This window comes from Oncorhynchus gorbuscha, linkage group LG03, assembly GCF_021184085.1.
Source record: "Oncorhynchus gorbuscha isolate QuinsamMale2020 ecotype Even-year linkage group LG03, OgorEven_v1.0, whole genome shotgun sequence".
NCBI lineage: Eukaryota > Metazoa > Chordata > Actinopteri > Salmoniformes > Salmonidae > Oncorhynchus > Oncorhynchus gorbuscha.
This window is the reverse complement of record NC_060175.1, coordinates 80,274,522-80,346,610: the sequence shown is the minus strand read 5'-3', so window position 1 is coordinate 80,346,610 and position 72,089 is coordinate 80,274,522. Positions and strand designations below refer to the sequence as shown.

The following is a 72,089-nucleotide window of genomic DNA, read 5'->3' as shown; positions in this document are numbered from 1 at the left end:
GTGTGTGTGTGTGTGTGTGTGTGTGTGTGTGTGTGTGTGTGTGTGTGTGTGTGTGTGTGTGTGTGTGTGTGTGTGTGTGTGTGTGTGTGTGTGTGTGTGTGTGTGTGTGTGTGTGTGTGTGTGTGTGTCCATGGCATGCAGGTTTTAACTGATGGATCAGGTAAGTGGCCCGGCTGTATGCTATTCACATAACATGTTGTTACCGGGGGACCAGAGGAAAGGAAATGTTTTAAATCTCACACACGTTCATGTCAACACATTTCTATCCTTTCAATAAGCATAGGTTATGAAACCATACGTGGTTGACTTTGTTCTCTTATTTGCACATTCCCTATAAAGAGTAGTAAGCTCCTCTGAGATTCATGTGTCTTTGGAGTACAGTTTCATTGAAAGCGATTGGGTAAAGCTGTGTGAGTGGTTAGTTGACCATTTTTGGCAGTGGACAAGGCTATGGGAATAAGGGAGGAAGGGAAGTGAAAGAGTAAGGGAGGTGGAAGACGCAGACAGATGGATGACGAGTCCCATATGACAACCCTCACAGTGTGACAACATGGAAACACAGAGAAACAGCATTACGTGAGAGGAGAGATCTATTTTGTTGAATTCTGAACACTTAAAGTTTATACAACTGAGCACCATTTGTAATTGTGCTTTATACAAAGTGTCTCTTGACACTTTGGCACATAGTAGCGCCCCCGCTGTTATTTACCATTAAAACTTTGGCCCCAGTGCTTCTGGCATCACAATGGAAATCCCATTACATTAGTAAAGACAGTTCTCTCCTTCACTACTTGCCAGTTATTCCCCCTTCTTTGGTGAGATTGAGACATTTTAGGTTTATGTAGCATGCCATGTTCTGATAGATTTGACTTGAACACCAGCCATAAATAAAAGTACAAATAAGTCAGGAAGGGGAAGTCAGAGGGGTTTCCCATCACTGGGCAGTGTTGACGTTCTTATTTGCCAAAAATGCACAGTCTTCCTGGCACGCTCTGACCCTTCTGTTCCTGCATCACTAGATCACCCTGCTCATGGCATCTGGATCCTGCACATTGCTCATCCTGTAAGCTTTTTTACCAGGTCTGTTTGTGAAGTACTGATAGTTTTTATTTTACAGTTTCCTGTCTGTTCTCAGGGTGATGGTGAGATACTGGTCCAAAGGGTAACAGAGGAATTCCAAGCCAAAGGCAGATGCTATGTACACTGTTACTGTTTTATGGTTGCTTCTTAGTAAAATGACTAGCCAAATGCAGGACATCCCTTACAAAAAAATTACATATAAAAAGATACACATTTATTAAATGTAGAGTTGACATACAAACATCACATTTCAACATGAGGAGAATAGTGTCTTCACCTCACATGTGAATTGCATGTTCACATTTGAAAAACATTAACATGTGAAAATCCATTTGCTGTTGTACATGTAAGAAACCTCCACATGTGTAAATCTCACTTTCTCATGTTGAATTACAAGTTCACATGTGAAAAACAATCACGTCACAATCGCATTTGCAGTTTTCCATGTAAGAAAACTCCACATGTGAAAATTGCAAGTTAACATGTATGGGTGAAATAGTGTTATTCTCCTCAAATCAAGAATCGGCTTTCTATTCCGCAACAAAGCCTCCTTCACTCACGCTGCCAAGCTTACCCTAGTAAAACTGACTATCCTACCGATCCTCGACTTCGGCGACGTCATCTACAAAATTGCTTCCAACACTCTACTCAGCAAACTGGATGCAGTTTATCACAGTGCCATCAGTTTTGTCACTAAAGCACCTTATACTACCCACCACTGCGACTTGTATGCTCTAGTCGGCTGGCCCTCGCTACATATTCGTCGCCAGACCCACTGGCTTCAGGTCATCTACAAGGCCATGCTAGGCAAAGCTCCGCCTTATCTCAGCTCACTGGTCACGATGGCAACACCCATCCGTAGCACGCGCTCCAGCAGGTGTATCTCATTGATCATCCCTAAAGCCAACACCTCATTCGGCCGCCTTTCGTTCCAGTACTCTGCTGCCTGTGACTGGAACGAATTGCAAAAATCGCTGAAGTTGGAGACTTTTATCTCCCTCACCAACTTCAAACATCAGCTAGCTGAGCAGCTAACCGATCGCTGCAGCTGTACATAATCTATTGGTAAATAGCACACCCATTTTCACCTACCTCATCCCCACAGTTTTTATTTATTTACTTTTCTGCTCTTTTGCACACCAATATCTCTATCTGTACATGATCATTTATCACTCCAGTGTTAATCTGCAATATTGTAATTATTCGCCTACCTCTTCATGCCTTTTGCACACATTGTATATGGACTCCCCTTTTTTTCTCTGTGTTATTGACTTGTTAATTGTTTACTCCATGTGTAACTCTGTGTTGTCTGTTCACACTGCTATGCTTTATCTTGGCCAGGTCGCAGTTGCAAATGAGAACCTGTTCTCAACTAGCCTACCTGGTTAAATAAAGGTGAAATAAAAAAAATAAAAAATATTTGAAAAGGTGGTGTTAATATGTTGCAGTAGCAATGTTTCCTCAAATTCTGTAATGCCATTCTGTAAAAAGGTTACTTAGCCTACCCGAGTAGAATAATTGAAGTGCATTAAAATGAGTAATTTCTTATTTCTGAGCCATCCACTCCATTATTATTGTAGTAATCCATAATGTTGCTTTTGATATATATGTATACTTAGCGTTACAATAGGGAGAGTCATTCGGAGTGTTACTGCTGCTGGGATACGCCTCTCTTCTTCGAACGCGTTGCTCCTTGACAATTGGAAGAAGCACAGAAAAAGAACAAAGAAGCTAGCTCTCCGTGTCTCCTTATTTTTTTATCCTCTTTTCTGGTTTTGTAGGTTTGGTAACTTTTTTTTAAAATCCAGAGATAACATGTTTATTTGGTCATTTTGATGTATAATTGAAATCTTTTGACGTACTGAAAAACGAGGGAGATTTTTTCCATTCACATGCTCACTTTTGTATTTTTACCAACTAGGACTCATATTGAGTGTATTTAAATGTGTACATGTATTTTAGAAGGTTACTTTTTATGAAATTTGTATCTAATGGTCGCATGTTAACCGCTACCTAGCTTATTGATAGGTGATAGCGAGTCTTCCATTTCCTCCTAGCTAGCTATTTGTAGCTTCTGTAATTGTTAGCGGTCCATTGATTTGTGTTACATTTAATTACACAGGCCTAAAAGGGATTTTAAGGAATTTGGAAATGTGTGAATGTGTTTGCTTCAGGAACGAATGTTGACAGATTATTTTCCACAAAAAGATGATTTTGAATTAGGGCTGTCAGAGTTAATCAGTTAATTCGTGTCACGCCTTGGTCATTGTATCTTGTGTTTTTGTTATATGTTTGGGTAGGCCAGGGTGTGACATGGGTTTATATGTTGTATTTCGTATTGGGGTTTGTATTAATTGGGAGTGTGTATTATTAGGGGTGTGTCTAGTTAGGCTTGGCTGCCTGAGGCGATTCCTAATTGGAGTCAGCTGATTCTCGTTGTCTCGGATTAGGAACCGTATTTAGGCAGCCTGAGTGCGCGTTGTATTTCGTGGGTGATTGTACCTGTCTCTGTGTTAGTCACCAGGGTGATTGTACCTGTCTCTGTGTTAGTCACCAGATAGGCTGTAATTAGTTTCACTCGTTTGTTGTTTTCTTCTTCAGTTATTTCATGTACCGCATTATCTTCATTAAAAGTCATGAGTAACCTACACGCTGCATTTCGGTCTGACTCTCTTCAAACAACAGACGAACATCGTTACAATTCGAGCACATTTTTGTGCACAATTTTTTTTTAAACTGATTATTGCATTGTCTGAAATCATTCAAAATGCACAAAAACATTAAAAAAAATACAATACAAAATACAAATACAAAAATACATCTATACAGCTAAAAATGCAATGTCAAAACAAGTTAACATTGAGGTTAAAGAAAATGTGCTTTATCAATTTACCTGATTTTGCTAAACGTTAGTTTCGACAAAATCAAGCTGTCAGTATTCTGGTAATGCTTTTTACATAAAATATCTTCAATTCAATTATTATTTTAAATTCTGAATTTGTGATTTTCTGATTTGTGATCCTTTGATTAACTCGATTACATTTTTAAACATTTGACAGACCTATTTTGAATTGAACAGTCAATATTCTGAGATTGAGAGAAATTGATAATAAATGGGAAGAAAACCCAATTTGTTGGCCCTCTTGGTCGAATGGTCAAGACATTGGCTGAGACCTGGGTTGTAATCCCACCGGTTACAAAGATACACATGTGAAGCTTAGAATATCACATGTGAAAGATTGTTACATTAAACACAGCGTACCGTATAATGCACAGTACTTTTTTTTAAATTACATTTTATTTTTGAATTTTACCCCCTTTTTCTCCACGATTTCATGGTATCCAATTGTTAGTAGCTACTATCTTGTCTCATCGCTACAACTCCCGTACAAGCCAGCAGCACCAATGTGTCGGAGGAAACACCGTGCACCTGGCAACCTTGGTTAGTGCGCACTGCGCCCGGCCTGCCACAGGAGTCGCTGGTGCGCGATGAGACAAGGATATCCCTACCGGCCAAACCCTCCCTAACCCTGACGACGCTAGGGCGTCGACAGAGCATGGGCGTGAACCCAGAGTCTCTGGTGGCACAGGTGGTGCACAGTACTTTGACTTTGTTTTCATGGATATGTCAAACATTATGTATGTTGAATTTAGGGAGGTAAACATACTACACTCGTCTGTGCACTGTCTTAGTGTGAATGAATGACAACTGCTATATTCATCTAGCAATGATAAACATCTGTGCTATAATCTGCATTGAGTCTTTCCCAAATTCTAGGGGCCCTCTATGCAACATTTCAAGATTCCATAGTGAAATATTACAGTTTCCCATATTGCCAAGATCGACTCATGAAAGTTCTCTCTAAAGATGTGCTGTCTTCTCCAGAGGACTGGCCTTATTGTGACAAGGACTGTCTATATTTAGAGTTGGGGGTCCAATGTGGTCATGCTGATAAATGGCTCATTTACAGAGAAACAGATGGGGGTAAGTCTTTCACAATATACACTGAAATGGATATATCTAAATAGCCAGTCTATTTATGACATGATAACAGCCAAATGTCCTTTTTTCTTGTACTATGACTTGAACTTTTGGTAAAAATATACAGCAAGTTATTCAGTAGCCATGGACCAAGGTCAGTGTCATGAGTCATTGATGTCAGAGTTCTACAAGCCAAGCTCTTACTCCAACATTCTGTCATACAATCTGGTGGAAAGACTAAACAATTCAAATGTACCACAACACAAGTGCTCACAAACCTCCAGCTCTGTGCAGAAGTGTTTTTGTCACTGTTCACATTATAAGGATTCCACCTTTCCAGCTACAAGGCCACACTCTTCTATCTCCCTCTCTTCTTCTCCACCTAGGCCCCCCTTTATCCTTCGTTCTCTCTCTTCTTCCCTGAACCAACACCTCACAAAGAAGGGCACCTATTGGTATATTGGTAAAATTAAAGAAAGCAGAAATTGAATATCCCTTTGAGCATTCTGAAGTAATTAATTACACTTTGGGATGGTGTATCAATACATCCAGTCCCTACAAAGATACAGGCATCCTTCCTAAATCAGTTGCCAGAGGGGGAGGAAACCACTTAGGGAATTCACTGTTTGGACAATGGTGACTTTAAAACAGTTAAATGACTGTGATAGGAGAAAACTGAGGATAGATCAACACATTGAAGTTACTCCACAATACTAACCTAAATGACAGAGTGAAAAAAGGATGCCTGTTCAGAATTCAAAATATTCCAAAACATGCATCCTGTTTGCAATAAGGCACAAAAGTAAAACTGTTAAAAATGTGGCAAACTATCGAACTTTATGTCCTGAGTGTTATGCTTGGGGCAAATCCAACACAACACATCACTGAGTGTCATACCTTCAAGCACAGTGAAGGCTGAATCATGGTATGGGTATGCCTGTCATCGGCAAGGACTAGGGAGTTTTTCAGGATGAAAATAAACGAAATAGAGCTAAGCACAGGCAGGATCCTAGAGGAATTCAGTCTGCCTTCCAACAGACACTCGGAGACAAATTCACCTTTTAGCAGGACAACAACCAAAACAAAAGGCCAAATATACACTGGAGTTGTGTACCAAGATGACATTGAATGTTCCTGAGTGGCCTAGTTCCAGTTTTGACTTATGGCAAGACTTGAAAATAGCTATCAAGCAATGATCAACAACCAAGTTGTAACGGTTTTCTTCTGGGGAAAGAGAGGCGGACCAAAATGCAGCGTGGTTAGTTTTGTGCATCTTTAATAAAGATGAAAGTACAACAATCTACAAAACAAGAAACGTGAAAAAACCAAAACATTCCTATCTGGTGCCACAAACACAAAGACAGAATCACCCACCAACCAAGGACCAAGCGGCGTGGTAAAGGACAGCGACGACAGCAGCAGCAGCAGCAGCAACAACAGCGGCCAGCATCACAGGACTACACAACTTGGGAGGAGATAGACAGGTGGGCGGTCGACCCAGGGAGAGTGCCGGAGCCCGCCTGGGATTCGATGGAGCAGTGCGAGGAAGGTTACAGGAGAATGAGGTTGGCGAAGCCAGCACGGCAGCGCGACAGGTACGAGAGGCAGCCCCCAAATTGTTTATTTTTTGGGGGGGGCAGACGAGGTGTGGGGCTAAGCCAGGTAGCAGACCTGAGCTCACTCCTCGTGCTTATTATAAGACATGGCTTACTGGGAAAACGCTATCCAGGGCGGTGCAGCCAACGGGTTTCTCCACGCATCGCGCCGACAGAAACAAACATCTATCTGGTAAGAAGAGTGGAGGGGGCGTATGCCTCATGACTAACGGGACATGGTGTGATGAAGGAAACATACAGGAACTCAAATCCTTCTGTTCACCTGATTTAGAATTCCTCACAATCAAATGTAGACCGCATTATCTTCCAAGAGAATTCTCTTCGATTATAATCACAGCCGTATATATCCCCCCCCCAAGCAGACACATCGATGGCTCTGAACGAACTTTATTTAACTCTTTGCAAACTGGAAAACATTTATCCGGAGGCTGCATTCATTGTAGCTGGGGATTTTAACAAAGCCAATCTGAAAACAAGACTCCCTAAATTTTATCAGCATATCGATTGCGCAACCAGGGGTGGTAAAACCTTGGATCATTGTTACTCTAACTTCCGCGACGCATATAAGGCCCTGCCCCGCCCCCTTTCGGAAAAGCTGACCACGACTCCATTTTGCTGATCCCTGCCTACAGACAGAAATTAAAACAAGAGGCTCCCACGCTGAGGTCTGTCCAACGCTGGTCAGACCAAGCTGACTCTACACTCCAAGACTGCTTCCATCACGTGGACTGGGACATGTTTCGTATTGCGTCAGATGGGAATATTGACGAATACGCTGATTCGGTGTGCGAGTTCATTAGAACGTGCGTCGAAGATGTCGTTCCCATAGCAACAATAAAAACATTCCCTAACCAGAAACCGTGGATTGATGGCAGCATTCGCGTGAAACTGAAAGCGCGAACCACTGCTTTTAATCAGGGCAACGTGTCTGGCAACATGACTGAATATACAAACAGTGCAGCTATTCCCTCCGTAAGGCTATCAAACAAGCTAAGCGTCAGTACAGAGACAAAGTGGAATCTCAATTCAATGGCTCAGACACAAGAGGCATGTGGCAGGGTCTACAGTCAATCACGGACTACAAGATGAAATCCAGCCCAGTCACGGACCAGGATGTCTTGCTCCCAGGCAGACTAAATAACTTTTTTGCCCGCTTTGAGGACAATACAGTGCCACTGACACGGCCTGCAACAGAAACATGCAGTCTCCCCTTCACTGCAGCCGAGGTGAGTAAGACATTTAAACATGTTAACCCTCGCAAGGCTGCAGGCCCAGACGGCATCCCCAGCCGCGCCCTCCGAGCATGCGCAGACCAGCTGGCCGGTGTGTTTACGGACATATTCAATCAATCCCTATACCAGTCTGCTGTTCCCACATGCTTCAAGAGGGCCACCATTGTTCCTGTTCCCAAGAAAGCTAAGGTAACTGAGCTAAACGACTACCGCCCCGTAGCACTCACTTCCGTCATCATGCAGTGCTTTGAGAGACTAGTCAAGGACCATATCACCTCCACCCTACCTGACACCCTAGACCCACTCCAATTTGCTTACCGCCCAAATAGGTCCACAGACGATGCAATCTCAACCACACTGCACACTGCCCTAACCCACCTGGACAAGAGGAATACCTATGTGAGAATGCTGTTCATCGACTACAGCTCGGCATTCAACACCATAGTACCCTCCAAGCTCTTCATCAAGCTCGAGACCCTGGGTCTCGACCCCGCCCTGTGCAACTGGGTACTGGACTTCCTGACGGGCTGCCCTCAGGTGGTGAGGGTAAGCAACAACATCTCCTCCCCGCTGATCCTCAACACGGGGGCCCCACAAGGGTGCGTTCTGAGCCCTCTCCTGTACTCCCTGTTCACCCACGACTGCGTGGCCACGCACGCCTCCAACTCAATCATCAAGTTTGCGGACGACACAACAGTGGTAGGCTTGATTACCAACAACGACGAGACGGCCTACAGGGAGGAGGTGAGAGCCCTTGGAGTGTGGTGTCAGGAAAATAACCTCACACTCAACGTCAACAAAACTAAGGAGATGATTGTGGACTTCAGGAAACAGCAGAGGGAACACCCCCCTATCCACATCGATGGAACAGTAGTGGAGAGGGTAGCTAGTTTTAAGTTCCTCGGCATACACATCACAGACAAACTGAATTGGTCCACTCACACTGACAGCGTCGTGAAGAAGGCGCAGCAGCGCCTATTCAACCTCAGGAGGCTGAAGAAATTCGGCTTGTCACCAAAAGCACTCACAAACTTCTACAGATGCACAATCGAGAGCATCCTGGCGGGCTGTATCACCGCCTGGTACGGCAACTGCTCCGCCCTCAACCGCAAGGCTCTCCAGAGGGTAGTGAGGACTGCACAACGCATCACCGGGGGCAAACTACCTGCCCTCCAGGACACCTACACCACCCGTTGTTACAGGAAGGCCATAAAAATCATCAAGGACATCAACCACCCGAACCACTGCCTGTTCACCCCGCTATCATCCAGAAGGCGAGGTCAGTACAGGTGCATCAAAGCTGGGACCGAGAGACTGAAAAACAGCTTCTATCTCAAGGCCATCAGACTGTTAAATAGCCACCACTAACATTGAGTGGCTGCTGCCAACACACTGTCATTGACACTGACCCAACTCCAGCCATTTTAATAATGGGAATTGATGGGAAATTATGTAAATATATCACTAGCCACTTTAAACAATGCTACCTTATATAATGTTACTTACCCTACATTATTCATCTCATATGCATATGTATATACTGTACTCTACAACATCGACTGCATCCTTATGTAACACATGTATCACTAGCCACTTTAACTATGCCACTTTGTTTACTTTGTCTACACACTCATCTCATATGTATATACTGTACTCGATACCATCTACTGTATGCTGCTCTGTACCATCACTCATTCATATATCCTTATGTACATGTTCCTTATCCCCTTACACTGTGTATAAGACAGTAGTTTTGGAATTGTTAGTTAGATTACTTGTTGGTTATCACTGCATTGTCGGAACTAGAAGCACAAGCATTTCGCTACACTCGCATTAACATCTGCTAACCATGTGTATGTGACAAATAAAATTTGATTTGATTTGAATAAAATTTGATTTGATTTGATTTGAAGCAGCGCATTACTGGTCAGGCACCGTGTTATGCGGTTAAGCGCACGGTGTCACCAGTACGTGCCCATAGCCCGGGGCGCTATAGGGCAGCCCCCCAAAAGTGCCATGCGAGTGTGGGCATCGAGCCAGGGCGTATGGTGCCTGCTCAGCGTGTCTGGTCGCCGGTGCGCAGTTTTGGTCCAGGGTATCCTGCGCCGGCTCTGCGTACTGTGTCTCCGGGGTGCTGGGAGGGTGCAGTGAGTCCTCTGCCTGCGCTCAGCTCATGCCGGGCAAATGTGGGAGTGGAGCCTAAGGGAGTTGTGCGCGTAGTAAGCACTAGATCTCCCGTGCTTACCCACAGCCCGGTTTAACCTGTGCCTGCACTCTGGAGGGTACGGGCTAGAGTAGTTGTCCAGCCTGGGGAAGTGGTGCCAAGGCTGCGCACCAGAGCTCCAGTGCTCCGACCCAGCCCGGGCCTTCAGGTGCCTCCTCCTAACACCAAGCCTCCTGAAGGTCTCCCCAGCCTGGTGGTTCCTGTGGCAGCCCCACGCACCAGGCTGTCTCTCTGTCTCCTCCCTGCAGGTGGTCCTGTCTGTCCTGCGCTGCTGCCGGAGTCTCCCGCCTGTCCGGCGCTCCAGCCGGAGTCTCCCGCCTGTCCGGCGCTGCTGCCGGAGTCTGAGGCGCCAGAGCCCCTCAGCCCAGAGGCGCCAGAGCCCCCGCCCCTCTGTCCTGAGCTGCCCCTCTGTCCCGAGCTGCCCCTTTGTCCATTGAGAAGAGTTGCCATGGTTAGGAAGCCACGGAGGCGGACAATGAGGCGGACTAAGACAAGGGTGAAGTGGGGTCCGCGTCCAGCACCAGAGCCTCCACCGTGGACAGACGCCCACCCAGACCCTCCCCTATAGGTTAAGGTTTTGCGGCCGGAGTCCGCACCTTTGGGGGGGGGGGTACTGTCACGTTCTGACCTTTATTTAATATAATAATAATAATATATGCCATTTAGCAGACACTTTTATCCAAAGCGACTTACAGTCATGTGTGCATACATTCTACGTATGGGTGGTCCCGGGGATCGAACCCACTACCCTGGCGTTAGAAGCGCCATGCTCTACCAACTGAGCTACAGAAGGACCTTTGTTTTGTATTTATTTAGTATGGTCAGGGCGTGAGCTGGGTGGGCAGTCTATGTTTGATTTTCTATGATTTGGGGATTTCTAGGTTTCGGCCTAGTATGGTTCTCAATCAGAGGCAGGTGTCATTCGTTGTCTCTGATTGAGAATGATACTTAGGTAGCCTGGGTTGCACTGTTTGTTTGTGGGTGATTGTCTATGTTAGTGGCTTGTGTCAGCACAGGTCTCATTTGTAGCTTCACGGTCGTCATTGGTTTATTGTTTTTGTATAGTGTTGCAGTGTTCAGTGTTCTCTTTATTAAAATTCACTATGAACACATACCACGCCGCATTTTGGTCCTCTGATCCTTCTCGCCTCTCCTCTTCAGATGAAGAGGAGGAAGACCGTGACACAAGTTGAAATAATTTTTTTAAAGAATAATGTGCAAAATATTGTACAATCCAGGTGTGCAAAGCTCTTAGAGACTTACCCAGAAAGACTCATAGCTGTAGTCACTGCCAAAGGTGATTCTAACATGTATTGGCTCAGGGGTGTGAATACTTACGTCAATTAAATATTTATATTTATATTTTATTTTCAATAAATTTGCTAAAATCTCTAAAAATATGTTTTGACTTTGTCATCATGGGGTATTGTCTGTAAATGGGTGAAAAATGTTTTTTTTTATGTAATCCATTTTTAATTCAGGCTATAACACAACAAAATGTGGACTAAATCAAGAAGTATGAATACTTTCTGAAGGCATTGTTTACACACACTGCTTACATACGTGCAAGCCTTACTTTCCGTTATATCCGTACTCACTAGTACTCACTAGTCCTCTAAGCAAGGATCTGCTGAGAGTTGGCCATTGTGTTTTCCTGATCCAGGTACCGTAGCTGGGGGTCATAGACTATATGAATGTGTTTGTGTGCATTCTTCTTTTGCTTCTTTATTTCTGGAGCGAGTGGATGCAAGTAAGGGTTTACTTTATGAAACCTTTGATTGGTTGCCAAGTTCTCCAAATCTCTCTGAACCTGCCCTAACAGATTCCACTGCGGATGTACCCACAGCTGCACATCCCAGTTCCTGTGAGCTAAACACAACAACAGTGTGTGTGTATGTGTGTGTGTTTGTGTGTGTGTGTATCTGAGTATGCAACTGCATGTACATCTTGTGGAGACAGACAGCAGTGCAAACCTGCACTCATATCTCTCACAAGATGTGTAATGACACATTTATGAAATTGCTTATTGCAGTTACTAATAAGCATGCACCCATTAATTAAGAAAATGAAGAAAAATGTTATGAATGAGAGGGACGAGGCAAAAGGAATGGCAAATAAGTCTGGCTGCACAGCTGATTGGCAAACGTACTGTATATTGAGAAATCAGGTGACTAAACTAAACAAAAAGAACTAGAAACTGTATTATGAAACAAATAAAAATTATATAAAGGATTAAATTAAATTAAATTACATTTTGTGCAAAGAAATGCGAACTCTGCTCCATCCTTCATTGAATCAGATGGCTCATTCATCACAAAACCAATGATATTGTCAACTACTTTAATGATTTTTTGCATTGGCAAGATTAGCAAACTTAGGCATGACATCCCAACAACAAACTCTGAACATACAGATCCATGCATAACTAAACAAATTATGAAAGACAAGCATTGTAAAAAAAAAAATCTGGAAAGTGAGTGTGGAAAATGATATTGTTTGTTGTTGTCTATCAACAATGACAAACTACCTAGGACAGACAATTTGGATAGAAAATGAGTGAGGATGATAGCAGACTATATTGCCACCCCTATTTGCCATCTCTTCAATCTAAGCCTACAGGAAAGTGTGAGCACTCAGGCCTGGTGGGAAGCAAAAGTCATTCCGCTACCCAAGAATAGTAAAGCAACCTTTACTGGTTCAAACAGACGACCAATCAGCCTACTACCAAGCCTTAGAAAAAATTTGGAACTGACTGACAACTGACTTTCAGCACGCTTATAGGGAAGGGCACTCAACATGTACGGCACTTGCACAAATGACTAATGATTGATTGAAAGAAATTGATAATAAGAAGATTGTGGGCACTGTTTTGTTAGACTTCATTGCAGCTTTTGACATCATCGATCATAGTCTGCTGCTGAAAAAAATGTTGTAATGGCTTTACTCCTTCTGCTATATCGTGGATCAAGACTTACCAATGTAACAGAACACAGAGGGTGTTCTTTAATAGAAGCTTCTCCAACATAATCCAGGTAGAGTTGGGCATACCCCAGGATAGCTGTCTAAGCCCCTTACGTTTTAAATATTTTTACTAATGACCTGCCACTGGCACCTGTAAAGACTGTGTGTCTATGTATGATGACTCAACATTATTCATGTCAGCTACCACAGCAAGTTAAATCATTACAACACTTATCAAAGAGCTGTAGTCAATTATAGAATGGGTGGCAAGTAATAAGCTAGTGCTAAATATTTCAAAAACTAAAAGCATTGTATTTGGGACAAATCCTTCACTAAACCCTAAACCTCCGCCAATTCTTGTAATGAATAATGTAGAAAATGAGCAAGTTGAGGAGACTAAACTGTAACCCTGGATTGTAAACTGCCATGGTCAAAACATATTGATTCAATGGTAACTAAGATGTGAAGGGGTCTGTCTGTTATAAAGCGCTGCTCTGCTTTCTTTACATCTCTATCAACAAAACAAGTCCTACAGGCCCTAGGTTTATCGCACCTCGTCTACTGCCCAGTCATATGGTCAAGTACCACAAAGAGGGACATAGGCAAATTACCGTTGGCCCAGTACAGAGCTGCATAGCTGGTCCTTAAAAGTACACAGGGAGCTAACATCAATAATATGCATATCAATCTCTCCTGGCTCAAAGTGGAGGAGAGACTGACTGCATCACTACTTGTCTTTGTGAGAGGTATTGACATGTTGAAAGCACAGAGGTTTTTGTTCAAACGACTAGTACACAGCTCAGACACCCATGCATACCCCAAACAACATGCCACCAGGGGTCTCTTCACAGTCCCCAAGTCCAGAACAGACTCTGGGAAACGCACAGTACTACATAGATCTATGACTGCATGGAACTCTGTTCCACATCAAGTAACTCATGCAAGCAGTAAAATCAGATTTGGAAAAAAAATGGATCAAATCTTAAGGAACCATGTGGACTGTGAAGAGACACACACAGGCACACACATACGCTTTATGCACACACAAGCACGATACACACATGTACATTGTAATGTAGTATTGTTGTATTGTGGTATTATACAGTTTGTATTGTAGATATGTAGTGGTAGAATAATAATGTGGTGTATGATGTACTGTTTTATTTCAATTTTTTTGTGATGTCAATTGCCTTAATCTTGCTTTGGAACCTAGGAAGAGTCCAAACATGAACCAAATAATGGGGATCCTTAATAAATACAAAGACAAATTACTTCTCAATCACAGGAAGATGACAGTCAGTGTGCCCAGCTCATCCTGCCTGTTAACATACTCTACTATCATCAATGTTTTCCTTTCATTCCACATGTTTCACTTCTCCTTTATATCTCTCCCTCCTTTTCTCAGTGCCCTAGGGTCAGTCGGTGATGCTGCCTGCCTTATTTCAATTTGTTAAGGAACGAGAGGGAGGCGAAAAGAGGCATCACATTGTCCGTCAGTGATATGGTACCTGTGGGGTTGTGTTTGAACTTGTCTGCAAGAGCATTGCTGTCTACCTGTCTGCAGTCAAAGAGTAATCAATCCATCCTTTGTCTAAGGCTGATCTCACACAGAATTGAAGCGTGTGTCACATAGCTCAGAGCAGACGCATGCGGAAATGTGTGTTTTACCTGGGGGGATAGATAAAGGAGATAGTCAGGAGTGTTCCAAGGTTAAAGGATTGACGGCTATCTCCTACAAAATCAAGATAGGATCTGTCAGATATATATCAAGGAATATTTATGGTATATAATGTATAGCCAAAGTTGTTTCGCAAACTTGATACATAGGCTACAAATAATCACTTATAACAGTGATTATAACTTTTTCTCTGTGTCGCATGGCTTTCAGATTTTTCCTTTTACGCACTAAGTAAATAAACTTTTTTTCTTGCAACACCCAAAAGTAATGGGCTGCGACCTACAAGTGGGTCATGCCCCACCCTTTGGGAAACACTGACTTTATTTTGTCATCAGTGAACTCAAAGTATTTCTCTTTACTGCCACATTATAAGTAAATGCCACCTCTTTTTCCAGAGTCAAATTAATAATTTGTGAACAGGGCTATTTAACCAAATCAAATCAAATCAAATCAAATTGTATTAGTCACATGCGCAGAATACAATAGGTACAGTGAAATGCTTACTTACAAGCCCCTAACCAACAATGCAGTTTAAAAAACACAAATAAGAATAAGAAATAAAAAGAACAAGTAATTAAAGAGCAGCAGTAAAAAATAATAGCGAGACTATATACAGGGGGTACCTGTACAGAGTCAATGTGTGGGGGCACCGGTTAATCGAGGTAATTGAGGTAGTATGTACATGTAGGTAGAGTTATTAAAGTGACTATGCATAGATAATAACAGAGAGTAGCAGCGTAAAAGAGGGGGGGAGGCAACGCAAGTAGTCTGGGTAGCCATTTGATAAGATGCTCAGGGGTCTTATGGCTTGGGAGTAGAAGCTGTTAAGAAGCCTCTTGGTCCTAGACTTGGCGCTCCGGTACCGCTTGCCATGCGGTAGCAGAGAGAACAGTCTATAACTACGGTGTCTAGAGTCTTTGATCATTTTTAGGGCCTTCCTCTGACACCGCCTGGTATAGAGGTCCTGGATGGCAGGAAGCTTGGCCCCAGTGATGTACTGGGCCATATGCGCTGCCCTCTGTAGCGCCTTGCGGAGGAGGCCATACCAGGCAGTGATGCAACCAGTCAGGATGCTCTCGATGGTGCAGCTATAGAACCTTTTGAGGATCTGAGGACCCATGCCAAATCTTTTCAGTCCCCTGAGGAGGAATAGGTTTTGTCGTGCCCTCTTCACGACTGTCTTGGTGTGCTTGGGCCATGTTAGTTTGTTGTTGATGTGGATATCAAGGAACTTGAAGCTCTCAACCTGCTCCACTACAGCCCTGTTGATGAGAATGGGGGCGTGCTCGGTCCTCCTTTTCCTGTAGTCCACAATCATCTCCTTTATCTTGATCATGTTGAGGGAGAGGTTGTTGTCATGGCACCACACGGCCAGGTCTCTGACCTCCTCCCTATAGAGTGTCTTGTCAATGTCCGTGATCAGGCCTACCACTGTTGTGTCATCGGCAAACTTAATGATAGTGTTGAAGTCGTGCCTAGCCATGCAGTCCTGAGTGAACAGGGAGTACAGGAGGGGACTGAGCACGCACCCCTGAGAGGCCCCTGTGTTGAGGATCAGCGTGGCGGATGTGTTGTTACCTACCCTTACCACCTGGGGGCGGCCCGTCAGGAAGTCCAGGATAATGGTGTTGATGTTAGCCTTTCAAAGCACTTCATGTCTACAGACGTAGTCATTTAGGCAGGTTACCTTAGTGTTCTTGGGCACAGGAACTATGGTGGTCTGCTTAAAACATGTTGGTATTACAGCCTCAGACAGGGAGAGGTTGAAAATGTCAGTGAAGACTTGCCAGTTGGTCAGCGCATGCTCGCAGTACACGTCCTGGTAATCCGTCTGGCTCTGCGGCCTTGTGAATGTTGACCTGTTTAAAGGTCTTACTCACATTGGCTGCAAAGAGTATGATCACACTGTCATCCTGAACAGCTGGTGCTCTGCGTAAGAGGAAGGGCTGCCTTCATTGCCCAAATCTCTTAATGTGGTTGGTATTAGCTGTGTGTGCAGGCAATGGTCTCGTGAGTGCTGAGCAGCAGACAAACAAAACAGTTGCCATGGCTACTCTCACCCAAGCGGGAGACAGACAATTTCCAGTAGATGGCACAGCCACAAAGTCAAAATTGCCTATATCGTAAAAATGCATGAAAACTCAAATTAAGTTTTAGGTTAGAGTTAGGCAGTGTGATTAAGGTTAGGCTGTGTTTATGACTTTGAGACTGTGGAAACTAGTGATGACCGGCGAAACAGACAGCAAGTAATGGATGAAAATTTTCTGATTTCCTCTTGTAAAAATGGGCACGAGAGGGATTTTTATCGGGGTGGGACAGGAACATTACCGGGTTATAGAACTGTTGTGGGATCAGGACTGTACTGGGATTTTTCTTTTACAGGACAAGACAGGACAGGAATACATTTTCACTCCCGTGTCAACCTCTAATTTGACATCCCAAGTGCTATTCTGATACCAGCTGTTATGGAAAGAGGTGCTCTGCTTTATAAGCAGTAGGCCTAATATAAATGTGTGTTTTACGTCACATTGAGCTATGATATAATGTGTTTACATGCATACCCACATATGTACAGTGTTTTATAGAGCTTTTATAAACTTCTGAAACTGTGGTTTTGAGTCACAAACTTTTGTCTGGTCTTTTCTCTTTGAAACCTCTTGTGAAGTGCACATATGCTCATCAATTGAAAAACATATGATCAGTGTTGCATCCCGAGAAATCGGATTTGACTATGCAATGTTTCAATCAGTGTTAGCCTACATATGATTACTATGCAATGTTTCAATCAGTTTTTTTGCTCGTTTTTTTATATTAATTTGTCATTAGGTGGAATCATATGAACTGAACTTGTAGCTCCTGCGCAGAATGCCTCATATTTCTTATTTTCCCATGGTGCTCCTTCTAGATAACATATTGGGGTATGTACATACGGTCACTGTGGGCTTGACTTCATCAATGCACTTATTGATGAAGCCAATGACTGATGTGGTGTACTACTCAATGCCATCAGAAGAATCCCGGAACATATCCCAGTCTGTACTAGCAAAACAGTACTATAGCTTAGCATCTGCTTCATCTGACCACTTTTTTATTGACCGAGTCACTGGTGCTTCCTGCTTTCATTTTTGCTTGTAAGCAGAAATCAGGAGGATATAATTCTGGTCAGATTTGCCAAATGGAGGGCAAGGGAGTGCTTTGTACGCATCTCTGTGTAAATGTGGTCTAGAGTTTTTCCTCTCTGGTTGCACATTTAACATGCTGATAGAAATTTGGTAAAACGGATTTGAAGTTTCCCTGGATTAAAGTCCCCAGCCACTAGGAGTGCCGCCTCTGGATGAACGTTTTCCTGTTTGCTTATGGCGGAATACAGCTCATTGAGTGCGGTCTTAGTGCCAGCATTGGTCTGTGGTGGTATGTAGACAGCTACGAAAAATACAGATGAAAACTCTCTAGGTAGATAGTGTGGTCTACAGCTTATCATGAGATATTTAACCTCAGGCGAGCAAAACCTCGAGACTTCCTTAGATATTATGCACCAGCTGTTGTTTGCAAATATACATAGTCCACCCCCCCTTGTCTTACCAGACGCCGCTGTTCTATCCCGCCAATATAGCGTATAACCAGCCAGCTGTATGTTGATAATGTTGTCGTTCCACAACAACTCCGTGAAGCATACGATATTACAGTTTTTAATGTCCCGTTGCTGAATTGCTGAATTGAATCATTTGTTTTATTCAAAGCTGCCTTTTTTCTCTCCATTTTATTCATTTCAATATTAGCTACAGCTTGATGGCATCTACTGGCAACATTTACCTACCAGATTCAGATGCTCAAAAACCCCATAAACTAAAACGCTTGAAAACACCTTTTAAATGTTGCCCAAAGATTAGAAGAAAAAATGATAACTTAACATAATTTGTGAATTTTTAAAAACGTATTTTAATTAGTTTTGAAGTCAAAGATAATAGTTTCAGTATAGGTTTCATTGTTCAAATGGTTTTGGTTAAAATTTTGGTCAGTTTACAAAATGTTTGTTTTCATTTTAGATTAAGTTTTTTGTTTACTATAATAACCTTGGAAGCTGCAGACACAGATGAGAAGCACACAGTTAGACAAGGTCATGGCAAGAGTAATACTATGTGATGAGTGAAAATACATAGAATTTGTTTAGATCAGATGCATAATGGCTTATGCCAACACATTCACACTTTTTTGTCTCCTCAAATAATAGTGCAGCACACTCTTATTTATTCATGTTATATGGTTCCATGATATATACCGTGTTCATAATTCAAGTATGATGGCACATTTGTTTGTGTAAATGTTCTCGATTTGTCTTTGAAAATATCTCCATAACCCCCCCCCCACACACCTCCCCTCTCTCTCTTTATGACTCACTGTCTCACCAGTTCATCCTTGGCACCATTTGCGGGCCCGGCATATCTTACAGTGCATCTGTATAATGACAGGGGTCTATGGAAAGACAGGAAAGTGTGTGTGGGTGGATTAAGAGCAAGGCCTTTATGCAGTGAAACTGTTAATACAACCTGGGTACTCTGTCAAACGAATATCCTGCCTCATCAGTGTGGAATCCCCAGCCTACGTGGTGTATATTAAGGTCACGTCCCAAAACGGCACCATTTCCCCAATTAAGTTCACTACTTACGGAATAGGGTGCCATTTGGGATGCACTCTAGGTCTCTGTAAAGCATCCTGCTTACACTGTCTTTCCATTCTTGAGTCTTCATTGTATTATAAACATTTCTTTATTTAGTAGGGACACAAATCATAAGTAGCCTATACAAATAAGAAAAGTAAAGTAATTAAGTAAGTATAACAATTAAGAATAAGAGGCATGTGAAATATTTTCTAGTGAATCCGGCTAGAATTGCTGTAATCTCGTAGTCCACCCAGCATGCTCTCATATGCGGTAGGTAGCAACTGAGCCTGGGGATGAGGTTAGAATTGCTGAAGTTGGTGAAAATATGTTATGGAGCAAGACATCTAATGTTTGACTTCCTTTTATGTGCAGTGCCGTGTTCAATTCAGTCTATGCCGATGTTTCCAATAGGCCTAGTTTGTCCATCCCTATCACTAGCTAACAGGTAATAAATCTGAAGGTGAGAACAGAGCGTGAGTGGGCCTCCCAGTACATCACTGGGGCCAAGTTTCCTGCCATCCAGGACCTCTATACCAGGCGGTGTCAGAGGAAGGCCCTAAAAATGGCCTAAGACTCCAGTCACCCTAGTCATAGACTGTTCTCTCTGCTACCGCACGGCAAGCGGTATCGGAGTGCCAAGTCTAGGTCCAAGAGGCTTCTTTTGGAACCCCCTATTTTTATGCTGCTACTACTCTCTGTTTATTATTTATGCATAGTCACTTTACCTCTACCTACAAGTACATATTACCTCAATTACCTCGACTAACCTGTGCCCCCGCACATTGACTCTGTACACGTACCCCTCTATATATATATATATTTTTTTTTACTTCAGTTTATTTTAGTAAATACTTTCTTCACACATATTTTTCTTAAAACTGCATTGTTGGTTAAGGGCTTGTAAGTAAGCATTTCACAGTATGTCACCCGTTGCATTTGGTGCATATGACAAATACAATTTTATTTTATTTTGATTTGCAGCAGCTTGCCTGATGGACCCACATGTGTCTCTAGTACTTCTCTCAACAGAGATGGAGCCGCTAAGGAGGGTAGCAGAGTCTGTTGTATTTCAGAAAATCAGAGAGTACAGCCATCGAGCAGCACAACCCCAGGAAGATGCCAGCACGATGAATCCAGCAAGCATCTCAACCACAGTGCTTCAGAAATATAGCTTTGTCGTATCGAAGATTGTGTCTAAGGTCACTGTACAGCCGGAGGGTCGACCTGGCAGGGCATTAAGTTCCCTGTGTAAGCTGTGGAAATACCTGGAAGAGGTAAAAGGTGGTATGTTTACAGAGTCACCTCTCCAGTTTTGGCAGTGCAACACACATGTTTTATTGGTCGCAAGAGTGCTAGTGAAATGTTTTTACCTGGTCATGTTAGTTTTTGGCTAACAAAGCTTTTTTAATAATCATGTTTTATTCAAACTGTAATGTGCAATTGACCAAACATAAACCAAGTTTCTGAAGAGGCAACAACTGCACGGGAATGCCCGTCTGTGTGTGTTAGGGCTCTACATACGGGGGAGATTTTGGAAACCCTCTGGGCCAGTCGATCTTATATTGTAAAAAATATATTTTTAATCTAGGCTATATAATTGATAAAAAATGGCTTTCCAAAATGGCTTTCCATACAAAGCGTTGCATTACAAAGGGAACCTGGCGTTTGGTTGCTTTCTTGTTTTAAAACGTGATACAATTACCCCTCCAACTCTCAACATCTCAAATGGCAAGACTGACTAGATACCACATTGACAGATACCACACTGGTGTGTTTGTGTCGGGAGCATGTTGTCTATTTAGCCATGCAATGCCCACATTATTCTGAAATATTTTAGAATGTAAAAATAATGTGAATGTCAATGCATAATGCCATTGGGTTGGCCAATTAAAAAATACATTCTTTTTTAAGTGGTAAAGCAAACATTTTTGCATGCATTTTGGGGGAGTTGGTTTTCTATAGGCTATTACAACAATTAAATATAAAGGTCCTTGAAAATTACAATTAAGTGCTTGAAAATGTAATTGAAAGTCCTTGAATGTGACTAGCCAATGTCTGTATAAACCATGTATATGTGTGTATCCATCGTGTATCCATCGCATTTTCTACTGACATTTTTCTCACAAAAACTGGCTCAAATAGCAAATGTGCAGACTCTGGTCTTGGCACTGTGCTCTAGCCAACAGCAAGCAGATTCAGTGCATGTAGGATAGTCTACATGATGAGATAATTAAGAGAGATAATATTTTTATTTGTCAAATGGGAATCAAGCATCAATCATCACCTCGCTAGAATCAGACCCTCGATATTTATATCTTCCGAGTCTGTGGGAGGACCACGCACCATATCATCGTGTGAATCCAAGTTTACTTTTATATGATGGTTATTAGGGTATATCCATATTTGCGCATTAAGGCATTCCGATCGCTATTACTCGCATAATTAATTTACCCCCACAAAAAGATCCCACCATTTCAGATGAACAAATGTTCTGTCAGCATTAATAAAATTGTGACGAAACTTACAGTTTCCATCACAGCTGTCATGATTTTATTAATATGGTTGGCCTATGACATTACTTGCGGGTTGGATGCGCGCTGTGTTAAGAAGCAGTGCAGCTTGGTTGGGTTGTGTATCGGAGGACGCATGACTTTCAACCTTCGTCGATGACAAGAATACCACGAAATTGGGAAGAAATTGGTTAGTGATGGGAAAATGCCATTTTTAACATTTTTATACATTTGACCCCTTTTCCACCCCAATTTCTTGGTATCCAATTGCTTTTTAGTAGATACTATCTTGTCTCATCGCTACAACTCCCGTACGGGCTCGGGAGAGACGAAGGTTGGAAGTCATGCGTCCTCCGATACACAACCCAACCAAGCCGCCATCCCGCCACAGGAGTCGCTGGTGCGCGATGAGACAAGGATATCCCTACTGGCCAAACCCTCCCTAACCCGGATGACGCTAGGCCAATTGTGCGTTGCCCCACGGACCTCCCGGTCGCGGCCGGTTACGACAGAGCCTGGGCGCGAACCCTAAGTCTCTGAATGCACAGCTGGCGCTGTAGTACATACAGCGCCCGGGAGGCCTTGAAATAGACCGCACATTTTATCGGTAAACTTTCCAAATGTCCACAAAACAAAATACGATAGAAAAGTTGGGATATTCTTGTGTTAGTAAAATAAATTGTGTTGTGTGGTCCTCCCACGACTCAGTAAAGCATGCAGTGTTGCCAACTTAGCGAGTTTGTCACTATATTTAGTGAGCATTCAGACCCCTCTAGCGACACATTTTCATGAAAATCGACGCGCGACAAATCTAGTGACTTTTTCTGATGTTATTGGAGACTTTTGCACGTATCTTTCTTACTCTTCTCAACGAGCAGCGGGTGCTGCCGTGGGAGCCCCACCCCAGTCCCAAAGCACTCACTCACAGGTGGCCCAGTCCTGGTGCAGCAGTCCCTCCCAGCTGCAGTCAGAGCAGGAGATGTTCACACCTCCGCCTCCGGACTGCAAATTAATAGCGCATGCGGGAAGCCGCCCGCTGGCTGATCCCGCCCTGGCTTACATTCAGGGTGGGATGTATATGTAAAATGTTCTTTGTCTAAAATAAATCACTGCACACAAAAAAATCATTGCATTTGACTCACACAACCTCAGTCACTTACTCACCTTGTCCACTGTGTGTGTGCCTCTCTGTGACATAAGCTAAACATCTAGCTGGCTGGCTAGCTCATCATGTCTCAGTCTAAACTGTACACTCAAAAATACAGAAAGCAGTGCGAATCCTGAATTCAAAGGCTGGTTGAAGCCGTTTATTGGAGATGATACACGGCATACTGCCTGTACTATAAGGCTGATTTCTACGCCAAACTTAGTGATGTAAAAAAACACATGACAACTCAAAAACATACTCAAAAGGCAAGAGGCCTTATAACAGTTCCATCCAAAACAAGCTGCCATTTATGGTTACAAAAATTTACTCTACAAAAAAGGCTGAGGCCACCATGGCATTAGCTATCGCTAAACACTGTTCTATGCTGGCATGTGATCACATTGGAGAAGCATGTAGAGCTGCTTTCTCAGACTCCACTGCTGCTACCCACTTCAAAGTGCACAGTGAAATTATTCATGGTGTTCTAGCACCATACTTTCTGAAAAAGTTGGTTGCAAATGTGGGTGACCAGCGTTTCAGCCTCCTCCTTGATGAGTCCACGGATGTAAATGTTTCAAAGTACACGGGGGTTGTCATAAGGTACTTTAGTGACACCAAGCAGACAATTGTATCAACATTTCTGTGGCTTGCTGAGTTGGAGGGAGGAGATGCCAAATCTATAGCCCGTGCTGTTGTGGCTTTCCTCGAGAAGTGTTGTCTTAAAAAAGAGAAACTCCTGGGGATAGGGACTGACAATGCCTATATTATGACAGGGATTAACAAAGGGGTCCATAAAGTGCTGAAGGAGGCGTATGGCCTCAAATATCTGGTTCTTATTCAAGGTGTGTGCCACTCTCTGCAGCTTGCTGTAAGTCATGCTTCCAATGACATCATCCCCCGTAGTGTGGAGTACTTGGTTCGAGAGACTTAGAACTGGTTTTCAGTGTCTCCAAAGCCCAGGGAGGCCTACAAAGCCATATATGAGACCATCAACTGTGAGGAGAAACCTTTACAGATAACCATAAGTTGGCTCTCCATTGAACCCGCATTTCATGCATTTTGGACCAGTGGGAGGAGCTTAGGCTGCATTTCGCAGTCACCAAATCCAGTGAACACTGCTACATGGCTGAGGTTTTATACTCCATGTACAGTGATCCTCAAAACATATTGTATCTGACTTTTTTGAAGTCAGTGCTGGGTGAGGTACAGTTGGCCATCAAGGGGGGAAAGTAAGTAGCTCCTCTTAAGCAACTTGACAGCTTGGTTAGCCTGATCAAGTCTGTGAGCAGCAGGGTGCTGAATCCACTGGCAAATGTTGATGTACTCAAAGGGCCAATAGATGGATACATCAGTCCCAAACAGTACCATGGTTACCTTTTTGAGTCAAATGCAGCTGAGCTCCACCTTGGCCTGAGGATTAAAACAATATCTGAAAGCGGTGTGTAGCCTTCACCATATCCCTCACTAATGAGTTGAGGGTGAAACTGCCAGACAACATCGAAGCACTGCAGTACATGTCCGTTTTTAATGTGGAGGAAACTCTAAAGCACAATTAAGAGCCCTGGAGAAATAGAAAAAATAGCCAAGCTCCCTGGCTACTTTCCTGCAGAGATAGACAAGATTGTCCATTAATGGCGTGCCATCCATCTTAGTAAATGGAATGAGACAAAAACACACGGGGCTTGTTGGCAACACTGAAAGTATGCAGTTTATTAGGCTACAGATGAAAAGTTACGATGTACTTCACAGTATGGTGAAAGTGCACGTTGATGATCTTGATGCTCCTTTCCAATAAATATCGAGGGAACATATAATAATTTCCCCTCATCCATTTACTCTTGCCGAATGAACGAACGAGGTGTTTCAGATCGTTACACGTCTGTACAAGCGGTGTCTCAACGTTACAATTTTGAACACGACCTTGCTTGGACGCGTCAGCTCTTTGGTCAAGCTGCAAAAAGTTCATTGAACTTTCAACCACAAGTAGATCATAACAACCTAGCTGAGCCATCATGCTAACAAAGTGAAATGGAGGAGGAAAGATCGAAACAACACTGTTTTAATCCAGTGTTGACTCAGGGTAATCGATCATGTTTTGCATTTATAAAGAAACATCTACGTGCCAAAGTGGGGTTGTCGAGCTAGTTAACTTAAACCAGCTAACGTAAGCTAGCTAACTTAACGTTACATAGCTAACGTTAGCTATCTATCCGCCAGCTGTTTCGAACAGTGAGTGCACATTAGCTAGATAACTTGTGTCATAGTCCCCAGTTTATTTGGATAGATGGCTAACTAGAACACGTAACTTATTTTTGTTGTCTAACTAGTTAGCGAACGTACTCATTTGAGGCAGTGTATGGAAGGAGTTAGCTAGCTAGCAAGTTGCTAAATATTTTTTGGGGGACTTATTTTTGCCTGGGTTCAGTGAATTTCTCCGTGATGCAGGATAATATTTGTTTTTCATGTAGCTAGCTAGCACATTTTTTGTATATTTGTTGTTACCTTTCACTGACTGTTCTAGTGCAGCATCGTTGAAAATGTCAGATGTATCAAACCTTTATCAAGATATGATACATTTTGTTCTTGTGTAATAACAGTAACGTTATCTGACAAAATCTTCAGATCCAGGGGGGGAGAAGCCCGGTCGAGAAAGGCCGGATGAACCGATCGCTGTGGCAGTGATTGGCAAGCAGCTGACTGAACCAGGGCGCTTTGCCTACGCTGGGCTCTGTGGGGTCTCCTTGGGCCAGCTGTTTCCTGGACCTGAGAACAGGTACTGTACTGCAAGGGTTACCAAACTGTTTAACACGGGCCCTTTTCAGCATTGGGGAACAATGCAGAGATGGTTGTCCTTCTGTAAGGTTATTTTAATGCATTTGTTGATATGAATATGAACGTCTTGCTGGCTTTGCCTAATCTTTTGTCCTCTAATCATTGTACAGGTGTTTCCGGGAGCTGTACCTGGAGGGGCTGGTGCAATGGCTGGGTCTGGACGAGTCGGTGATGCCCGTCATGGGGGCCTTTCTGGCAGGCCTGGGATTCGAGGGCAGCGACACCTTCCTCTCTATCCTTCAGGCTGAGCCACTACTGTCTGCAGGTGCCACTCCCATCACACAGGTGGGTTCAGTCACTGCCCTGCACATATCTAATCAAATGCTGGAATGATTAATCAGTGTATTGGTGATATGACCATGCTCTCTCTTTCTTTTTTGCACAAGTGACCTGCATGTAACTTATTATGTTTGTGGCCCAGTACTTCAAAACAAAGTACGCTTTGGGCATACTGACACTTCTAAGATCATTCACAAGTTCCTTGTGTCATTCTCTCTCACTCACAGGACCTTGTGTCTTTTTCCGTCAAAGATGGTAAGTAGCTTACATTAATTTGTAGTGTTGGCCTTCATCATAACTGGAAAGTTCATAAAGTACTAACAATGTCTCTGAGTGTGACCAAAACATACTTTGTCCACAGGCCTGTATGACTCCAGATCACGAGTCCTAATTCGCCATGTCAGCTGTCTACTGCGAGTGTCCCCTCAGCAACTGGAGGAGTTTGAGGCGACGCTGGGCGAACGACTGAGAGAGGGAGTGGTGGAGACCGCGTAAGTGAGGGAGAGAATAATTAATTAAAACAAATTTCCCTCATCATGAAGATGTTTAACTAGATAAAATGTTTGACCATGTAGGCGGCAGTGTGATTTTTGCATGGGTAATTACATTCAGTGAACTCTCTTTTATGTGTCATTGCTTTGCCTCAGGACTGACTACAACAGTAAGTTTGTTTATCCTTTATGGTCTACTTGGTTTGGCTTTTAGTATGGAATGACCCTGTGGTGAAACATGTAACCATAAACTGTAGTACTTCCTTCACATTGTAAACATTGTCTTTGAGAAGCCTATATGAATGCACCAATACATATATTGTTTATAGACATTATGTATCTCACTGTATATTCAGATTGTCTTTTATTTCTCAGAGAGGAGTCATCTCGGCGACAGACAAAAGAGAGAGGACGCAAATTACGACGCTACCTTCTCATTGGCCTGGCCACTGTGGGCGGAGGAGCTGTGATTGGTCAGTGCTTTTACTTGGGCCAATTGCTAGTATGAGAGGCAACATTGAGAAATTCCCCCAAAAATGTATTACTCACTCATTGGAAATTTCTGCCATTATTTAATGTACAGTTGAAGTCAAAAGTTTACATACACTTATGTTGGAGTCATTAAAACTAGTTTTTTGACAACTCCACAAATTTCTTGTTAACAAACTATAGTTTTGTCAAGTTGGTTAGGACATCTACTTTGTACATGACACAAGTAATTTTTCCAACAATTGTTTAGAGACAGATTATTTCACTTATAATTCACTGTATCACAATTCCGGTGGGTCAGAAGTTTACATATACTAAGTTGACTGTGCCTTTAAACAGCTTGGAAAATTCCAGAAAAAGATGTCATGGCTTTAGAAGCTTCTGATAGGCTAATTGACTTTATTTGAGTCAATTGGAGGTGTAGCTGTGGATGTATTTCAAGGCCTACCTTCAAACTCAGTGCCTCTTTGCTTGACATCATGGGAAAATCAAAATAAATCAGCTAAGACCTCAGAAACAAAATTTTAGACCTCCACAAGTCTGGTTCATCATTGGGAGCAATTTCCAAACGCCTGTAGGTACCACGTTCATCTGTACAAATAATAATACGCAAGTATAAACACCACGCAGCCGCCATACCGTTCAGAAATGAGACACATTCCATCTCCTAGAGATGAACGTACTTTGGTGTGAAAAGTGCAAATCAATCCCAGAACAACAGCAAAGGACCTTGTGAAGATGCTGGAGCAAACGGGTAACCAGGTATCTAAATCCACAGTAAAACGAGTCCTATATCGACATAACCTGAAAGGCCGCTCCGCAAGGAAGAAGCCACTGATCCAAAAACGCCATAAAAAAGCCAGACTACGATTTTCAACTGCACATAGGGACAAAGATCGTACTTTTTGGAGAAATGTCCTCTGGTCTGATGAAACAAAAATAGAACTGTTTGGCTGTAATGACCATCTTTATGTTTGGAGAGAAAGGGGGAGGCTTGCAAACCGAAGAACACCATCCCAACCGTGAAGCATGGGGGTGGCAGTATCATGTTGTGTGGGTGCTTTGCTGCAGGAGGGACTGATGCACTTCACAAAATAGATGGCATCATGAGGTGTAAAATTATGTGAATATATTGAAGCAACATCTCAAGACATCAGTTGGAAGTTAAAGCTTGGTCGCAAATGGGTCTTCCAAATGGACAATGACCGCAAGCATACTTCCAAAGTAGTCAAAATGGTTTAAGGACAACAAAGTAAAGGTATTGGAGTGGCCATCACAAAGCCCTGACCTCAATCCTATAGAAAATTTGTGAGCAGAACTAAAAAAGTGTGTGTGAGCATGGAGGCAAATCCTACTCAGTTACAGCAGCTCTGTCAGGAGGAATGGGCCAAAATTCACCCAACTTACAGTGGGAAGCTTGTGGAAGGCTACACGAAACGTTTGACCCACATTAAACAATTTTAAAGGCAATACACTCAATTAGTATTTGGTAGCATGTGAACTTCTGACCCACTGGTAATGTGATGAAAGAAATAAAAGCTGAAATAAATCATTCTCTACTATTATTCTGACATTTCGCATTCTTAAAATAAGGTGGTAATCCTAACTGACCTTAGACCAGTAATTTTTACTAGGATTAAATGTCAGGAATTGTGAAAAACTGAGTTTAAATGTATTTGGCTACGGTGTATTTCAACTTTCGACTTTAACTGTAGGTGTGACAGGCGGGTTGGCGGCGCCACTGGTGGCGGCGGGGGCATCGGCCGTACTAGGGGCAGGAGGGGCGGCTGTTCTGGGCTCAGCCACTGGCATCGCCATCATGGCCTCCCTGTTTGGAGCAGCAGGGGCTGGCTTAACTGGTGAGATCACTGGTAGATGAAGAGACTTTGGCAGTGTTTGAAGATAGTTGATCTTGTTTTTTTTTTGGTGATAGTTTGTCTACTTTTTACATTTTTTGTTTGAGATCAGAATGTCTTTCCTTTGATCATTTACCTTATTTTCTCACTCACTCGTTCTCTGTCTCTCGCTAGGCTATAAGATGAATAAGCGGGTGGGAGCAATAGAGGAGTTTGAGTTTCTGCCACTGAGCTCAGGGAAGCACCTACACCTGACTGTGGCTGTAACCGGCTGGCTGTGCACTGGAAAATACAGTGAGCAAGCATAACCTCTCACCAGTCTCACTTTAGAATTTACCATCAATAATATTAACATCAAACTGTGTCCACATACACTGACTGCCACTTAAAAACTACCAAGGTCATCTACTGTACATGCTTTACAAACCCATGGAGGCAAAATGTAAGAGAATCTTGACGGAACAGAAAGTTGCAATGTTATTCATAACACCATATGATATCGGTAGCAAATTGAAAAAATGCAACTGATATAGATTTTCCGTATCGGTGTCTATCACTATTACAACTAATAGTTTCATGGGACGCACACTTACCGGTATCCACTTTGCTGAACTCCCACTTCCTGTCCCCTCTCCCACCCTCAGGTTCTTTCCAGGCTCCTTGGTGCAGTCTGGGTGCGTGTGGGGAGCAGTACTGTCTGGTGTGGGAGTCTCGTTTCCTTCGGGACCTGGGTTCCACCATGGCTGCTCTTCTCGACGGCCTGGTCAGCATGGTGGCCCAGGAGGCCCTCAAGTATACCGTACTGTCAGGTAGGTAATCACACCACGCCTCCCCATCAGAACATGCCTCACCCCTGGCTAGTTGTTTAAAAAAAAATGTAGAGTGGAATTCCACTGAATTGTACAAATTTGTATTTATTTAATTAGACAGATATTGCATTGAAATGAGAGGGAAGACATAGAGGGATACATTCAGAGAAGCTGGTTGAACAGACGATACCTTAGGTTGATCTTGTCAAGGGGAGGCATATTTTTACGGGTTACAGTATCTTGTGCTGAAAATGCCATCAATAGGGATGACACGTCGTGATGCGGAGGCTTGTCTGGTAGAACGTCGGCAACAGCTGTTAGAAAGAAGCCTGAGGGTTCCTTTGATATTTGTGTGGGTGGAAATAAGGGGCCATGTGAGTTTATATGCAAGCAATGTGACTGAGTTAAATGATCCTTTGTTTGGTTGAATAGGATTTTGTAGTAGGATACACCATTGAGAATTCTTTCCGGTTTCACCCAGGAGTTCAACAACCAACTTTGAACATGCCCCTCACTCAATTAATCCTGCACTGTAGAAACAAAGTCTAAATACATTTTTGTTTAAAGTAAAACTTTTCCATGAACATAGCAAGTTTGATTGTTGAATTCCAACCAGCATCCTAAATTGAGTGTTGTCCTCCAGTCTCATAGATAGCCTAGTAACCCTCCACTACTGAGAAGCTCTTTCCCCTACTTGTCCCTGTCTAGGTATTGTGACTGCTCTCACGTGGCCTGCCTCTCTGCTCGCGGTGGCCAGTGTTATAGACAATCCCTGGTCTGTGTGTCTTAGTCGCTCAGCCGAGGTGGGAAAACACCTCGCTCAGGTGCTGAGGAGTAGGCAGCAGGTACGCTTCTCACTGCTGACAACAGCTGCCACCACACACCAGCATGACCGCTCAGTAGGATTCAATCCCGTTGAAACAGGGATCTCTTGTTAATTACATAAGTAAATATGTTTAAGTTTGGATGAAATATAGATTTACAGTGCCCTCTAATTATTGGGACAGTGAAGCATTTTTTTCTTCTTTTGGCTCTATACTTCAAAGGTTTGGATGTGAAATCAAATAATAATGACTGAGGTTGAAGTGCAGGCTGTCACCTTTAATTTGAGGGTCTTTACACCCATTATGGGTGAACCTTTTCGATATTACAGCACTTTTTGTACATAGTCCCCCCCCAGTGGAGCAAAAGTATTGGGACAAATTCACGTGTGTATCATTATTCACGATACATTCAGGATTATCTGTAATCATGGTAGCATCTATAATGGGGCAAAAAAGTATTTAGTCAGCCACCAATTGTGCAAGTTCTCCCACTTAAAAAGATGAGAGAGGCCTGTAATTTTCATCATAGGTACACTTCAGCTATGACAGACAAAATGAGAAAAGAAAATCCAGAAAATCACATTGTAGGATATTAATGAATTTATTTGCAAATTATGGTGGAAAATAAGTATTTGGTCAATAACAAAGGTTATCTCAATACTTTGTTAAATACCCTTTGTTGGCAATGACAGAGGTCAAACGTTTTCTGTAAGTCTTCATAAGGTTTTCACATACTGTTGCTGGTATTTTGGCCCATTCCTCCATGCAGATCTCCTCTAGAGCAGTGATGTTTTGGGGCTGTTGCTGGGCAACATGGACTTGTAACTCCCTCCAAAGCTTTTCTATGTGGTTGAGATCTGGAGACTGGCTAGGCCACTCCAGGACCTTGAAATGCTTCTTACGAAGCCACTCCTTCGTTGCCCAGGTGGCGTGTTTGGGATCATTGTCATGCTGAAAGACCCAGCCACGTTTCATCTTCAATGCCCTGGCTGATGGAAGGAGGCTTTCACTCAAAATCTCACGATACATGGCCCCATTCATTCTATCCTTTACACGGATCAGTCGTCCTGGTCACTTTGCAGAAAAACAGCCCCAAAGCATGATGTTTCCACCCCCATGCTTCACAGTAGGTATGGTGTTCTTTGGATGCAACTCAGCATTCTTTGTCCTCCAAACACGACGAGTTGAGTTTTTACCAAAAAGTTATATTTTGGTTTCATCTGACCATATGATATTCTCTCAATCTTCTTCTGGATCATCCAAATGCTCTCTAGCAAACTTCAGACGGGCCTGGACATGTACTGCTTAAGCAGGGGGACAAGTCTGGCACTGCAGGATTTGAGTCCCTGGTGGCTTAGTGTGTTACTGATGGTAGGCTTTGTTACTTTGGTCCCAGCTCTCTGAAGGTCATTCACTAGGTCCCCCCGTGTCGAGGGAGATTATCAGTGGTCTTGTATGTCTTCCATTTCCTAATAATTGCTCCCACAGTTGATTTCTTCAAACCAAGCTGCTTACCTATTGCAGATTCAGTCTTCCCAGCCTGGTGCAGGTCTAAAATTTTGTTTCTGGTGTCCTTTGACAGCTCTTTGGTCTTGGCCATAGTGGAGTTTGGAGTGTGACTGTTTGAGGTTGTGGACAGGTGTCTTTTATACTGATAACAAGTTCAAACAGGTGCCATTAATACAGGTAACGAGTGGAGGACAGAGGAGTCTCTTAAAGAAGAAGTTACAGGTCTGTGAGAGCCAGAAATCTTGCTTATTTGTAGGTGACCAAATACTTATTTTCCACCATAATTTGCAAATAAATTCATTCAAAAATCCTACAATGTGATTTTCTGGATTTTTTTCCTAATTTTGTCTGTCATAGTTGAAGTGTACCTATGATGAAAATTACAGGCCTCTCTCATCTTTTTAAGTGGGAGAACTTGCACAATTGGTGGCTGACTAAATACTTTTTTGCCCCACTGTACATTAATGTAGAAGTGTTTAGAAACATATTATATTCTTATTTAAAATGAAAGTGACTCCAAAATGGCACAGTACATTATTTACCATTAATTTCTGTTGGGCACAAAATCATCTGAAACAACCAAAACAAAGAGTCACAGGCTTGATGTAGTATACCCTAAAATTAAAGCTGACAGTCTGCACTTTAACCTTATAGTCATTGTTATGATTTCAAATCGTAACTTTTGGAGTATAGAGCCAAAAGAATAAAAAAGGCTTCACTGTCTAAATAATTACAGAGACACTGTAGCTGTAATTGGGGCTTGGCGATACATCAAATGAATAAAAATGATGTGAGACGTATTTGAAATATCTTGATATCGCAATAATGGAGTTTTATTTAATTTTTGTATGAGCGTTAATGTCCACTTGTTCTCATGTCTATTTGTCTCCTTCACTTCTTCTGCTGTGACTGTGCACCTTCCCATTTACACACACACACACACACACACACACACACCAAGCCTCTGCCACTCACAACAACAAAGAAGAGAGATCACTTCTTCCTCTCTGACAAACGGTTTCAACTTGCTATTTGCAATTGAGGTTTGGTCCAACAGAATAGGTCACATGGACACCGAAAGACATTGAGACATGATTTTACTTTAAAAGAACTTAACCTTTCTAACAATGCCCTTTTTCTGTCTCAACTCTTCAAATTGCACTCAGAACAGTCACTACTAAAACAGGAGCATCAATTAACATTGGTTCTGGAAAATGAATGCGCAGTTTGAACAAAGTGGACAGGCTAGCATGCTGTCCAAACAGTTGGAGATGGACAGAGGGGTGTGTTCATAACAGTTCAGCTGTTCTACCTTGTTAGCTAGCAAGCAGTGTGCATTAGTTTCCTGAGTGGCACAGCGATCTAAGGCACTGCATCTCAGTGCAAGAGGCGTCACTACAGTACCTGGTTCGAATTCAGGCTGTATCACCTCTGGCCGTGATTGGGAGTCTCAAAGAGGTGGTGCACAATTGGCCCAGTGTCGTCTTGGGTAGGCCGTCATTGTAAATAAAATAAAAATTCTTAACTGACTTGCCTAGTTAAATAAAGGTATTTTTCAGGGAGATCTGCTATTGGCTCCTTGATTTGTCGCTAGATTATGTTTTTCCGTGACGACGTCACAACACCAACTTGCCTTGCTGCGGTCCCCGACGTAGATTTTCACCCCCATCCCTTGTGCTTCTACACCTGTGTGTGCGAAGTTGCTGTGACTTCTGTTGCAAAGACAGCTTCTCCTGCTCTCATTTGTGGCAGAATTGGGAAAGTGGGAAAAGTTGGTGAATACTTTTCAAAACCATTAGTAACCTTTTGGTGTCATAACTCCCTGAAGGCAGCCTGAAAAAGTAATTGAATTTGTTGCTAGAATCTTTTACCAATACAAGTTGCTGGAGGGGTATGAAAACTCGCAAAATATATCAACAACATTGCTAATTTGGTTTAACTTGAAATATAAAGATGAGCTGGCTACTCACAAGCACGTGGGCTTGTGCTTGAGAGATTTGTTTGAGACCTGTTATTTTTTTAAATGCCTGCTACAAGAAGTTATTCGTTATTAGTGACTGCATTATGCATGGTTCTGGTTAAATTTGAGACAAAAAGGGCATTTTCATAGCCAGATCAGTGATTTTTGCAAAAATGCTGGTTTAAACCATTTTAATAAAAATAATTAAATTATTAGTGGGTCTTATGGTTGTGGAAGGATTATTTATCCTAGGTATAATTTTACAAGCACTGAATTCATTAGATTATTGCAGACTGTTTGAAATGCAGTGTGTAAAAAATATTGTGAAAATCCTGTAAATTAAAATTAAATCCAGATATGATTTATATGCCATATCACTGAGCCCTAGCTGTAATTGTCATTGTCATTTGAACATTTACATTGAAGGTTTTACAATGGACATATCTTTATACAACTAAAGTTAGATTTTATAGATGTTTTTGCTGGAGATGTGTTTACAATTATCTGGATTTTGAAAGCCTGTGTCATGATGTTTGTAGTGTCAACAAATCAGTATTGGTGTTTTTAAAGGGAAAGCGTCCTGTCAGTCTCATTGGCTTCAGTCTTGGAGCGAGGGTTATCTACTTCTGCCTTCAGGAACTTGCCAAAGATCAAGGTATAGCAAGCACACTAAACCCTTGCCTGACTTTATACATACTCTAGAGTGTAACAAGCCTAACAATCGTCAAATTGTATTGTTGCATTTAACTGAAATGCCTTCAAAGATTTTGCATAATCATCTAGGTATGCTTTTGATCTATTAATCAAAATATTCATTTTTGTGAGATTTTTGCCAGATACATGTCACCGCTTACACACACACACAACTGCAATACAGAACTGTTCAAATTAACAATATCTCTTTTTCTATCCTGTTGTACATGGTCTCAGATTGTGAGGGCGTGGTGGAGGATGTTGTCCTATTGGGTGCCCCAGTAGATGGCACCGCCCAAGCCTGGGAGAGAATGGTCAAGGTGGTCGCTGGGAAGATAGTGAATGGATACTGCAGGTGAGAAAGATATCCCATCATACCTTTGGGGGTGAGATTGTTGTCTTGGTGACGCAAAATATGTATACAGCAAGTTTTGAATTTGAGCTATTTTCAACTAAATATATTAATGTATATGACCATTTCGAAATGAGAAAAATGTAATATATTTTTCATATGCATGCATTCTTTATCTACTAGGAATGGAATAAGTATGCATATAAATGATTTAGTCTCTTCATTGATAAAGAGCACATTCATGATAGAAAGGTGCTGTGGTTTTTATTAATTGTTCCATCAACCTGTCAGAGGGGACTGGCTACTGGGATACGTCTACAGGGGTTCGTCGGCACAGCTGTCTGTTGCAGGGCTTCAGCCAATCAGCTTGAATGATCGCCGCATATTCAACGTGGATCTATCTTCTGTGGTGAGTTACACTATTGTACCTCAATTAGTCATTTCCAAATGAAAAGTGGCAGCTTTTACATGACATTGCATGACGCTAGGTTTCAGCTTAGTCCATTTATTTTCTATCCAACACAGCATCATTGTGCTTTTGTTATTGCACTGACTGTTGTTGTTTAGTACTGACTGTTGTTGTTTAGCACATGCTGCATAACAAAATAATTTGCCTGAAGTCACTGACTACCAGCTGTAAGCAGAGGGAGAATTCACACATCACTGTGCAGTACCGACTCGCCTGGTGATTTTTATTTCACCTTTTTTAAACTTTTCTGGGATATGTGGGACGGTCGCGTTCCACCTGGCAAACATCCAGTGAAAATGCAGAGCGCCAAATTAAACTTTCAGGAAATCACACATACAAGACACCAAATTAAAGCTACACTTGTTGTGAATCCAGCCAGCATGTCAGATTTCAAAAAGGCTTTACGGCGAAAACATAATATGCTATTATCTGAGTATAGCACCTCCGCAAACAAACACAGACAATCATATTTCAACCTGCCAGGCGTGACACAAAACATAGAAATAAAGATATATTTAATGCCTTACCTTTGAAGATCTTCCTCTTTTGGCACTCCCAATATGTCCCGTAAGCATCACAAATGGTCCTTTTGCTCAATTCATTCCGTTGATATATATCCAAAATGTCAATTTATTTGGCGCATTTGATTTTGAAAAACACCGGTTCCAAAACGCGCGACATAACTGCAAAATATCTGAAAAGTTACCTGTAATCTTTTTCCAAACATTTCAAATAACATTCCTGATACAACTTTAGGTATTTTTTAACGTAAATAATAGATTAAATTTAAGACGGGATAAACTGTTTCATACCAGAGAAAAAGAAGTAGAGCGTGCTGTTCAGGTCACACGCCTCTAACAAAGAGTACACTTCCCTCGAGCTTCATTCTGAACAGTGTTACTTCTTCTTTTCTCAAAGGAAAAACCTCAACCAATATCTAAAGAAGTTTGACATCCAGTGGAAGCGATAGGAACTGCAAGCCTGCCCCTTAGAAATCTGGAATCCCAATGAAAATCCATTGAAAAGAGGGACCTCAAAAAACAAAACAAAAACACAAAAAAAGATCTGAATGGTTTGTCCTCGGGGTTACGCCTGCCAAATAAGTTATGTTATACTCACAGACATTGTTCAAACAGTTTTAGAAAGTTCAGTGTTTTCTATCCAAATGTACTAATAATATGCATATCTTAGTTTCTGGGCCTGGGTAACAGGCAGTTTACTTTGGACACGCATTTCATCCGGATGTGAAAATACTGCCCCCTATCCCAATGAAGTTAACCAGGTAGGCCAGTTGAGAACAAGTTCTCATTTACAACTGCGACCTGGCCTAGATGGAGCAAAGCAGTGTGACACAAGCAACACAGTTACACATGGGATAAACAAACGTACAGTCAAAAACACAATAGAAAAGTCTATATACATTGTGTGCAAATGTAGTAAGATTAGGGAGGTAAGGCAATAAATGGGCCATAGTGGCGAAATAATTTCAATTTAGCAATTTAACAGTGGAGTGATAGATGTGCAGAAGATGAATGTGCAAGTAGAGATACTGGGGTGCAAAGGAACTAAAAAAACAATATGGGGATGAGGTAGTTGGGTGGGCTATTTACAGATGGGCATTGTACAGGTGCAATGATCGGTAAGCTGCTCTAACAGCTGATGCTTAAAGTTAGTTAGGGAGATTTAAGTCTCCAGCTTCAGTGATTTTTGCAATTTGTTCCAGTCATTGGCAGTATAGAACTGGAAGGAAAGGCGGCCAAAGGAGGAGTTGGCTTTAGGGGTGACCTGTGAAATATACCTGCTGGAGCACGTGCTACGGGTGGGTGCTGCTATGGTAACCAGTGAGCTGATATAAGGTGGGGCTTTACCAAACAAAGACTTACAGATGACCTGGAGCCAGTGGGTTTGGCGACAAATATGAAGCGAGGGCCACCCAACGAGAGCATACAGGTCGCAGTGGTGGATAGTACAGTGGGGCAAAAAAGTATTTGGTCAGCCACCAATTGTGCAAGTTCTCCCACTTAAAAAGATGAGAGAGACCTGTAATTTTCATCGTAGGTACACTTTAACTATGACAGACAAAATTAGAAAACAAAATCCACAAAATCACATTGTAGGATTTTTTAATGAATTTATTTGCAAATTATGGTGGAAAATAAGTATTTGGTCAATAATCTTTTGTTATCTCAACACTTTGTTATTTACCCTTTGTTGGCAATGAGAGATCAAACGTTTTCTGTAAGTCTTCACAAGGTTTTCACACACTGTTGCTGGTATTTTGGCCCATTCCTCCATGCAGATCTCCTTTAGAGCAGTGATGTTTGGGGGCTGTTGCTGGGCAACACGGACTTTCAACCCCCTCCAAAAAATGTCTATGGGGTTGAGATCTGGAGACTGGCTAGGCCACTCCAGGACCTTGAAATGCTTCTTACGAAGCCACTTCTTCGTTGCCCGGGTGGTGTGTTTGGGATCATTGTCATGCTGAAAGACCCAGCCACGTTTCATCTTCAATGCCCTTGCTGATGGAAGGAGGTTTTCACTCAATCTCACGATACATGGCCCCATTCATTCTTCCCTTTACACGGATCAGTCGTCCTGGTCCCTTTGCAGAAAAACAGCCCCAAAGCATGATGTTTCCACCTCCATGCTTCACAGTAGGTATTGTGTTCTTTGGATGCAACTCAGCATTCTTTGTCCTCCAAACATGACGTGTTGAGTTTTTACCAAAAAGTTATATTTTGGTTTCATCTGACCATATGACATTCTCCCAATCTTCTTCTGGATCATCCAAATGCTCTCTAGCAAACTTCAGACGGGCCTGGACATGTACTGGCTTAAGCAGGGGGACAAGTCTGGCACTGCAGGATTTGAGTCCCTGGTGGCTTAGTGTGTTACTGATGGTAGGCTTTGTTACTTTGGTCCCAGCTCTCTGCAGGTCATTCACTAGGTCCCCCCGTGTGGTTCTGGGATTTTTGCTCAACGTTCTTGTGATCATTTTGATCCCACGGGGTGAGATCTTGCGTGGAGCCCCAGATCGAGGGAGATTATCAGTGCTCTTGTATGTCTTCCATTTCCTAATAATTGCTCCCACAGTTGATTTCTTCAAACCAAGCTGCTTACCTATTGCATATTCAGTCTTCCCAGCCTGGTGCAGGTCTACAATTTTGTTTCTGGTGTCCTTTGACAGCTCTTTGGTCTTGGCCATAATGGAGTTTGGAGTGTGACTGTTTGAGGTTGTGGACAGGTGTCTTTTTTATAGTGATAACAAGTTCAAACAGGTGCCATTAATACAAATAACGAGTGGAGGACAGAGGAGTCTCTTAAAGAAGAAGTTACAGGTCTGTGAGAGCCAGAAATCTTGCTTGTTTGTAGGTGACCAAATACTTATTTTCCACCATAATGCAAATAAATTCATAAAAAATCCTACAATGTGATTTTCTGGATTTTTTTCCCTTATTTTGTCTGTCATAGTTGAAGTGTACCTATGAGAGAGGCCTGTAATTTTCATCATTTTTTTAAGTGGGAGAACTTGCACAATTGGTGGCTGACTAAATACTTTTTTGCCCCACTGTATATGGGGCTTTGGTGACAAAACGGATGGCACTGTGATAGACTACATTCAATTTGCTAGGTAGAGTGTTGGAGGATATTTTCTAAATGACTTCACCAAAGTCAAGGATCGGTAGGATAGTCATTTTTACGAGGGTATGTTCGGCTGTATGAGTGAAGGATGCTTTGTAGCAAAATTCTAGATTTAATTTTGGATTAGAGATGCTTAATGTGTGTCTGGAAGGAGAGTTTAAAGTCTAACCATACACCTAGGTATTTGTAGTTGTCCACTGTTACAGGAATTAAATTCCTCTGTTTTAATACCCAATTCAAATTAAACACTCTGTCAATTCATAAGAATTTGTAAGACTCTTATTTGTATAAAATGGACAGAGACCAGTCTTTGAAATCAACCAGCTGTGTTTATTCTCGAGAGTACTGCCCATGATACATTTTATCACAGGTTATAAACTGAAAATGACGTCAGCGTTTTCTAACTGTTCCGTCTCTTCTTGACACTGGTACAAAGGCTGTATAAGTTCTCAAGCCTTCCCACATCGTCTAGAGCCAAGGCCAGCTTGTGTAGATAAGCATTCTAGCCAGTCTGGCGATATAGTTCATTCATTTCTACCAAGGAACAGACAGTCATTGTTCTAATTCTTGATTATATTTACGCACATTATATTCAGTACTAGGATTAAAAAGAAAATGCATACATATACAGGAACATAATAGTATTCTTAGTCAGTCCTTGAAATGTATACATAATTAGTCATTATTGATAAAAATTCCCTTAACATCCACATCTTCAGAACTGTTCAGAGTAGTGATGCTAGACTGGGTAGGCGTGTGCGGGCAGCGATCGGTTGAAGAGCATGCATTTAGTTTTGCTTGCATTTTAGAGCAGTTGGAGACCACGGAAGGATGGCATTGAAGCTCGTCTGGAGGTTTGTTAACACAGTCCAAAGAAGGGCCAGAAGTATACAGAATGGTGTTGTCTGCGTAGAGGTGGATCAGAGAATCACCAGCAGCAAGAGCGACATCATTGATATATATATACAGAGAAAAGAGTCAGCCCGAGATTTAAACCCCGTGGCACCCCCATAGACTGCCAGAGGTCCAGACAACAGGCCCTCCAATTTGACACACTGAACTCTATCTGAGAAGAAGTTGGTGAACCAGGCGAGGCAGTAATTTTGAGAAACCAAGGCTATTGAGTCTGCCGATTTAAGAATGCAGTGATTGACAGAGTCTCAGGCCTTGGCCAGGTCAATGAAGACGGCTGCACAGTATTGTCTTTTATCGATGGCGGTTATGATATCGTTTAAGACCTTGAGCGTGGCTGTGGTGCACCCATGACCAACCGGAAACCAGATTGCATAGCGGAGAAGGTATGGTGGGATTCAAAATGGTCGGGATCTGTTTGTTAACTTGGCTTTTGAAGACTTTAGAAAGGCAGTGTAGGATAGATATAGGTCTATAACAGTTTGGGTCTAGAGTGTCTCCCCCTTTGAAAAGGGGATGACCGCAGCAGCTTTCCAATTTTTAGGGATCTCAGACGATACGAAATAGAGGTTGAACAGGCTAGTAATCTGGGTTGCAACAATTGTGGCGGATAATTTGAAAGCCGGTCCAGATTGTCTAGCCCAGCTGATTTGTATGGGTCCAGATTTTGCAGCTTTTTCAGAACATCAGCTATCTGAATTGGGTGAAGGAGAAATGGTGGAGGCGTGGGCAAGTTGCTGTGGTGGGTGCAGAGCTGTTGACCGGGGTACGGGTAGCCAGGTGGAAAACATGGCCAGCCGTAGATTTATCGGTGGTGACAGTGTTTCCTAGCCTCAGTGCAGTGAGCAGCTGGGTGGAGGTGCTCTTATTCTCCATGGACTTTACAGTGTCCCAGAACTTTTTGGTGTTTGCTACAGGATGCAAGTTTGAAAAAGCTAGCCTTTGCTTTCCTAACTGCCTGTGTATATTGGTTCCTAACTTCCCTGAAAAGTTGCATATCGCGGGGGCTATTCGATGCTAATGCAGTATGCCACAGGATGTTTTTGTGTTGGTGAAGGGCAGTCAGGTCTGGAGTGAACCAGGGACTATATCTGTTCTTAGTTCTACATTTATTGAATGGGGCATGCTTATTTAACCTGTTGATCCTACCCCCTACTTTTTCGAACATTCTGTTAAAAATTGCGCAACATTTCAGCGCCCTGCTACTCATGCCAGGAATATAGTATCTACATATGATTAGTATGTGTGGATAGAAAACACTCAGACGTTTCTAAAACTGGTTAAATCACTGCTGTGACTATAACAGAACGTGCGTTTCATCGAAAAGCGCAGGAAAATCTGATCACTGAAAATTGGAAAATATATCAATGCGCCACTTGAATGTATTGTTGAATGGGAACCACATTACCTGGAGCCGAGATTGCAATTCCTACAGCTTCCACACGATGTCAACAGTCTTGTCATTTGCCTAGGATTTGTTTCTTGGTCAAACGAACAAGAGGCAGCCCATTTCTTTCTGTCTCCGACCGGATATTTTGGTTGAGATTTATCCGGACATTATTTCAAGACGTAGAGCTATAGAATATATATCGCCCCGTGATCAATTTGATCGATTTATTAACGTTTACTAATACCTAAAGTTGCATTACAAAAGTATTTTGAAGTGTTTTGTGAAAGTTTATCGTCAATTTTATTTTTTTAAATGACGTTGCGTTATAAAACGCTATTTTTTTTCGTTTATCACACAGTCTTCATAGATCGATATCTAGGCTATATATGGACCGATTTAATCGGAAAAAAAAGACCCAATAGTGATGTTTATGGGACATGTAGGAGTGCCAACAAAGAAGATCGTCAAAGGTAATGAATGTTTTATATTTTATTTCTGCATTTTGTGTAGCGCCGACTATGCTAATGATTTTGTTTACGTCCCCTGCGGGTCTTTAGGGGTGTTGCATGCTATCAGATAATAGCTTCTCATGCTTTCGCCGAAAAGCATTTTAAAAATCTGACTTGTTGGCTGGATTCACAACGAGTGTAGCTTTAATTCAGTACCCTGCATGTGTGTTTTAATGAACGTTTGAGTTTTAACGAGTGCTATTAGCATTTAGCATAGCGCATTTGCATTTCCAGATGGCTAGATGGGACGCATGCATGTCGGATCGACTTAAGCGGTTAAGCTGGTGAGGAAAGCGTTTTTAAAGAATAACCAGGCATCCTCTACTGACGGAATGAGGTCAATATCCTTCTAGGATACCCGGGCCGGGTCGATTAGAAAGGCCCGCTTACTGAAGTGTTTTAGGGAGCATTTGACAGTGATGAGTGGTGTTCGTTTGACTGCGGACCCATTATGCACGCAGGAAATGAGGCAGTGATCGCTGAGGTCCTGATTGAAGACAGCAGAGGTGTATTTAGAGGGCAAGTTGGTCAGGATGATATCTAAGAGGGTGCCCATGTTTATGGATTTGGGGTTGTACCTGGTGGGTTCCATGATAATTTGTGTGAGATTGAGGGCATCTAGCTTATATTGTAGGACGGCCGGGGTTTTAAGCATATCCTAGTTTAGGTCAAATAACAGTACAAACTCTGAAGATAAATGGGGGGAAATGAATCCACATATGTTGTCCAGGGCACAGCTGTGGGCTGAGGGGGTCTATAACAAGCGGCAACAGTGAGAGACTTATTTCTGGAAAGGTGGATTTTTAAAAGTAGAAGCTTGAACTGTTTGGGTACAGACCTGGATAGCCTGCAGAGTTCTGTCATGCTATCCATCTCTGCAGTAGGTTGCAACTCCACCCCTTTGGCAGTTATATCTTGGTGGAAAATGTTGTAGTTGGAGATGGAAATGTCAGACTTTTTGGTGGCCTTCCTAAGCCAGGATTCAGACACGGCTAGGACATCGGGGTTGGCGGAGTGTGCTAAAGCAGTGAATAAAACAAACTTAGGGAGGAGGCTTCTGCTGTTAACATGCATGAAACCAAGGCTTTTGCATTTACAGAAGTCAACAAATGATAGCGCCTGGGGAATAGGAGTGGAACTAGGGGCTACAGGGCCTGGATTAACCTCTACATCACCAGAGGAACAAAGGAGGAGTAGGATAAGGGTACGGCTAAAGGCTATAAGAACTGGTCGACTAGTGCATTGGGGACAGAGGAAAAAAAGGTGCATATTTCTGGGCATGGTAGAATAGATTCAAGGCATAATGTACAGACAAGGGTATGGTATGATGTGAGTACAGTGGAGGTAAACCTAGGCATTGAGTGATGATGAGAGGTTTCCTCTCTGGAGGAACAAGTTAAGCCAGGTGAGGTCTCCGCATGTGTGTGGGATGGGACGAAAGAGCTATCTAATTAATTTTGAGCGGGACTGAAGGCTCTACAGTGAAATAAAACTGTAAAAACTAGCCAAGACAGCAGTAGACAAGGCATATTGACATTAGAGAGAGGCATAAAGCAATCACAGGTGTTGATCAGGTGTGATCCTTTCATCCTCTAAATGCCCATTGTAGCTTCATGACGCTACAGGCCTCAATGCCTCCACGGCCTTGGGAATGGAGTTAGAGGCCAAGCTATTGAGATCTGAAAATGTTTACTATTGAGCTGCCGGGAGGCATTGATTGCGTGAGTTTTTCAACAGACTGAAGGTTGAGAAGACTTCTAGCTATACAATGGCTGTGTTCAATAGTACATTTCAGTTGGTGTCAGGCAACCTTGTACTTTCTCTTGTTTGCCAATACTCTCTCTAAAACCTTTTATTACTACAACATAATAGACATGTATTCATAATACACCATTTATTTCAAGTTTTAAGGAAAACTATGTTAAGGTAACTGTAGCCACCACCCCCATGGACTGTCATATGAAAAGACAACCTTTGACAGAAAATCATCACGGTAGATTTAAATTTTATTTTAAATGTAACCTTTACTTAACTAGGCAATGCACAAAGGACAACTTTGAGAGCATTACAAACTTGACGTGTTGAATAAGGTCGGGATGATACCAGTGTCGTGGCAAGGAAACAGAACACGAAGCATCATTAAATCATTATCACATGTATTTATTTTCCAAGCTATAGCACACCAATATTTTACATACAGCAGGTTTAGAGGACCAGAGAGTTTGGTCTGCCTCGTGTTTTCATTTTTGCCATGAAAAAATATTGTGACACTGATTTTGTCCTGGCCCTACTGTTTGAATGGAAATTATTTGAACTCTACCGCATTATGTTTTACATAAAGTTGTTTGCGGGTTATAAAGTGGCCTATTCATGGCAAAACTTCAGTTACCACAATGTGACGTAATTTCCAGTTATTAAAACAAGTCCATGGTATGTTTTTAATTTCCATCGGTAAAAGGGTGAAAATGTGTCCACAAAGCCCACTTTTCCTTCTTTGCACATATTCAAATGATTTTAACCCCCCCCCCCTTCTTTTAGGTGAAAGGTCACTTGGACTACATGCGTCAGATGGATACCATCCTGGTAGCAGTGGGCGTGCCCACCAGAGAAGTTCCAGGAGCTGGGGGTGGACCTCTTCAACCACTCACTATGACCGAGAGAAAACTGGACATAGCCATGATCCAATCAATACAAGGGGACGTGGCTGAAAAGCTAAAACTGGTTGGTTCTTCGGCTGGAGCAGGTGAGACTTGCATGGGTGAGGGAGGGCAGCTGGAGGAAAAAGAGGATATGGGAGACGGTTGGGATATCCCCGACATATCAGATCTGTTGGACTCGCTAAACGAGATCGATGTTGTTTCAACTGAAAACATTCTTGAGGGCAACCTGCAACAGAGTTCTGAGGGGAATGCCACCCATGAGGACAACAGTGCACCTTCCCATCTAGAGTTTGATGGATGGGGAAAAGAGCTGGATGAGATATGGGGGGAGGGAGTGGAGGTGACAGAGTCTGACACTGAACACACGTCCTGGAGTTGGGAGGACACGCGCTGGACTCCCGAGCACAAACACATGGGACCAAACAGGCGGACATAGGAGGTTACAGGACCAACTGCCTCACTGCAGTTTTGTCTGCCTCTTCTCAACTTGAATTACCAACAATATCCCAATCGTGTGTGGAAAGACCTCCTTTACCTTAACAGCACACTCGGGTGCCAGAACACTCACCTAAGGCATCCGTACCACAAACGTAAAAGAAAACTATTTTTTATTTAACTATGGCAGTCTTAAGTTTTGCCAATCATTTAATTTACAAATGAATCTGTTGCATAATGTATAGTGTGTTAAAGTATTGTCAGTTGTATGTAGGCAGGATGTAAATTAAAAACATTTAATTACAACACATTTAATTATAGACATCCCCCACTTTTATGGATATAAAAGACAATGCAGCATGAATGAATTCTAACTATATTCCTAAATCCCTCCGGTCGATTATTCCATCTGTTGGGGATTATGGTTATCACAGTGACGTCGCCCAGTGATTCTCAGTGCCTAGCTCTTCCTCATCCACTCCTGCCCTGTATGCTAAATTACACCTTCTAGATCATTTTTACATCTTGCTACCAACCCCAACAAGACGCACCTTCCTCCAATGTATGGTGGTCATAAGTTAGTATGTAACACAGCATCTGTTCATGCTCTCTTCTCCATCGTCCCCTTCAGTCCAGCGTGTCCACCTGATTAGGCAGCAGCAAGGGCATCTCAATCCCAGCATGCTCTGCATCATACAAATTGACGGCGTCTGTGGCGGTGGCGGGGGGCTGTCGGGGATCGGAAGCCAGGGAGGGGGGCTCTGTGGGCAGGTTGGGCTCACCAGAGTTGCAGAGGGAGAGCTCCGGCGAGGGTCTGTGGGGCGAGCGGGTAGAGCAGCAGGGCAGCAGTCGCCCCAGGGCCCGTTTGAAGTCACGCATGAACAGCGGGTAGATAATGGGGTTCATGGTGCTGTTACAGTAGCCCAGCCAAGTGATGGCATCGAAGAGTGCCGGGGGAACACACTCGCATACCGCCTGACAGGTGAGAAAGAGGGCAACAGACAGGCATTGGGGTTGTGTTCAGTATGTACACAACATTTAAGATTTTGTGAATCAAAAGTATTCTTATCAGAAATATGTAGCTTGTCAGAAATATAGTGCCTATCATAAGTATGCACCCCCCTTGTATTTTTTGTTCACGTTTTGTTGCATTACAAAGTGGGATTTAATTTTATAGGGGGTCACCGATCTACACACTTTTTTGTATAAATGTTTACAAATTAATGAAAAATATTTTAACTAAAAGGTTGGATATGTATTTATGGCATGCCTAATTAATATACAGTGCATTCAGAAAATATTCAGACCGTTACAGCCTTATTCTAAATAAATAAAAACATTCATCAATCTACACACGATACCTCATAATGACTAAACAAAAACAGGTTTTTAGACATTTTTGCTAGTTATTAAAAATAAATAACTATTAAATTCACATGCACTACCTGTCAAAAGTTTTAGAACACTGACTCATTCAAGGGTTTTTCTTTATTTGTACTATTTCTACAATAATAATAGTGAAGATATCAAAACTATGAAATAACAATTGTAATCATGTGGTAACTCAAATCAAATCAAAATCAAGGTAACCAAGGAAGTGTTAAACAAATCCAAATATATTTGAGATTCTTCAAATAGCAACACTTTGCCTTGATGTCAGCTTTGTACACGCTTGACATTCTCTCAACCAGCTTTACCTGGAATGCTTTTCCAACAGTCTTGAAGGAGTTCCCACATATGCTGAGCACTTTTTGGCTGCTTTTCCTTCACTCTGTGGTCCAACTCATCCCAAACCATCTCAATTTGGTTGAGGTTGGGGGATTGTGGAGGCCAGGTCATCTGATGCAGCACTCCATCACTCTCCTTCTTGGTAAAATAGCCCTTACACAGCCTGGAGGTGTGTTGCATCATTGTCCTGTTGAAAAACAAATGATAGTCCCACTATGCCCAAACCAGATGGGATTGCATATCGCTGTAGAATACTGTGGTAGCCATGCTGGTTAAGTATGCCTTGAATTCTAAATAAATCACAGACAGTGTCACCAGCAAAGCACCCCCACACCATAACACCACCACCTCCATGCTTTACAGTGGGAAATACACATGCAGAGATCATCCGTTCACCCACACCACGTCTCACAAAGACACTGGTTGGAACCAAAAATGTCTAATTTGGACTCCAGACCAAAGGACAAATGTCCACCGGTCTAATATCCATTGCTCGTGTTTCTTGGCCCAAGTCTCTTCTTATTACTGGTGTCCTTTAGTAGTGGTTTCTTTGCAGCAATTTGACAATGAAGGCCTGATTCACGCAGTCTCCTCTGAACAGTTGAAGTAGAATTTTTTTGGGGCTGCAATTTCTGAGGCGGTTAACTCTAATGAACTTATTCTCTGCAGCAGAGGTAACTCTGGGTCTTCCATTTCTTTGGCGGTCCTCATGAGAGCCAGTTTCATCATAGAGCTTGATGGTTTTTGTGACTGCATTTGCAGAAACTTTAAAGGTTCTTGAAATGTTCCATGTTGACTGACCTTCATGTCTTAAAGTAATGATGGACTGTCGTTTCTCTTTGCATATTTGAGCTCTTCTTGCAATAATATGGACTTTGTCTTTTACCAAATTGGTATATCTTCTGTATACCCCCTACCTTGTCACAACACAACTGATTGGCTCAAACGCGTTAAGAGGGGAAGGAATTACGTAAATTAACTTTTAACAAGGCAAACTTGTTAATTGAAATGCATTCCAGGTGACTACCTCATGAAGCTGGTTGATAGAATGTCAAGAGTATGCAAAGCTGTCATCAAGGTGAAGGGTGGTTATTTGAAGAATCTGAAATATAAACACTTTGGGTTACATAAAAATAAAAGAGAATTTCACCTTTATTTTACCAGGTAGGCCAGTTGAGAACAAGTTCTCATTTACAACTGTGACCTGGCCAAGATAAAGCAAAGCAAAGCAGTGCAACACAAACAACACAATAGTTACACATGGAATACACGAACATACAGTCAATAATAAAATAGAAATAGTCTGTATGTAGTGTGTGCAAATGAGGTAGGATAAATGAGGTAAGGCAATAAATAGGCCACAGTGGTGAAATAATTACAATATAGCAATTAAACACTGGAGTGATAGATGTGCAGAAGATGAGTGTGCAAGTAGAGATACTGGGGTGCAATGGAGCAAAATAAATAACAGTATGGGGTTGAGGTGGTTGGATGGGCTATTTACAGATGGGCTATGTACAGGTGCAGTGATCTGTGAGCTGCTCTGACAGCTGGTGCTTAAAGTTACTGAGGGAGATATGAGTCTCCAGCTTCAGTGACTTTTGCAGTTCGTCCCAGCCATTGGCAGCAGAGACCTGGAAGGAAAGGTGGCCAAAGGATGAATTGGCTTTGGGGGTGACCAGTGAAATATACCTGCTGGAGCGCGTGCTACGGGTGGGTGCTGCTATGGTGACCAGTGAGCTGGGATAAGGTGGGGCTTTACCTAGCAAAGACTTATAGATAACCTGGAGCCAGTGGGTTTGGCGACGAATATCTGAGAAGTAATTGGTGAACCAGGCGAGGCAGTCATTATGAGAAACCAAGGCTGTTGAGTCTGCCGATAAGAATGTGGTGATTGACAAGAGTCGAAAGCCTTGACCAGGTCGATGAATACAGCTGCACAGTATTGTCTCTTATCGATGGCGGTTATGATATTTTGTTTCATTGTTTTGATGTCTTCACTATTATTAAATAGTAAAAATGAAGAAAAACCCTTGAATGAGTATGTGTTCTGAAACTTGACAGTAGTGTAAGTATTCAGACCCTTTACTCAGTACTTTGTTGAAGCACCTTTGGCAGCGATTACAGCCTCGAGTCTTCTGGATATAATGCTACAAGCTTGGCACACATATATTTGGGGAGTTTCTCCCATTCTACTCTGCAGATCCTCTCAAGCTGTGTCAGGTTGGATGGGGAGTATCGCTGCACAGCTATTTTGAGGTCGCTCCAGAGTTGTTTGATCGGGTTCAAGTCCGGGCTCTGGCTGGGTCACTCAAGGCCATTGAGACTTGTCCCGAAGCTACTCCTGCGTTGTCTTGGCTGTGTGCTTAGGGTCGTTGTCCTGTTGGAAGGTGAACATTTGCCCCAGTCTGAGGTCCTGAGTGCTCTGGAGCAGGTTTTCATCAAGGATCTCTCTGTACTTTGCTCCGTTCATCTTTCCCTCGATCCTGACTATTCTCCCAGTTCCTGTCGCTGAAAAACATCCCCACAGCATGATTCTGCCACCACCATGCTTCACGGTAGGGGTGGTGCCAGGTTTCGTCCAGACGCAACGCTTGGCATTCAGGCCAAAGAATCTTGTTTGGTCTGAAAGTCCTTTAGGTTCCCTTTGGCAAACTCCAAGTAGGGTGTCATGTGCCTTCTACTGAGGAGTGGCTTCCACCTGGTGTCTCTACTATAAAGGACTGATTGGTGGAGTGCTGCGGAGGTGGTGGTCCTTCTGGAAGTTTCTCCCATCTTCACAGAGGAACTCTGGAACTCTGTGTCAGAGTGACCATTGGTTTCTTGGTCACCTCCCTGACAAAGGCCCTTCTCCCTCGGTTGCTTAGATTGGCCGGGTGGCCAGCTCTAGAAAGAGTCTTGGTGGTTCCAAACTTCTTCCATTTAAGAATGATGGAGGCCACTGTGTTCTTGGGGACCTTCAATGCTGCAGAATTGTTTTGGTACCCTTCCCCAGATCTGTGCCTCGACACAATCCTGTCTCGAAGCTCTACAGACAATTCCTTTGATTTCATGGCTTGGTTTTTGATCTGACATGCACGATCAACTGTGGGACCTTTATATAGACAGGTGTGTGCCTTTCCAAATCATGTTCAATCAATTGAATCTACCACAGGTGGACTCTAATGGAAACGGGATGCACCTTAGCTCAATTTCAAGTCTCATAGAAAAGTGTCTGAATACTTATGTAAAGTATGTTTTTCATTTTTAATACATGTGCAAAAATTTATGAAAACATGTTTTCGCTTTGTCATTATGGGGTATTGTGTGTAGATATTTAATACATTTTAGAATACGGCAGTAACGTAACAAAATGTGGAAAAAGGGAACAGGTCTGAATACTTTCCGAATGCACTGTATTTTTACTTACCCAGAATTTGGTTGTTCATCATTGCTAGACAGCCATTTATCAGTTATGTCCTTGAGCTGTTCTTGTCTATTAATGTTCTGTATTATTTCATGTATTGTGTGGACCTCAGGAAGAGTAGCTGCTGCTTTTGCATCAGCTAAAGGGGATCCTAATAAAATACTAAATACCAACTTGACAGAGCTTGAACAATATTTGAAAATAATTATGGGCAAGTATTGTACAATCCAGGTGTGCAAAGCTTAGAGTCTTAACCCCCCCAAAACTCAGCTATAATCGCTGCCAAAGGTGCTTTTGTTTGTATTGACTAGGGGGATGAATACTTATCTATTCAGTATATATTAGTATGTTACTTTGTAACACAAAATGTGAAGAAATCCAGGTGGGGGGGGGGGGGGGGTTAATACTTATGATAGGCACTGTATGTATCCAATGGAAATATGTAGCCAATAAGAGGTAAAACAGAAAATATTATTTCAAATGCTCTTTTCATCAGTGTACAGCTACTGTAATTGGGCCTGAGTAGAACATATATATGTAAATTAGGGACATAACCCATAGAAGGGTGAGAAACTGGCTCACTATGGGATATCAGAGAGAGAGGATGGAGACTGCTGTTGGAGGAACGTGTCCTATCTTATCAAGATGGAAGGAGGCATGGTTTGAGAAGGTGAAGAAAGGGAGGGGGTGTTCACATACCACATGGAGTGTGAAGGGAGGGGGGAGGAAGGCAGACACTTAAACCTCTGTTGGCTATATTCTGGAAGAGTGAAGTGAGGGACACAGATGGGAAATGAAATGACTGGATCATTGAAAGTCTGAAAACAGGACAACAATAATTACCAATTTAGATTAAATCATTTAGTGTTACACACTGTGCTGACACCTTTCCCAGTCAGAGGAATAAGGTAACCTCAAGAGTTGGAGCACAGACAAAGGGAAGCTTAATTGCTATATGATGATGCATCAGGAATTGAATTTATGTGATCCAGGTTCTATAATACAGGGAATTAATTTCAATGAATAGGCTGTACACAATGACCATAAGGAGAACTGATCGACAATATACTGTGTGCTTGTGGTTTGCAAGTTTCGACCCTGAGAAGATGAGCAGCAACCAATTTAAAGATTTCTATTAGTCTCAGCTCTGAGCAGCTAGCTGATCCCATAGTGTTTTGGCTCATCGTTCTTCCTGGAAATCCCTCGATTTAAGATGTTAAGAGAGTCCTTTGAATCTAAAAGTTGACAGCAACAAGGCACAGTATCATTGATAAAGAAAAATAATGGCCAGATTTGATTACTCATCCTATAAGCCTATTTAATTTATTAACTTGGACATAAAGTGCAAGTTTGGAAATTGAGATTTCACTAGAATTTCAGAAGATCATGTATACTCTTCCAAGCTTGACATTAAAGGGATAGATTGCTTAAATTGTTGAACTATCCCTTTAATCCAAAGGCTCACCTAGTCTGAGCCACTGACCTGGGCCATGTTGGTGATGAAGAAGGGTAGCCAGGCGCTGAAGAAGAGGCCCAGCAGGACTCCCAGGGTCAGACTGGCCTTCAATGCCCTCCGGCCCTGCCTGTGGGCCAACCGCCGCTCGCTGTTCACTGACAACTGAGGATAGAGGGACAGACAGGGCAGTAAGAGATAAGGACTGCATCACAATGTGTCCAAAAACCTAGGTATTTAAATTGACATGGTAGCTACAGGTCCACATTGTTACATGATTCTTAAAACTGTTACACACGTTTGCGGCATGCACATTTTCAAGGATTTTCAAATGAACTCAATGGAATTAAAACGATAATTCCAGGATGAGTACAAATCTAATGCATGGAAAGTTCATTATATAGAAACAGCAAACGGGTATAAATAGCTGTAAGTATTATGTAACGATGTGCACTTACTCTGTACATAAGAGCTACCATATAAATACTTAGGTTTTATAATTGGAGTGGCGAAATAAAATAAACTAGCTTCCACCATGTTGCTTTCAAGAGAAGAAGATGACACACTTTAGATGCATCCTTGGCCTGGTATTGTCAAGGAGTCTGAAAAAAGTTAACGCTTGCATTTAACAAGATGTAATTATCACATTGAAAGAGATGTGACGTGTTGCTGAATACATTGAAAAGTCTGCGTGGAACAACATTGTTATGAATTATTGTCCTTGGCACTCAATCTCAGGAGTGGAGATGCAGGCCCTTGACTACATAAATACAATGCAAGGTCTGTGCCATTTATTCTAACAAGCAACCACTTTGCCTTCAACAGGCGCCATCGTCTCTCCTCCCTCTGTCTCTTTCAGATGTTTATTTTCTGAATTTCAAGCTCTTTCCCATCTTTCATCTTAAACTGTCTTTCACTTATTTCACTCTATTCCGTTTTTTTTATTTTAGTGGATGTAAGAAAATGTATTCAGTGTGTTAATTCCTCAGCTGCCCACGTCACTTTAATAGAGGGGAGATCAACGAGTGCAAAGTGGCAAGGCCAACTCTCACACACACACAAACACACACTTACCTACAGTGCCTTCATAAAGTATTCATAACCTTTGACTTATTCCAGACTTTGTTGTGTTACAGCCTGAATTTAAAATGTATTAAATGTTGTTTTTTCTCACCCATGTACCACATAATGACAAAGTTTTGAGACATTTTTGCAAATTTATTTGAAAATGAAATACCGAAATCTAATTTACATAAGTATTCACAACCCTTTGCTATTACACTTCAAATATCCTTCATCATCTTTGAGATGTCAATACAACTTGGAGTCCAACTGTGACCAATTTCTTTGGACATGTTTTTAGAGAGAAACACACCTGTCTATATACGGTCCCACAGTTGACAGTGTATGTCAGATCAGAAAATATACCATGTCCAAGGAACTGTCTGTAGATCTCTGACATATACAGTGCCTTGCGAAAGTATTCGGCCCCCTTGAACTTTGCGACCTTTAGCCACATTTCAGGCTTCAAACATAAAGATATAAAACTGTATTTTTTTTGTGAAGAATCAACAACAAGTGGGACACAATCATGAAGTGGAACGATATTTATTGGATATTTCAAACTTTTTTAACAAATCAAAAACTGAAAAATTGGGCGTGCAAAATTATTCAGCCCCCTTAAGTTAATACTTTGTAGCGCCACCTTTTGCTGCAATTACAGCTGTAAGTCGCTTGGGGTATGTCTCTATCAGTTTTGCACATCGAGAGACTACATTTTTTTCCCATTCCTCCTTGCAAAACAGCTCGAGCTCAGTGAGGTTGGATGGAGAGCATTTGTGAACAGCAGTTTTCAGTTCTTTCCACAGATTCTCGATTGGATTCAGGTCTGGACTTTGACTTGGCCATTCTAACACCTGGATATGTTTATTTTTTAACCATTCCATTGTAGATTTTGCTTTATGTTTTGGATCATTGTCTTGTTGGAAGACAAATCTCCATCCCAGTCTCAAGTCTTTTGCAGACTCCATCAGGTTTTCTTCCAGAATGGTCCTGTATTTGGCTCCATCCATCTTCCCATCAATTTTAACCATCTTCCCTGTCCCTGCTGAAGAAATGCAGGCCCAAACCATGATGCTGCCACCACCATGTTTGACAGTGGGGATGGTGTATTCAGGGTGATGAGCTGTGTTGCTTTTACGCCAAACATAAGGTTTTGCATTGTTGCCAAAAAGTTCAATTTTGGTTTCATCTGACCAGAGCACCTTCTTCCACATGTTTGGTGTGTCTCCCAGGTGGCTTGTGGCAAACTTTAAACGACACTTTTTATGGATATCTTTAAGAAATGGCTTTCTTCTTGCCACTCTTCCATAAAGGCCAGATTTGTGCAATATACGACTGATTGTTGTCCTATGGACAGAGTCTCCCACCTCAGCTGTAGATCTCTGCAGTTCATCCAGAGTGATCATGGGCCTCTTGGCTGCATCTCTGATCACTCTTCTCCTTGTATGAGCTGAAAGTTTAGAGGGGCGGTCAGGTCTTGGTAGATTTGCAGTGGTCTGATACTCCTTCCATTTCAATATTATTGCTTGCACAATGCTCCTTGGGATGTTTAAAGCTTGGAAAATCTTTTTGTATCCAAATCCGGCTTTAAACTTCTTCACAACAGTATCTCGGACCTGCCTGGTGTGTTCCTTGTTCTTCATGATGCTCTCTGCACTTTTAACGGACCTCTGAGACTATCACAGTGCAGGTGCATTTATACGGAGACTTGATTACACACAGGTGGATTGTATTTATCATCATTAGTCATTTAGGTCAACATTGGATCATTCAGAGATCCTCACTGAACTTCTGGAGAGTTTGCTGCACTGAAAGTAAAGGGGCTGAATAATTTTGCACACCCAATTTTTCAGTTTTTGATTTGTTAAAAAGGTTTGAAATATCCAATAAATGTCGTTCCACTTCATGATTGTGTCCCACTTGTTGTTGATTCTTCACAAAAGAATACAGTTTTATATCTTTGTTTGAAGCCTGAAATGTGGCTAAAGGTCGCAAAGTTCAAGGGGGCCGAATACTTTCGCAAGGCACTGTAATTGTGATGAGGCATATAACTGGGGAAGGATATAAACCAATTTCTAGTGTGTTGAAAGTTTCCAAGGGCACAGTGGTCACCATCATTGGAAAACTGAAAAAAATATGGAACTATCCAGAACCTGCCAGAAGGACAGCAATCTCTAAAGCATTTCACCAATCTGGGCTTTATGGGAGAGTGGTCAGACGGAAGCCACTCCTGAGAAAAAGGCATATGACAGCACGCTTGGAATTCGCAAAAAGGCATGTGAAAGACTCAGAGCATAAGGCAAAAGATTCTGTGGTCTGATGAGACAAAAATGTAACTATTTGGCCTGAATGCAAAGCCCTATGTCTGGAGAAAAGCAGGCACAGCTCATCTCCCGTCTAACACCATCCCTACCGGGAAGCATGGTGGTGGCAGCATCATGCTATGGGGATGCTTTTCAGCAACAGGAACTGGGAGACTGGTAAGGATAGAGGGAACAATGAATGGAGCCAAATACAGGCAAATCCTTGATGAGTACCTGCTTCATAGTGCAAACGACCTTAGATTGTGGGTGAAGATTTATGTTCCAACAGGACAATGACTCCAAGCTTACAGCCAAGGCAACGCTGGAATGGCTTCAGAACAAGAATGAGTGGCCCAGCCAAAGCACAGACTTAAATCCCATTGAAAATCTGTGGCAAGACTTGAAGATTGCTGTTCACCGCCACTCCACATCTATTTTAATAGAGCTTGAGAAAATCTGCAAGGAAGAATGGGAGAAAATCACCAAATCCAGATGTGCAAAGCTAATACATATATTCCCAAGACAACTCAAAGCTGTAATCGCCACCTAAGGTACTTCTACAAAGTAGTGACTCAGGGGTATGAATACATATGTATTTCATTTTCAATAAATTAGCTAACATTTCAAAAAACATGTTTTCGTTTTGTAAATAAATGTTGAATTCAGGCAGTAACACAATAAAATGTGGAATAAGTCAAGGGGTATGCATACTTTCTGAAGGCTCTGTAACCCACCCACTCCACCTTTTAAAACTGCCTTTAAAAAGCAACGAATCTCTTTGAAAACAGCCTATGTGGCAACGATATGCGTCAAACAGTTATTCTAGTGTCAAAATGTGCTACATGTGTAAATAGGATAAATTTGGTCATAAAGTAAGTAGTCTAAAGCGAAGTTTAGAACATCCGTGCATCACAGCGGGTAAATGAAGGATGGGTTTTGATTTGCTGATTTCCATTTTCCTACTAACATAGGGTGATCAGCTGTGATCTCTATCCAATGGCATAAACAGTGAGACAGACCTGCCCCTTATGTTTGCATAAGACAACACATAGCAACACATTGCACATTTTTTTACTTGAGAAATACTGTGCCAAACACCTTAGATTTTAAATTGTGCAACTATATCATCCTCAAAAAAAATCTACATTTAATACCGATTTCATGAGTTATCTTAGATTCATTCTGGGGATTTTGAGGAAGTGAAATAGGCTTCTACGTCTACAGTGTCTCATGGAAGACAAACATCATTAACCAAACGCAGAATCAGTCAGGAAACACACCTCCAAGACTGAAATCTCGTTTTTCTAATGAGCAACATAAAAACACACGTGCTGATCGGCATTTGTTCAGTCGCTCTTTAATCTCACCTTCTTGATTCATCTCCCAAGTCAATGGGCGCTTCCTAATTATCTTAGCTAGATCGCCACATTTGTTTTCCTTCATGACAACTGGGTCGTTCCACTAATTTGGTAACTTTTAAGCAGTGTAACTTAGGGGGAAAAATGTTTAATTTCACCTAATTTGAACAGGACAATGACTCCAGGACAATGACTCATTAAGAGCACCTGTTCAACTTAATAAAAAAACATGTTTTCCCATCTCAAGAGGTTCAATAAAAAATGTACTATAGTAAGTGCCTATTAAGTGCCGAATAAAGTAGGGTTGATTGAAAGAGTTGACGACTTCATCTTAAATCAACCAGAAATCCCCTTATTGTGTGAAACAGGGAGTGGCAATTTTTTAATTTTTTATTGTTAAAACATTTCTAGCTTGTCTATCTATGGACAACGGTTGACGCGTTATGGTCTACCAAGTCAGTTTTCCACCAGAAAATGGCCAAAAAGAGTAGAACTAGCTCACCTGCTTTTACACTATAATTGATTATAAGATATTCAATATTTATTTTTTCTTTAAAAAGCAATAGTTTCACCTTATTAAAATGAGAGTTCAGTTCACGTAACAGGGTTGACCTTATAATAATCACTAATCACATGAATAAATAATAATCGTCATGAATGACTTTGTCAAAGCAACCAAATAACTAAGACTTTACAATGATGGTGAAAACTTGGGAGACATTTTAGGGTTACGTGGGTTAAAATCTTCCAGAAGTCACAGAGAGTCCATGGTGGGACATGGATGTTGAATATGTTGAATATGAATCATATTTAAAAATCTGATTTATTGAATTCTCCATGTGGTCTGTATTAAAGGGGTACTTCATTTAATATAACAGGCTTTTACAATTCAATATTGGAACTAGATTTCTATAAAAATATCAAAGGGACGCGAAAGGCACTCTTTTTGTGGAACGACCCAACTGATCTGAGAGGCATCATGGTGGAAATCTATCCAGGCACACAGTGATCATGCAGTGACAGTTTACACAGCTGTGAGATGTAGCCTCAATGTATCTCCCTTAATTTCCTCTACAACTCCCCTCTCCCTCTCACCGGTACTTGGTGTGACATAGAGCGCTCCTGATTGAAGTCTTCTCTGTCATGGTGAGCATGTCCCGCGGCGCACCCACCTGGTGAGGGAGGCTGAGAAGGCCCTCTGGGCGAATGTTGTGGGTACGGAGGGTGACTTAGTGCCGCCACTCGCCTTGCCTGTCTCCGTGCCACCAGGAGAATCCGACAGTAGGTGAAGCAGATTGCGCTGGATGGCAGGAAGAAGGTGAGGACGGATGCCACCAGGGCAAAGGGCAGGGTGACCCGCAGACAACACTGGAAGGACAGGCCATCGGCGGGTGACAGCTGGAAGTAGGAAGCGGGGTACCGCAAGCTTAGCTCTGGGTATGTGCTGATGTTGGCACTGCCAGCCCCGTGCATTGGGAAATGGTGACTTCGGTGACCCAAGCTGTGCCAGTTCATCTTGATGGGCAAAAATGAGGCGAGGGCAGCCAGACCCCAGGCCCCTCCCACCAGAAGCAGGGCCCGGGGAAGCGTCATCCTCTGCTTGTAACGCAGAGGCGAGATGATGAGGAGGTAGCGGTCCAGGCTGATCACACACAGGTTGAGAATGGAGGCACTGCAGCACATGACGTCGAAGCAGAGCCACACGGGGCAAAATCCCGGCGACAACACCCAGGCCCCGCACAGCACATTGAGCATGGCTGGCGGCATCACCACCAGTGCCACCATCAGGTCCGACAGGAAGAGAGACACCAGGAAACAGTTGGAGGTGTTGCGTAAGGAGCGCTGGGCAAACACCAGAGTGATCAGCAGAGTGTTTCCACAAGCCGTCATCAGGATGATGAGGGTTAACATGCACGCCAACAGCCACGGACCGCTGCCACTGATGCCCCAGGCACTGCTCATGGACAAGGTGCCATTGGAGCTCCCTAAAGGGTTAACAAAATCCACACCTGCTGACTCTAAGCCAGTTAAGGCAGAGTCGCCCATAGCAGTAGTTGACATTGGTCAATGTGAGAGCTTCCCTGTTCCTCTCCCAGTCTGTGAACATGAAAAGTTGCTGTGAAGCGCAAAATGTATGTGACTTCTGGTGCTTGTTAGTGCCGCTAATGCTTTCCTGACACTTGAGGAGAATAAAGAGAAGCCACCGAAGTCCTGTGTTGATCATCCATTCACCACATCCTTCCCAAGGTTAAAGAGGAGCCTGTGAGTCATTTCTCTCTCTTAAGTGTGAAAATCTCCTCTTAAGACTGCGATCAGAAGTGCCAACACCGTTTCCATCTCTCCATCGTGTCAAATAGTCCTGCTTCTTCTCAGCTTTGGAGCCAGTGTGAGCAATTCTGTGGCTGTCAGTGCGTCACGATGACACTCGCTGGGGGAGGGAGAATTGAGAGGTGGGCTACAATGTGGGAGCGCAAAGGCAGTTAGAAACGAAATGCGAGAAGAGGGAAAAATAAATTATCCAAGATATTCTTTACTACACACACAAAAGGCTAATGATATGAGAGAGAGAGAGAGAGAGAGAGAGAGAGAGAGAGAGAGAGAGAGAGAGAGAGAGAGAGAGAGAGAGAGAGAGAGAGAGAGAGAGAGAGAGAGAGAGAGAGAGAGAGAGAGAGAGAGAGAGAGAGAGAGAGAGAGAGAGAGAGAGAGAGAGAGAGAGAGAGAGAGAGAGAGAGAGAGCGGTGTGAAGTCTATTTGCTGCTCCCTTTTTCTTGAATAGAATAAACACCACTGTGAGGCTGTCATTTGTAAGCAAGGCTCTGGCCACAAGTGCTCTACAGGTATCATGGTTGCTGTGGGGTTGCCTCTGGATCCCCGCTCCTGATAATCCTCATGCCAGCCACTCCAGCGTGCCTCCCAGCAAGAGCATTTTGCTCCCGGGGAAAGAGTGTGTCTGAGCATTGAGCTGCTAATACACAGCTAGGTGATGCAAATTCTGTACCACAGCAAGGAGGCAGTGTGTGCTTTATACACTCTACATCTGTTGTACAATTTCATTTAATAGCCAGTGCTTGTTGTGACATTCTGCATTATTTCTGTGAAAAAAGTTGGAAATGTATTGACTCATATTTTCTTTGTAGAGCATATCTGGTATATATAATTGTGAAATTGTGTACTATTCAATTCTGTGGGTATATGTGGTTTATCATATTTATTTCACTTGCTTATTTAATAATAGCATAAAGCTTCATTTTTCACAGAACTACTAATAGCTTTTTGTCCCTCAATTTTAACATCTTAACAATAGACTAAGTAAAAGTCAAGGATGTCAAGAACATTGTGTTTCAGACAATTATGCAGATTCTCTGACACCGTTTACAATTGATTCTAAGACAAGGTAAATTAGTCGGCTTATTCGGAGGGCACTTGAATGCTAATGAGTACAAAATGTGCTTCCATGGAAGTGTTTGTATCCACACAAATTAATGCCGGTTTTGCATTGTTGATGTATCTTTCAGTTCACTCTATGATATAACACAAAACACATCTAATCATATGTTTTAAAGGTAGATTAAGTTGTATGATTTAGATGCACAAAGAAAACAGTATAGTGGGTCAATTACCGCAACAATAAGAGCGTTGAAGCGCGAGGCAAAACTTCTCCGCTGTTTTGCTCCCGTAACTACCACGTTGTAACAGTGTGCAGCGAATCCCTGCACATAAGCAGATGTGACTCTGTGAGAGCGAACTATTGCATCTCGCTATCGCAATATCTGCGGTGCTGCTCGTGGCAACGTAATTTTGTCTTCCTTCAAAAACCTCAATTATCCTTATTTTACCTCAATTATCCTCATTGTCCTTTATTTTATTTAATAAACTCAGATTTTCCTGTTCATGCACGTAGAACTTATATGAGTAAGTATGGAAGGGTCGACCCACAGAAATAAATTAGTCTGTATGGAGATCAGTGCAAATGATGGGCAACCAAAAAAAGACAGTTCGTCGCTGACATGTGGCTACTGCTCCTGTGAGGAAAAGAGTGAAGATAAAATGGAGTCCGTTTTCATTTGGATTTACATCTCAGTACATTATACAATAACATTAATGCACGATATGGTCTTGAATATTGGTCCAATATACTATGCATTTGTACCACATCTTCAATACGAAATGTGCAAAGATTCTTATATTGACCTTAATGTTTCTCTGAAGTAGATATGCTTGGGCCAATGAGAAAAATTAAATCTAGGCTTTGTAATTGATTTTAAAAAACAGATGGATTCCCGAAGTGGTTATGAATTTTGAATGTAGATCATTTACCCCACGAGTGACTTCGGGCAGGAGGAGCCCGCATCTCAAAGAACATCTCAAACTACTAGAACACAGCTCGGACACCCATACATACCCAAGAAGACAGTGACCAAAACATTACCCATACTAAAAATGCTAAACATTTGAGAAAATGTACATTTTCTCTCATGTTGAACTAACAGGAAGTCTAAAGACCAACTGAGTGGACTGGGAGCTCAACTTGACTGGTGGTTCTTTGAAAATGACTACTAATTATATTTGCTAGCATGCTACAGTCAAATTTTGGCACTAGTAGACCACGCCCCTCTGCGAACAGCCTTCTGTGATGTTGGCTACAAGGCCGTGCTTATTTAAATTAGGTAAGAGAATAATAAGTTACCATTGGTGTATTAAAATGAGTTTTTTGTGATGTCACAAAAAATCCTTAATAATCCCACTTCCATCCCCCCTTCTGAATCCAATTGTTTGAGATGGAAAGGGGACCAGTAACTTTATGATCAATCTTTATCAATGTAAAAGCAACAGTCATTTTTCATACTTTGTTCTTTGGTTTCATCCAAACATAATTCAAATTTCATAAAAAACATGATTTTGACTATTCGGGACCTTTAAGCATTGTTGTGAACTTAATTTGGTTGTTTTTCTATAAAACAAAGTGTGATTTTAATAGTGAAAACTTGAAAAAAATAGGACAACTCGGAGACCTGTGGGAAAAAAAAACAGGGAAAATACCCCACCCCACCCCAAATCTAAAGACACAACCTTAAAATAAAAAAATATATATTTACGGTGACCGCACTGCAGTTTCCCCCAGTGGGTCACGACCCCGACATTGAATACCACTGCTGTCAGTTGTCTATGGATATGATATTACAACAATCCATGATTTGGTTTTGTTGTCCACTGTTTCAAATGCAAACTTTTTTGCATTTGTGGCACAAATCCAAAGCAAGTCAATGGTACCTATATTAGCATTTTCACAGTTCATGTCAAAATGATCCTAAAGTATATAAAAATGTATTGTGTAACTCAATCAAGTCACTTATAGATAATTTGGATATGAATTATGAAAATGTTAATATATGTACCATTGACTTGCACTGGATTTGAGCCACAAATGCTAAAACGTTAGCATTTTAAAGAGTGTCTAGGTAAAAATCGAATCAAATTTTATTGGTCACATACACATTTTAAGCAGATGTTATTGTGGGTGTAGCAAAATTCTTATGTTTTTAGCTCGGCAGTGCAGTAATATCTAACAATTTCCCAACATATACCCAATGCACACAAATCTAAGTAAAGGAATGGAATTAAGAATATATAAATATATGGATGAGCAATGTCAGAGCAGTATAGACTAAGATACAGTAGAATAGTACAGAATTCAGTATATACATATGAGATGAGTAATGCAAGATATGTTAACATTATGACAAGTGACTAGTGTCTTCCATTTATTAAAGTGGCCAGCGAATTCAAGTCTATGTATGTAGGCAGCAGCCTCTATGTGCTAGTGATGGCTATTTTAACAGTTTGATGGCCTTGAGATAGCTGTTTTTCAATCTCTCGGTCCCAGCTTTGATGCACCTGTACTGGCCTCGCCTTCTGGATGATAGCGAGGTGAACAGGCTGTGGCTGGGGTGGTTGTTGTCCTTGATGATCTTTTAAGCTCCCTGTGACATCGGGTGCCGTAGGTGTCCTGGAGGGCAGGTAATTTGCCCCCCGGTGATGCGTTGGGCAGCCCTGCAGTTTTGGGCGGTGCAGTTGCCATACCAAGCGGTGATACAGCCAGACAGAATGCTCTCAATTGTGCATCTGTAAAAGTTTGTGAGGGTTTAAGGTGGCAAGCCAAATTCAGGCGATGTTGCGCCTTCTTCACCAGGCTGTCTGTGTGGGTGGACCATTTGAGTTTGTCAGTGATGTGTAGGCTGGGGAACTTGAAGCTTTCCACCTTCTCCACTGCGGTCCCGTCGATATGAATAGGGGTGTGCTCACTATGCTGTTTCCTGAAGTCCACGATCATCTCCTTAGTTTTGTTGAGTGAGAGGTTATTTCCCTGACACCACACTCCCAGAACCCTCACCTTCTCCCTGTAGGCTGTCTCGTCATTGTTGGTAATCAAGCCTACTACTGTTGTGTTGTCTGCAAACTTGATGATTGAGTTGGCGGCATTCTTGGCCATACAGTCATGGGTGAACAAGGAGTACAGGAGGGGGCTGAGCACGCACCTTTGTGGAGCCCCAGTGTTGAGGATCAGCGAAGTGGAGGTGTTGTTTCCTACCTTCACCAACTGGTGGCGGCCCGTTAGAAAGTCCAGAACCAAGTTGCACAGGGCGGGGTTCAGACCCAGGGCCTAGAGCTTAATGATGAGCTTGGAGGGTAGTATGGTGTTAAATACTGAGCTATAGTCAATGAACAGCATTCTTACATAGGTATTCCTATTTTCCAGATAGGATAGGGCAGTGTGCAGTGTGATGGCGATTTCATCATCTGCGGATCTATTGGGGCGGTAAACAAATTGAAGTGTCTGCACATGCTCTGAGGACGCGGCTAGGGATGCCGTCTTGAGCCAGCTCGTGGAAGCCCAACGAAGCTTTGGAAGCCCAACGAGGCACCCCTGGTTACCTTGGCGATAGCACCCGGACCCGATGTCACCAACCAAAACTCCCTGATGCTTCTTTTAGTGGTGTCTGTGTTCTGTAAGGGTTGACGCTGGTAGAGACAAGAAGCTGGTACAGGGAGTGAACATTTAATGTTGATAGACATGGAACAGGACAGGACAGCGTCTGGACATAAACACATAACGACATTAAAAGCAGACACAGGGAACAGTTATAGACCGGGGCAATCAACAAAGGGAAGGAGTCCAGGTGAGTCCAATGAGCGTTGCTGCTCGTAATGATGGTGACAGATTTGCGTAATGAAGGACAGCCTGGCATCCTCGAGCACCAGAGGGGGAGAGCGGGAGCAGGCGTGACACAAATAGTTTCATGTTTAATTAGTTGTACGGGATACGCATTGTATACATCATCCAACGAAATCCTTACTTGCAGATTCCTTATCGGCTATGCAACAACAATAAGAATACGAACATAAAGTAAACGGCAGTGGAATACATTTTTTATAGCAAGTGTAATATAGGAAGACACAATTTATAGTACAATATGTACAGGTGTATTTGGGAAGGGGGGATGGGGGCAAGTGTATAATTTGAGCAGTATAATAACCGACTGGTAGCAGCAGTTATGTTGTGCTAAGGTGCGGATAATCAGAGCAGGTGGTCAGTTCAGTTCAAATGTTCAGCAGTCCGATGGCTTGTAAATAGAAACGGTCTGAGCCTGTTGGTATCAGATCTAATGCTCCGATATTCTGCCTGACGGTAAGGGAGGGAACAGTTCGTGGCTGAGGTGTGTGGCGTCCTTGATGATGCTGTGTGCCTTCAAGCACCGTTTCGAGTTGATGTCCTGGATGGGTGGAAGCACAGTCCTAGTGATGTACTGGGTCATCTTTATCACCCGCTGGAGGTCCTTGCTGTCGTGGACAGAGCAATTCCCATACCAGGCCGTGATGCAACTGGTCAGGACGCTCTCGATGGTGCACTAGTAGTATTTTGGAGATGACCTGGGTAGGAATGGCAAATTTCTTTAGCTGCCTTAGGAAGTAAGGACACTGTTGCGCCCTCTTGACAAGAGTGGGGGTGTTGTTGGTCCATGACAAGTCCTCAGAGATGTGGACGCTGAGACCCGTGACTCTGAGACCCGTGATGTGGACCTAAAACCCGTGACTCTCTCTACTACAGTCCCATTGATGTGGATCGGGGCATGTTCCCTCCTCTGCGTCCTGAAGTCAACAATCAACTCATTTGTTTGCTGACATTGAGGGAGAGGTTGTTGTCATGACAAATGCCAGTTCACTTTCCTCCTCCATATATGCTGACTTGTTGTTGCTGGTTATCAGGCCTACAACCATGATGTTGTCAGCAAACTTGATGATGGAGTTGGTGTCATGCAAATACACTCAGTCGTGGGTGAACAGGGAGTACAGCAGAGGACTGAAGACCCACCCCTGGGGGGCCCCTGTGCTAAGAGGGGGTGTTGTTTCCAATCTTCAAAATTAGTGGTTTACCTATCAGAAGTCCAGGGTCCAGTTGCAGAGGGTGGTGTCCAGACCCAGGGCTCTAAGCTTGGTGTCGATCTTGGAGGGAAAAATAGTGTTGAATGCTGAACTGTAGTCAATGAACAGCACTCTCACATAGATGTTCCTCTTCTCCACATGTGCTACGGCTGTGTGAATAGCGATGGAAATGGCATCTTCTGTGGCTCTGTTGGAGTGGTAGGCAAATTGGAGTGGGTCCAGTGTGCCTGGCAAACTGGACTTGACGTGGGCCATGACCAGCACTTCATGATGACCGAAGTGAGCGCAACAGGGCGATACTCATTTGGGCATGTCACCTTGTCTTTCTTGGGCACTGTGACGATGGTGGTCTCCTTAAAGAAGGTAGGGACTACAGCTTGGGACAGGGACGTGTAAGATGTACGAGAAGACGCCCGCCAGCTGGTCAGCACACACGGAGGACGCGTCCAGGGATGCCATCTGGGCCAGTGGCTTTTTGAGTATTCACTCTTTTGAGAGTTTTCCTCATGCCAGCCTCGGAGAGCGAAAGCACCTGATCGTCCGGAGAGGCGATAGTCTTCCTGGATGGCTCTGTATTGTCTGTCTTGAAGCGAGCATAGAAAGTGTAAAGCTTATCTGGCAGGGAGGTTTCGGTGGGTACCGCACAGTTGGATTTTCCTTTGTAGTCTGGGATAGTCTATAATCCTTGCCACATGCGATGTGAGTCTGAGTTGTCAAACATCAATTTAAGTTTTATTCGTCTTTATGCATCCCTAGTGCATTTCCAATGCTCATACCTGCTTGCCTTGTATGCGTCGCTCGCCACCGAGTCATCAGGGTTTGTTCTGCTGACATTGAATGCTGTAAAATAAAATATAAAAATAAAAGCCTATCGCTGACCTTTTGTCTCTCCTCTCTCGGGAGGTTCCTATTGCTTGGTAGGCAGCCACGGTGCGTCCTTTATTTAATTAAAGGGGAGATTAAGCTGATCCTAACTGTTATAGGCCAATTTGTATTTTGCCTTGTTTATCAAAAGTGTTGGAAAAACTTGTCAATAATAAACTGACTGGCTTTCTTGATGTCTATAGTATTCTCTCTGGTGTGCAATCTGGTTTCCACTCAGGTTATGGATGTGTCACTGCAACCTTAAAGGTCTTAAATGATTTCACCATTGCCCTTGATTCTCAGCAATGTTGTGCTGCTATTTTTATTGACTTGGCCAAAGTTTTAGATACGGTAAACTATTCCATTCTTGTGGGCTGGCTATATTGGTGTCGCTGAGGGGTCTTTGGCCTGGTTTGCTAACTACCTTTCTCAAAGATTGCAGTGATAAAGTCTTATACTCCCCTGGCACCTCCCTGGATTTTGTGTGAACACTCTACAACAAAGCTTTCTTAGTGTCCAAGAAGCTTGTTCTGAACACCTCTAAAACAAAGGTAATGTGGTTTGGTAAGAAGAATGCCCCTCTCCCCACCTCATACAATTACTTGGGAGTATGGCTAGATGGTACACTGTCCTTCTCTCAGCACATAAATCTAGACTTGGTGTCCTCTATCGTAATCACTCCTCTTTCACCCGAGCTGCCAAACTAACCCTGATTCAGATGACCATCCTACCCATGCTAGATTACGGAGATGTAATTTATAGATCGGCAGGTATGGTTGCTCTCGAGAGGCTAGATGTTCTTTACCATTTGGCCATTAGATTTGCCACCAATGCTCCATATAGGACACATCACTGCACTCTATACTCCTCTGTAAACTGGTAATCTCTGTATACCCGTCGCAAGACCCTCTGGTTGATTCTTATTTATAAAACCCTCTTAGGCCTCACTCCCCCCTATCTGAGATACCTACTGCATCATCCACGTACAACACTCGTTCCGCCAGTCACATTCTGTTAAAGGTCCCCAAAGAACACAAATCCCTGGGTCGCTCCTCTTTTCAGTTTGCTGCAGCTAGCGACTGGAACAAGTTGCAAAAAACACTCAAACTGGACAATTTTATCTCCATCTCTTCATTCAAGACTCAATCATGGACACTCTTACTGACAGTTGTGGCTGCTTCACCTGATGTATTGTTGGGGTGGCAGCGTAGCCTAGTGGTTAGAGCGTTGGACTAGTAACCGGAAGGTTGTGAGTTCAAACCCCCGAGCTGACAAGGTACAAATCTGTCGTTCTGCCCCTGAACAGGCAGTTAACCCACTGTTCCCAGGCCGTCATTGAAAATAAGATTATGTTCTTAACTGACTTGCCTGGTTAAATAAATAAAGGTCTCTACCTTCTTGCTGTTGTCTTTGCCCAATAATGTTTGTACCATGCTTTCTACTACGCTGTGTTGTCATGTGTTGCTGCCATGCTATGTTTATGTGGTGTCTTTCTTGTCGTGATGTGTGTTTTGTCCTCTATTTCTTCTATTTTTATTTTTGATCCCAGCCCCCATCCCCGCAGGGACCCTTTTGGTAGGCTGTCATTGTAAATAAGAATTTATTCATAACTGACTTGCCTAGTTAAATAAAGGTTAAATCAAATAAAAATATTCAAAATAAATGTCACTACAAAACAGCTTAAACAAATGCAGCTACTTTGTTGTTATTCTAGCTGCACTGTTTGACGTAAGTTAGACATATTTGGCTAGCTAGCAAGCAAGGGATAAGAATGTTGATAGCCAGTATGGCAATAGAACATTTAGAAAGTATGAATGATTGGGTCGTGTCCATAGATACAAAACAAAAATACTTAAATACTGGGTCGCGTCTCTGGCAACCGAACCAATAGAACGAATTTCCAACCAGTTTGGGTAGCAACCCTAGATTTATGTCTGGACTATATCTTGTGGGATGAAATAGTATGAATATATTCATGAAAATATATTTATGAAAATATGTAAATCATTATTTGAATAATGGTAACCCATTGTATAAAAGTTACAATGCCCTCGATGCCGGTGTTTGGAGAATATATTGGCATGGTTTGCCGGCACAAGAGAACAACAACTCATGCCAATATATCCCTCAAACACCGGCATTTCTGGCATTAAAATGTATTTATTTGTATAACTACCTGAATATTGATACTCATTAAAAAAATTAAGGTTGAGTGATTTTGAGAAATTAATTGTTATAACCTAACATTAGAATTGTTATAACGTTATAATTAGGTGCTAATGCCAGAGAAGCATTTTTAAACACCCAGCACTTGGGAAACATAGATCAGGCGTGGCCAACACTCCTGTAGCGTAAGCAGGATTTTCTTCCGGACATATTTGAAAGAATTCACCCAAATTACAAAATGTTTGTGTCCTTACCTTGAAAGCAGTCTATGGACAGGGAGACTGCAATCTATATTTGGTTACCCACTGCCATCAACCATGAATATTAGTATTTCCTGTGCAGAGCCTTGGTGTAGTGGTAAACACTCTCCGACACATGTTGCATACAACTTTCCACATGAGAACAGGAATCAATCACGGCTTCAAACCTTCCAATGTTTTTCCCATTAGTGTGTCTCCATCTAACTTCAAACAACCTAAAAAATTATGTAAAATAAATATGTGCATACTTTAAATTGAATCCCCCAAAAATCACAAAGTAAGAAAGTGATACAATTTTGAGTGTTCATTTAATGTTCAAAGCATTCTGAATACAATTGACCTGTATACAGATCATATGCGTAAACCATATAAAAAGCAGAGCAGAAAAAAGTATCTAAAAGCAGAGCAAAGCAGAACGTAGCTAACGTTCTGGAACAAATTGGGTTATTTACCAAGTTTGATGGCACTCTCTGCGAGGCATCAGTTAATCATGCCAGGAAAAAAGCGTAACTTTTTTTCTGGCTAAAAATGTCAAACGCAGGCCCTGGATTCTGGAGCCATAACCTAAATCTCACGATAGCTCGTTTTAATTGAAGCCCTTAAAGCAATGTCTCCATCTAGCGAAATCCCCAAATTTCAGATCGCCATTACTTTTGAGTGAACTGGGAAATTCAAATAACATTTTTTGTCATCCTGAGTAAAGGGAAATTTTCACCAAATCTATCCATCAAGCAAGTGCTCCATATCTTGCAATGTCCGCATTTCCTTTTACTGTAAAAAATAAAAATCAGTGAAATTAGGCATTTGATTAATATTTATTTGACACATCAAATTAATAAGTTCACTCATCAAAGCATTGAAGAAATTACAGCTCACTTTTGCAATAATGACAAGAAAGTTTCCTGAGATGACAATGTCATATACAATTTGACAACAGTCCGTCAAGCTGTTGGATTGTTAAAAATAAAATTTTAAAAAAGATCCTCAAATCTAAGTTATGGTCAAACACGCTAATGTCAAGAACATCACACACTGACTCATTATGTAAGTATTATACCAGACATGAAAAATATATATTTTTACACATGAATTACAGACATTAACAAAATATTTCTAATAGTTCTAATGTAGCAGATAATTACATACCAACAAACTGTTAATCTGCTACAAGCAAGTCAGACTGAAAATTGATTTGACTGAATTTCTTACTGTTTTAAAAACTCTGCATTGTTGGTTAAGGGCCCATAAGTAAGCCCATATGAAAAACGCAATTTGATTTGAAACATCTGGAGACAACAAGATGTCATATCAGGCCCAGGGGAATAAACATCAAGACTTGCAGTTTGACAGCATAACATTTGCTAAACCATGTGGGGAGAGTTGGCATTTGGTTTCCCGTGAATTGACCACATGATTATTTCTACAATGTTGCAAGTACATTTGAACAAATGACTCAAAATGAAAAGCTAGAGACCATGCCATAAAAAGCTAATGTGATTATCTTTGGCCAATGCAAAAGTTCACCCTCTATACTAAAACTGTTGTATAGGAGCTTTCCTGACAAAAACAGTATTCTCTCTTCTCTGTGCCTTTACAGTGCTTCATTGGGCAGCAGGAGCACCTTTGGAAATATATATTAAATGGTAACTAACAACACAAAACATGGACTTTGTCTTAAAGGGAAGGGGTGACCGGTGGTGAAAATGTAATCAACCCTGTCTTGTGGCCCCGGGGAACTGTTCTTCTCCATGAACAATCCAAACTCCTCTCTATGGGAAGTTCTCGATTGCATACTCCTACTGTCCTCTCTCCTCAAAACCCACTCGAGGAGAATGTCAGAGGAGCGGGACCTCTGGCTTTCTCATCCAAAAGGTTTTGAGAAGGAGACGAGGAGAGGATGCGAGGAGTATGGAACTGAGATCTTCTCTTTCGATTCCATCACTGATTGGTCCCCGGTTCGACTTCTTCCTCTGTCGCTGACTGGCTGGAGTCTTCCTTCTGTGGCCTCACAGAACTCTTACTAATGGTCAGTAGATCTCGCAGCTCCTTGTTTTCAATCTAAATGCATGAGAATATTGGCCATGGGTTGATAAATAGTCTTTTTATTTACCCTATTTACCCTTATTTACCCTGACCCAGTCATAGATAATAAAAATAGTAATTTGCTTGATTTAACCATTTTTTACCTCTAGTTGGGCAAGCCTCTCTCGCACAGAGCAGTAGTGCTGGTCATCCACCTGAACAGCTCTTCTCATCACCTGACCCATCTCGCATATCCGCTCCAGTTGGCTTTGCACTTCCTTCATGATAATACAAATTCAAACAAATAAAACATGACACATAGCTAATTGTTTTTATCATAAATGTGAGTCAATATCAAATGTTATTACATTCATTCTGAGTAGACAGAAAGGGTGTGTACCTTGGCATGGTCCTCATGAAGGCTAAGAACAGGCTTTGTGTCCAGCTCCTTCTTTTCCATCATAAGCTGTAGCATTTGCTTGCGGTATCTACCCATGATCAATTCTAGCGCATACTGGTGCTCCTCCAAAGACAGCCACAGTTCTGTGGAGATTTAACACATTACCAGACACGTCTGTGCCTCAAATATATTAACAGATTATATTGTTTTTATCGTGCTGCAAACATTTGACACCGAATGACATTTGACTGAGATAAAGTGGGTCAGAATAAAATATTACAGTGAATAAAACATGAATTGTGTCTTGCCTCGGTTTTCTTGCTGTAGTTCCTTTATTTGGGTATTCTCTTGCGTTAACAGGACGTGAGGCTTGTACTTTGACAACTCCTGTATCTCAGAACTTTCCTCCATGTACTAGGGGAACAGTGAACAGATAAATCCAAGGCTCTCATCTATATGCCATTTAAAAAAAATACTAGATACGTATTCAGCAAGCTCGAAAGATAGAAGCAACCAAATGTACCTTGTCTGGAAGGGCATTTCCCACCTCTCTCATGCCCTGAACCTTCTGGCTGAGCGCTCCAGACTGCTCGATCAGTCCTTCTGCCGCCGTGTCGTGCTCTTTGAGCCTCTCAAGCAGCGTGCGAGCATCGCCAAGAACCTTTTCCAAAGTGCACGCCATAGCCTTCTGCACTAGCTTGATTACGAACGGAAGACGCAGGTCCTTTTTACATTACATTTGCTAGCTAAATTAGCTAACCAATCATCGAAATAGCTAACCTTAGCTAGCTAGTTATAGTGGCAGATATTTTGTAGATTAGCGGACAGATTAAATCCTTGCTTTACTGATATGCGTCATAGATAAACATGAGTATCGTCAAGTATTTTGTGAAAATTGACCAAAATATCAAGAAATACTTCAAAAACAAACTCTCTGACCTGGAGACCGCTGTTTTCGGAACAAAATGTGACTCATTAGTTTTACATCACTTCCGGTCGTAAGCAGGGTTGTGTTCAAGATAGTAACACAGTTTCTAAACCCATACGCGCAACATCGCGAGACTTCCAGGAACGCTTTTGTAATCGACCAACCAGACCAGCCTGCGGTTTGGGGTTAGATAAGTCACTGAACACCTTTACATGCAGACCAATGTCCCGTTATTATTCGGGTACTGAAGTATTCGATTTTTGAGTTGTCATATAAACATCACATCCCGTTTACAATAACCCAAAAAGGTTTTTATCCCAGTTATGAGAAACCCGGATAAGATGCCTGGGATATGCTGATTTTAGACAGGGTACTGTGGCATGTAACCAACGTATCCCATTTTACCACAGATAACAATTAGGTTTAGGTATAAGAATATTTGCCTTTACCATTGTTTTTCACGGTCTGCGCAGGCTCAGTTTCGCATATCATAGGT

At 42.3% G+C, this 72,089-nt stretch overlaps 3 protein-coding genes across 3 annotated transcripts; 1 reads left to right on the top strand and 2 right to left on the bottom strand.

Moving 5' to 3' along the window:
• Positions 1-24,950: 24,950 nt before the first annotated feature.
• On the top strand, positions 24,951-46,600 carry tmco4 (transmembrane and coiled-coil domains 4). Its single transcript, XM_046343929.1, has 14 exons — positions 24,951-25,170; positions 25,713-25,863; positions 26,033-26,207; positions 26,429-26,456; positions 26,563-26,692; positions 27,068-27,165; positions 28,897-29,040; positions 29,212-29,331; positions 29,682-29,846; positions 30,555-30,691; positions 34,710-34,794; positions 35,070-35,187; positions 35,476-35,593; positions 44,645-46,600. The coding sequence occupies exons 1-14, from the start codon at positions 25,119-25,121 to the stop codon at positions 45,200-45,202; spliced, it is 2,079 nt and encodes a 692-aa protein (XP_046199885.1). The 5' UTR covers positions 24,951-25,118; the 3' UTR covers positions 45,203-46,600.
• LOC124017664 (5-hydroxytryptamine receptor 6-like) lies at positions 45,829-58,557 on the bottom strand. Its single transcript, XM_046332929.1, has 3 exons — positions 57,607-58,557; positions 51,819-51,953; positions 45,829-46,176 (listed from the first exon to the last, which is right to left on the bottom strand). Exons 1-3 carry the CDS (start codon positions 58,555-58,557, stop codon positions 45,829-45,831), a joined length of 1,434 nt encoding a protein of 477 aa, XP_046188885.1.
• Positions 58,558-69,039: 10,482 nt separating this feature from the next.
• On the bottom strand, positions 69,040-71,707 carry sike1 (suppressor of IKBKE 1). Its single transcript, XM_046337190.1, has 6 exons — positions 71,605-71,707; positions 71,189-71,362; positions 70,974-71,079; positions 70,666-70,808; positions 70,430-70,543; positions 69,040-70,301 (listed from the first exon to the last, which is right to left on the bottom strand). Exons 2-6 carry the CDS (start codon positions 71,345-71,347, stop codon positions 70,182-70,184), a joined length of 642 nt encoding a protein of 213 aa, XP_046193146.1. The 5' UTR covers positions 71,348-71,362; positions 71,605-71,707; the 3' UTR covers positions 69,040-70,181.
• Positions 71,708-72,089: the final 382 nt, after the last annotated feature.

Excerpts from the sequence above, each read along its gene's own strand:
- tmco4 (XM_046343929.1), top strand. The coding sequence starts at position 25,119 with ATGGAGGAGGAAAGATCGAAACAACACTGTTTTAATCCAGTGTTGACT. Across the intron at positions 26,208-26,428 it reads GTGCCACTCCCATCACACAG|GACCTTGTGTCTTTTTCCGT; the intron begins GTGGGTTCAGTC and ends TCTCACTCACAG. Across the intron at positions 35,188-35,475 it reads ATAGTGAATGGATACTGCAG|AGGGGACTGGCTACTGGGAT; the intron begins GTGAGAAAGATA and ends TCAACCTGTCAG.
- LOC124017664 (XM_046332929.1), bottom strand. The coding sequence starts at position 58,557 with ATGGGCGACTCTGCCTTAACTGGCTTAGAGTCAGCAGGTGTGGATTTT. Across the intron at positions 51,954-57,606 it reads CTATGTCACACCAAGTACCG|TTGTCAGTGAACAGCGAGCG; the intron begins GTGAGAGGGAGA and ends CTCTATCCTCAG. Across the intron at positions 46,177-51,818 it reads TCATCACCAACATGGCCCAG|GCGGTATGCGAGTGTGTTCC; the intron begins GTCAGTGGCTCA and ends CTCACCTGTCAG.
- sike1 (XM_046337190.1), bottom strand. The coding sequence starts at position 71,347 with ATGGCGTGCACTTTGGAAAAGGTTCTTGGCGATGCTCGCACGCTGCTT. Across the intron at positions 71,080-71,188 it reads GAAATGCCCTTCCAGACAAG|TACATGGAGGAAAGTTCTGA; the intron begins GTACATTTGGTT and ends CTGTTCCCCTAG. Across the intron at positions 70,809-70,973 it reads ACTACAGCAAGAAAACCGAG|AACTGTGGCTGTCTTTGGAG; the intron begins GCAAGACACAAT and ends AAATCTCCACAG.